The sequence below is a fragment of the Phodopus roborovskii genome, unplaced genomic scaffold (assembly GCF_943737965.1).
Source record: "Phodopus roborovskii unplaced genomic scaffold, PHOROB, whole genome shotgun sequence".
NCBI classification, from domain to species: domain Eukaryota; kingdom Metazoa; phylum Chordata; class Mammalia; order Rodentia; family Cricetidae; genus Phodopus; species Phodopus roborovskii.
In genome coordinates, this window is record NW_026126588.1 from 6834118 (window position 1) to 6906206 (window position 72089).

At 39.3% G+C, this 72089-nt stretch overlaps 2 protein-coding genes across 2 annotated transcripts in view; one reads left to right on the forward strand and one right to left on the reverse strand.

Annotated features, from left to right (window-relative positions):
• Positions 1-37915: 37915 nt before the first annotated feature.
• Positions 37916-60129, reverse strand: Mmut (methylmalonyl-CoA mutase). Its single transcript, XM_051204232.1, has 12 exons — positions 59717-60129; positions 58323-58690; positions 57140-57297; positions 54879-55050; positions 53792-54040; positions 50419-50530; positions 49241-49356; positions 45957-46072; positions 44973-45104; positions 42894-43041; positions 42188-42355; positions 37916-38208 (listed from the first exon to the last, which is right to left on the reverse strand). Exons 1-12 carry the CDS (start codon positions 60093-60095, stop codon positions 38080-38082), a joined length of 2247 nt encoding a protein of 748 aa, XP_051060189.1. The 5' UTR covers positions 60096-60129; the 3' UTR covers positions 37916-38079.
• A 3563-nt stretch (positions 60130-63692) lies between these two features.
• Positions 63693-72089, forward strand: part of Cenpq (centromere protein Q) — a 10853-nt gene continuing 2456 nt past the window's right edge. Inside the window, exons 1-6 of the mRNA XM_051204447.1 lie at positions 63693-63984; positions 66569-66703; positions 66975-67029; positions 68031-68157; positions 69117-69185; positions 70065-70194. Coding sequence (XP_051060404.1) covers positions 66605-66703; positions 66975-67029; positions 68031-68157; positions 69117-69185; positions 70065-70194 — 480 coding nt within the window. The 5' untranslated portion in view covers positions 63693-63984; positions 66569-66604. The remainder of the gene's footprint in view (positions 63985-66568; positions 66704-66974; positions 67030-68030; positions 68158-69116; positions 69186-70064; positions 70195-72089) is intronic.

Genomic DNA, 72089 nt, shown 5'->3' on the forward strand with positions numbered 1-72089 from the left:
GAGAGGCATCCTAATACTTTGAACTACTTTATAATCTCATGGGCCTTAACAAGCAAATGAACACAGTCACTTAATACTACCTCTGCACATAGAAACTAGACATTCACTCCTCTACTCATTCAATTTATTCATGAATATTAAGTTGTTAAGCTTTCAGCATTTTCAGGCTGAGAAATTGGATCAAGAAATTACAGAGTCAATGTAGTTTCTCTCCTTTGTTTAATGGTCAACTACCTAAAGATTTCTTAAAATATCTTTTATTCCCTGCATTTTTAAAGCCATGAATTCTGATGCTTTTGCATCTCATTCAAATTCTTGTCTCACTAGATTTTTCCACTAATATCCTCACTAAGCCTACGTGGGGTTTTACTCAGCACATCTCCTCAGATTTAATTTTCCTAGTTCTAACCTTTCCATGACTGTTTATTTCAGCATCTTATTTATCTACTTTCAAGTGGATTCTTTATTGTTGTTTTCCTATATGATGTTTCAAAAAGTGTTGTATCACTAGATAATAGTGAAATTCTTGCCAATTTTTCTGCTGAATTTCATCAGATCCAGTGCTGTTTTATGAAAACTACAATATCTTGCACCACTCAGGACAGATCTGTATTTGAATGTCAAAGAATGTTAGTGATTTTTTTTATAAAGACAGATTCCCTCCATTTATTCATACCCATGAGAATTCAGCAATGTATATGTGTTGTTGGTACTCTGCTTTCTGAAGAACATGGGACCCAATTGCCTGATTTTCATAAAATCAGTTTATATCCAATGTTCTGAGTATGTTGCTCCTTTTAGTGTCTTAGAAGCATGCTAAGTCGTCATGGTCTGTTACATTGTACATAAACTACTGGACAGCTCTAATGTTTCCCATAGTCAGTTGCCAAACTATTAATGATAGCATTTTAAATATGCCAATTTTTGTGTGTTTTAGCAAATACTTCTACAAATGATCCATGTCATAACTTTTCAGATACAATTATTACTGGATAATTCAATCACCAAAAGAGGAACTCTCATATGTAAAAATTACCTATATCTTCAGAGGCAAACTCATAAAATAGTCTCTTCATCTGCAAGCACTTGGAAGCTTGAGATTAATATATCCATAACATAAAGACACTGCTATCAAATTAAAGGATACGGGGCTGGAAAGATGGCTTTGTGTTAAAGAACACTGGCTGCTCTTCCAGAGGTCCTGAGTTCAATTCCCAGCAACCACGTGGTGGCTCAAAAGCATTCCTAATGGGATCTGATGCCCTCTTCTGGCAATAAAGTCGTGAATACAGGCAGAGCACTCGTATGCATAAAATAAATAGTTTTCTAAACATTAAAGAACAACATGACTTTGTGTAATAAAGAAAGCTGTGGTGCTAATAACACCAAAGTTAGTTAAGAAGGATGGATTTAGGGCTGGAAATATGGCTTAGCAGCTAGAAGGACTAATAGATCTCAGTTCAATTGCCAGAACCAACATCATCTGTAACTCCAGTTCACAGGGATTGCTCGCCATCTCCTGGCTTCGGCAGATGCCACAGACACACACTCAGAAAGTCGTAGATACACATAAACTAAACATAATAACATGATTTCTCTCTCTCTCTCTCTCTCTCTCTCTCTCTCTCTCTCTCTCTCTCTCTCTCTCTCTCTCTTTCTCTCTCTCTTTAAGAATGGTGCCTTTATAATTGGCTGGAATTGAGAAAAGCTAGAAAAATGTGTGAAGGTGTTGGTGTAATGATTTCACTAGACCCAAGATAAATGATAAGCGGGTCATTATTGAGGAACACTTACACAGAATAATACAAAGAACCGTGGGATGGCTTCTCTGCCCTTCCTACCGAATCAGCTGACTCAAGCAAAAAGACTGCACAAAAGAAACCAGGCCTCAAGCTTCCCTCTTTCAGCTTCTATCCGCCTGAAGCCACGCCCAAGGGGGTGTGGCCACCGTTTCAGGTTCACCCGCAAGAAGCCTCTACAAATGTGCTATCTTGAAGTTTGTTGTGATTTCTGTACTTCATTTTGGCCTAATAGTCTGCCTGCACATAGTCCTCTGGTATGAACTGTGATGTCGGTTAATCTAAGTCTAGAGTCTCCATTGAGAAGTCAGGTATAATTCTGGTAGGTGTGCCTTTATATGTTACTTTTTCCCTTTCAACTTTTACTCACAACCAAACACTAGTCAGAGCTCAGGGCATCCTGCGGAAGAGGGAGAAGAAGGAATGTAGATACCAGATGGGTAAAGGAACCACAAAAAAAAAAAAAAGAAAAAAAAAAAGAAAATCAGAGTCAACTAACTTGAGATCATAGGTGCTCATAGAAACTGAATCCACAACCAGGAAACTTACAAGAGTCTCACCTAGCCCCTCAGCGTATTTGTTCTTCTTGTTGGACTCCTAATACTGGGAGCAGGAGCTGTCTCTGACTCTTTTGCCAGCCCTTGGGACCCTCATACTGGGATACACTGTCCAGCCATAAAAGGAGAGATGCCTAGTCTCAATGCTACTTGATGTGCCAGTTTGATTGATGTCCATGGAAGGCCTGTCCTTTTCTGAATAGAAATGGAGGCGGAGTGGATGTGGGGACGGGAGACAGAGGGATGGTGGGAAGAGGTAATGGGCTGAGAGGAGAGAAAGGAAACTGCAACCTGGATATAAAACAATAATGATAATAATCTAAAATTGAAAAAAAATCTCTAACTTTAATGTCTTAACCCTAAATTTCTCCTCTGGCTGTTCCTTGATGCTCAGCAATAAGGCACACTTGTCACACTGGTAGCATTTTCCTCCAAAAGAAGTAGTCTTTACATTTTTTACGACATTGTTATTTAATATGGAGAAATGAGTGCAAGTGCCGTGTTGTGCATGTGAACACCAGGGAACAACATGTAGGAATCAGTTCTCTTCATTCGCCACATGGGCTCCAGGATTTGAACTCGGGCCCTCAGGCTTGACAACAGAAGCAGCTAATTGACGGGCAAAATAGTCTTAGCATTCACTGGTGCACACACTGCGTCACTCCAGCGCGCCCTGTATTATGCTGTAAACCTAAGATTACAGAGTTTGTGCTTTTGTGGAGCTGACATTCAAAACGAGGAGTTTGAAATCTAGATACAATCAACCGGAAAGTAAATTTATAAGATGGAATTTTGAATTTTAAATTACATTGGGATTTGTCAAATTATTGGATAGTTTTTTTTATTATATGAAGAAATCAAACACTGCCACTTTCATTGGATATGCAGAACATCCTGCCAACACATCAGATTGTTTAGCTTACTGTATGTGCAGCAAGTGAAAGAAAGGCCAGATAACATTCTAACCTTGGTTATAAAACAATTATAGTACAGGTAAAAATGCCTCTGACAGAAACAACACATGCTCAGTTGTTAAATATTGAAAAGACACTAAAAGTAAAATCAATCATTGTCAGGCACAAGCATTTTAAAAGGTTGAGAAAACGGTTTTCTTTTTATAAATGAAAGTATAGTGACCTAATTTTAAAAGTTATTTGTAGCAATCTGTTTATATTTAATAAGCAAGCAAAATTTCAAGATAGTTTTCAATAGATTAGTAATATGACAAATCTGTATCAGTTTCATGTTCTTTTCTTTTTTCTTTCTTTCTTTTTTGTTTTTTGTTTGCGACAGGGTTTCTCTGTAGCTTTGGAACCTGTCCTGGAAGTAGCTCTGTATTCCAGGCTGGCCTTGAACTCACAGAGATCTGGCTGCCAGCCTCTGCCTCCTGAGTGCTGGGATTAAAGGCATGTGCCACCAACATCCAGCTTCAATTTGATTTTCTAAATGTCCTAAATTAGGATGGATGTTGGGGGGGGGGCTCTTATCCATATAATTATTATCTATAAAATTTCACAATATCCCTAAAATAAATTAAAACTCAGTTTTCTTTTATAGATAACTCTGAAAAGGTTCACAGGTAGCATTATGCCTAGGGCTCCATACACACAGAAGAAGTATGCACAGAAGCATTTTTTCCTGAGCAAAATCATCCAAGTGACCATTTTAGCACACAAGCTAAGAGGGTCACATAAGAAAGGGTTATTTCCAGCTCCATGTTCCTTATTTGATGGAAAGGAGTAAGAAAGATGTCACACTCATTAAAAAAAAGATTTTATCCTTAATTTTTACAATAAAAATGCCTGTTTGATAAATGTTTTAAAAAGTATGACTTTGAAATAATTAACCATGTAATCTCTAAGGAAAGTAGCTAAATAATAGAGGAGTTAGTGGATGATAAAGAGCTGGTACTGAGTACATTTGAAGTGTTAACAGACTTACTCAACTCCTTTTGACTTAATAAAGATAAGCCTCACACCTACAACACTAGTTTCTAGATGATTTTAAAATGTATTATGTAAATAAAAAGACTTCTGGGGAAATACATTTGGAAAACTTCAGTTTATAGGAAGCTAAAAATCAATTCTGTAAGACTCTGTGAAGTCTCTGGAATATGTCTGAACTCCCCTTGAGAGCAGAAATTGTCATAAATATCTTCAGAACACATTCGATCATAGAGAACCTCTTAAGCCACTGCTCCAAATGAATGTCTGAGGAATTGTTTATTCTTACAAATGCCAGGAAACAAGTTACTGTATCTCTGCCCCTTAACTGTCCTAAAAACAATTATTTGTGCAAGAATATTGAATTCCACATGTTGGTAAAGATCACCTTGGAGTAAAAGTGAATATATTGCAAATGTAGAAATTATGCATCTACCAGCATGAGTCAAGATATTTTGTTACTCTCCACTTATCCTCAGAAATGGAAATGCACCATCTGCAATTGATGTAGGATGGATCTTCCTAATGTCAGCATCCCTGGGGTTTCCCTGAGACCTGAAAGAAACTACACAGGTAGTGAGTATTCCTGGGTATCAATTTAATTTAACTGAAATTGAGCTGATAAACATTAACAAAATCATAGTTTGTGATACAAAATTACTCATAATAAAATATTAATTGTGTAATGGGAAATTTATGTTGAATTTACTCTTTGGCTGTGCATAATTATGTAATATGTAGTAGCAGGGGAAAAAGTGTGCCGGGTACTGAATAAACACTGCCGCAATATTCCTGAAAAATACTGGAAATGTGGTAATGGGAATCCCACCATCACCCAGCTTTTCCATGAAGTGCATCTCAAAACATGGTGCAGGGGAGTGGAGATCAGCAGCTTTTCTGGGAATAGAAGAACAGACACTGAAGATGTGGAATTTGAGAAGAACTGGAGTGAGGCAAGAGCTCTGAAGACACAGGCTGTAGGAGTTGATATAGAAGTGGGGATCCATTAGCTTAACACAAATGTATACTTAACAAGAACAAGAATAGCTACAAATAGCTAAATCCAGATACAAACATGTGTGTATGTACAAACACAAGAAGAATATACACACATATACATACAGGTTATGATAACGATGGGATTTCTGAAAGTTAGAGATATGGGCAACGACTTCAAGCCAGTTGAGATAGCAGAGGATACAGGAAGTAATGAGTTCAGATCTCCCAAGTGACCTGTGATAAAAGTGTGTTATAGTTGATTTCTAGTGATTTTTGAAATAACAAGTGTGATTATAAGCTATGTACAAATTATTTTGCATTTAACATTTTGCAATTTCCCCCATAAGTTTCTATGAAAATAATCACTAGTTTGGGAGGACAGTATGTTGAACATGAAGAACTTGTCCCATTTATTTTACATACAAGGATAAATGTCTATACATTTGAAACACAAGACTGCATTGAGTCCTTTGAAATGGTTTATTACTGTCTTAAATCCTGGCACAGGAGTGAAGTAAATTAAGACAAAGAGAAAGGGAGAAATGAGGAACCCACACAAGTCCCATGGTTTCTATTTTGATTCAGAATTGTATTTCAACAATAATTTAATAGAACTGCAGAAAATGTATTTCAACCTGAGAAAATACCACAGAATAGAAGCAGAAGGTTCATTGCCAAACTCTTTTGATGAGACTACAATTACCTTGTTACCCAACCCATACAAAGACACAACTAAGAAAGAGAACTACAGACCAATATCTCTCATGAACATTGATGCAAAAATATTCAATAAAATACTGGCAAATCAAATCCAAGAACACATCAGAGAAATTTTCCACCATGACCAAGTAGGTTTCATTCCAGGGATGCAGGAATAGTTCAACATACAAAAATCTTTTAATGTAATCCACCATATAAAGATACTGAAAAAAAAATCATATGATAATCTTGCTAGATGATGAAAAAAAAACTTTGACAAAATCCAACACCCTTTCATGATAAAGGTCTTGGAGAGATCAGGGATAACAAGAACATACCTAAACATAATAAAAGCAATATACAGCAAACCAACAGCCAACATCAATCTACATGGAGAGAAGTTTAATGTGATTCCTCTAAAATCAGGAACAAGATAAGGCTGCCCACTCTCCGTATCTCTTCAATAGTGCACTTGAGGTACTACCTAGAGCAGTTTAGATAACAAAAGGAGATCAAGGGGATACAAATTGGAAAAGGAGAAGTTAAGAGTAGACTATTTGCAGATGATATGACAGCTTACATAAGTGACCCAAAATACTCTATCAGGGAACTCCTACAGCTGATAAACAGCTTCAGCAAAGTTGCAGGATACAAGATAACTCAAAAAATCAGTAGCCCTGCTATATATAGATGATAAAGGGGCTGAGAAAAAATCAGAGAAACATCACCCTTTACAATAGCCACAAACAACATGGAGGGATACTCCCTTAACCTAGAGGCAGGAGAGAGGGCCTAGGCCCTACTCCACATGACTTGACAGATTTTAATGATCCCTCCTGGAAGGCCTGATCTGCCCTCTGGAGTGAGTGGGGAATGGGATGGGAGGGAGAGGGAACTGGGATCAATATTTAAAATAAGAAAAAGAATAATACAAAAACAAAATAAAAAAGATTTTAGGAGAACTAGGCAGTCTATGGGGTCTCCGATAGTGGACCAGTATTTTATCCCTAGTATATGAATAGACTTAGGGAGCCCATCCCACATAGAGGGATATTCTCTCAGCCTAGACACATCGGGGAGGGCCTAGGCCCTGCTCCAATTGATATGACAGACATTGAAGACTCCCCATGGAAGGCCTCACCTTCCCTGGGGAGCAGAAAGGAGATGGGATGTGGATTGAAGGGGCAGGGAACGGGAAAGGATGGGAGGGTGAGGGAGCTTGGATTGACATGTAAAACAACCTTGATTCAAATTTATATTTAAAAAAAAAAAAAGATATTCTGTTGGGTACTTACCCTTAGTCTCTTTGCTTTTATTTTCCGTTAAACAAAGTACATGACCTTGGAGTAAAAACACATTGAATATTTGAACATGAGTCTAAAATATAGACAAACTGTTCAATGTGGAGGAGAAGGAAGATATTGCATAGCTCATCAAAAGTCTCTGTAACAGTTGCTAATGCCCAGTGTGCCTCTTAGATTTATAGGGAAATCAAAGAAGATTCCATGGCTTTCCTCACTTACTTTTTTTATCTTCAAAGATTCTTAGAGCTGTGTGTTATAAAACAGAATATGCTCTTCAACATTTAAAACTTTTTTCTCTCAATCAGTATTTTCAACCAACAAACAAACCATCTTAGAGAAATACAGTCAAAGGAAAGAATATTACAAGAAAAATGTAGTGAAAATCAGTTCATCAGAGCCTAGCTTTCAAAGAAAATCCTCATACAGAGAAAAATTGGGTAGGATTTTTCAACAACAAGATAATTGAAAGTCAAAATGAATCCCCAGAAGCTAGGGATTGAAAACAGAGATCTTCTTCCATTTTCTAAAGCTAGAAAGAAAAGCAGGGTGTTGTTTGCATTTGATAGTAAAATTAGTGTCATACATTTATTTGCTTAAGGGGGAAAAAAAACTCTAAAGGCATAACTTGCTAGCTCCTTGGACAGCTTTGTAAAATAAAGTCTAGAAAGTAAACTCTCCAAATATAATATTTTAAGATACCATTGGTGATCAAAGTCAAGTAGGAGTATCATATGGTCTTTGGTTCTCTCTGTGTCATCTTCAAGATTGTGTACTTATTTCTTAACCAGAACCACATTTATGAAGAGAAAGAAATGCTTTGCAAGCAAATGTTCTAGGCTGACTGCAGGACAGCAGAACCTGAGCCTTATGGGTAAATCTCAAAGCTCTGATCTTGCCAGCCCATTCCATACCTATTCATGTTTAAAAGAACTTGAAAGAATGAAAAGCAGAACATCCTCTGTCTTCAATGATGCATTTTGCTTTGTGCTGTTCTGAAACCATCCATAAAAGTCTTGCTGGAAGCGGCCAGCTCTACCAGTGGTCTTTGTATGGAGCACCACAAGCCTCCATCCAGTTCACTCTGAACAGGACCAGAATGACTTCCTGCAAGTGGACACATGAAACAGACCATCAAAGGTCTAAACCACCATTGTCCTTCATGCTCAGTTATTTCTCTAGACTAGCCCTATCCCTAATTCATCTGTGATGAATCCAATGGATGCAAACAAATACACAGTGTGAAATGGAAGTACAGCTTGATTTGTTGAGACTAAGACACAAAAGAGGAACTGTATTCTCACAATGTACTAGATAGCATCATTAACTCTAGGGAAAGTAGCTGTTTAAACTGGAAAATGTTGAGAAAAGTACAATTATTATCTACAAGTTCATCAGCAGCTGATGAAGAGTAGGGGAAACAAAAATTTCCATTTCTCTGGTACTTTGATGTTTATGGATTGTTTTCATGACTCTTCTGTGGAAGGAGTAGTATAATCCCTGTTCATAGATGATGAAGCTAGGACTCAAAGGCACAAAACTATTTGCCCACAGTACTCAATTAGTGGATATTTCTATGCTCTTTTAAACTATATGAATAAGCATTTCACCAAATACAAGCTTTTTTTAAGTAGAGCTATCTACTGAAGAATATAAAAAATACTCAAAATATGTCCAAAATGTGTATAAATAATATTTATAGATAAACAATGTGCCCCCAAAGATATGAAAAATTATTTCCAAGAATGTAAAATTTCCCTTTCCAAGTACGTATGTGTTATTAATTCTCTATGTAACTTTTTTCTCATAGGCTATAAGAAAGAAAAATCTAAACTGGCATAGAATATATGCCAATGGAACCATCCTGAGGTTCTTCCCAGACAGTAGTATAAAGAGGTGATGTGCCCTTGACATAGTGGCCTAGCTTGAGCACTGCAGGACTCAAGAAAGTGAGGGGGTTGAGAAATGAAGTATAACTTTGTACTATAGTTAACTTTTGGCTGGGATAAACAAGTCCAGCAACATGGGAGAGGTTCAAAGTAACAGAATTCTAGAAATCAAATTCATTTGTCCATTAATACCACAGGGAGTCACAGCTCAATTGTGGCACAAATTATCTCTAGGGAGAGAGAGAAAATACAGTGTACATTCTGAATTCCCTTTGGGTTCTTTGAAAAAGAAACCAAGGACATTCATATAGAGGATAAGAATTGCCGAATTGCCGAAATGCAACATTTTGGTATAGAGAAGGCATTTAAAACTATTGCTGAGGTGCAGAATTTAGTTCACTGTTGAGAGACAAAATCAAGGTCACAAAACGAAAGCCTTAGCCTGATCTTCATTAACAAATATACAATATGTATAAACACTTCAAGACATGAACAGTGCTTACAATAGAATGTTTTCCTTTAAATTGTGGTCATCTTAAGGTTTATGAAATTTGTGATAGTACCTATCTCAGTATAATTTTGAAGTTGTTATGATTATGGTTAAGTAACTGTGGATAGTTTGAGGAAATGTGATAGGATCACACTGGGTTAGCTTTGGCAGCACACTAAATGAACTGTTCAGCATTTGTTCTGTGTCTTTTTAAATAAACTCAGCTTATGGAGGATAGAGACAAGACTATGTACAGCTGGATACTCAATTCTTTAACTCAGATGTATTCATCCAACAGTCATCATAGAAACTCTCTGTAATCATTTTCAACAATGCATAGATGAGAAAAAAATAAATACATGTATATTAAGATAACTAAAGCAGGCAACATAGACCAGTGGGTAAAATGCTTGTCATGCAAACCTGACAACCTCAAGTTAGATTCCCAAAACCTACATAAAATTGGAAGGAAAGAATCAGCTCCACAAAGTCATCCCCTGACCTCCACAAACACACACAAGTGAGGCATGCACACACACACACACAAAAAAAAACAAAAACAAAATAAATATTCTTAAAAGGTATTAAACAACCCAGTTAATGTCCCTTGTTCAGTAAGTGATGGGCCATATAACTCTGACTTTAAATTGAAACTAGTGTTAAATGTTCATGTCTGAAGAAAGAAAAGAGACAGGAAAAGCCATGCAGGCAGAAAATGCTGAAATAGAAATTTTAAATCAAATAAATAGAGTATAAAATAAAATATACATAATCAATTATCTCCAAAATATGTATAGAACATACATACATCTTGAAATGCATGATCTCACTACTATATACACAAGGCAGCTAAATTAATAGTAATTAAGAAAAATGTAGAAGATATTAAAAGATGCTTTTAAGTTAAAACCAGGCCATATCCAATTTGTGTCTCCTATAATATTTTATTAGACTTAATCCTCTGTCTTTTTTAATGACAGCCCCCGGTGGTTTTTCTTCAAGAGACAGAAACACATCGCTTCCTTTTGACACGCTCTTTCATTTGGCAGCAGCATCCCCTGAGTACATGAATAAAATAACAATCAGAAAAGGCTTAGCAGCTGTGAAAGAATGGGTAAATCACAAGGGAGAGGGAGGCCTATTGCTGCAATACATCAGTAAAACTCATGAATGTGAGTACAGTCTCAGAACTTCGGTGCAGCATTTTTAAATAATTAAAACTTGGGCCATTAGTTATATCTCTGGAGCTTTGTGGTGCTTGATTATTTTGATATCTGTAATTAAAGAGTATATATACCCATAGGTAATTGCTGGGGGTCTTCTCAGAAAGTAGGGCAAGCTCACATTAACTTGAGTGTAGACAAAGTCCCTTGGTTTCTTCTCTGGAGCTAAAAGGGATTCATCAAGTCACTCAGCAATGGAAAGCTGAACAAAAGCCCTCCAACATGTGTTATCATCTAAAGCCAACTCTTGGTTAAGTGAACCACTCTAATCTTAGACATTAATGTGACACACAGAGTTTGGTTGAAAAATCCAAGTTGCTCATCCATTGAGTGTTTTTCTGTCATATGACTAAAGAAATTGCCTCCATTCAGAGAATAGAACTCATCTCCCCCAAGTCACAAATCATGTTAGTAATGTAAGTAGACAGTAATTAATGACTGGGATGCCATTTTGTAATGACTGTTAGTTAGAAAGTTAGGTATAGTGGTGGTGGTAATGCGCTATAATTGGGGATCAAATCCAGGGCCTTTCACACACTGCTAAGTTTTTTTCCCCGAGCTACAGTCTTAGCTCACATTGTTAGTAAATAAAACTTTCCACTGTAAAACAAGTATCACTGAGTCTCATGATACAAATTTGCATAAAATATGATTTTTTCACCCATTTCATATTTTAGTTAGTCTTTCAACCTTTATTTAGAACTTCAAATTCATCAACCCCCTCCATGTAACACAAAATACAAAGTCTGACAGATTTTGACCATTATCAGATTCTAAAAGCTCTGGGGAAAATGAGGTGAGCAAAGACAATTTTCTCCTAAATCCTTTGGGAGATAGCAATTAGGGTTAATTAAACTGATATTCAATATACCCTCGTGAGATCGGAGTATAAATAAAGATGCGTGCAGGGCTTTTGATCACAATAAAGTCATTGTCTTGGGGAAACATGGATCCACAAATAAACATTATAATGCTGTGGGGCAGGTACACTGATGGTGACACACACACGCATGTGTGAGAGACACCTGGGCTGAGGAAAGAGCATCCTGAAGTTACCCTTGCATTGAGGTCTAGAATATGGCTATGTGTGAAGTGGGGGGCGGGGGGGGAATGGTGAGAGTAGAGTAATGTATGGAAGACATGCCAGAAAGAAATGGTCATGTGATGAACAAAACCAATGGACTGAGCATATATATGGTGGGGATTATGAAATGACTCTCAGTTGTCAGGTTATAAACGATAAAGAGTGAAGAGCTATGGGGCTACAAGATATGGCTCCCAGAAAAGATTTGCCAAATAAGGTACAAATGGTCAAAGGGAAATAAAGTAACAGGAGGGGTTCTATGGGGTAGGGAGATGGGAGGACTGGTTAAAGAAGAGAATAAAGGGAAGGCTAGTAAATACTAAGGACATTGCAAAAGAAAGCATATAAAATCCTACTACTGTAGAAGCTGCCTAAAATAAGAGGAAGAAACTCTAAGAACAGAAGGACTATTTAAGGGCAAGAATAGTAAGGGGGGTAAAAGGAACAGGGGAAGGTAATGGACTCAAATATGAACACAACATGTGTGTTCATGTGTTTCATGTGTGGATGAAAATGTCACAATTGCAATCATAATTTAAATCTATGAGCCTGTAGGTGCAATTCCTATCCAAACCACCACAGTATATGCTTCCTAAAATCAATAGTGCTGCTTATGATGATAACAAGAGGAGGGGGGAAATCCACAAAGAAAACAGAAAAGGATTGGCTAGAGAACCACCAAGAAAACCAGTAGACAATGACGCTATAACTGAAAAGAAAAAAAAAAAAAGAATTTTCTTGTTTTGTTTTGTTGTTTTGAGAAATCAAGACGGAATCCACAGCAAAAAATGAAATGAAGTAGAGTCATCCAAGAAACCAATTACTGAAAGATGTTCAATTAGAACTCTAATTAGGAAGCCTTTAATAAAAGTGGTTTCATTTCAACGGTAAGTGAAGAAGCTGAAATGCTGTGGACTATGGAGAAAATAAGGACTGAGAGGGAACCAGTGATGGGGAACATTCAGAAACACTTGTGCCAGACAGAAGACCTATTGGGGCGCCTGAATAGAGGCCAAGTGAGCAATCAGGGAAAGAGAACAAAACTAAACATAGAGGAAAGAGGGGGAATGTTTAAAAGGAAAGTGTCCAGGGGAAGATAAGAGACAATGAAGTCCACTAGGCAGAAGAGATGAAATAGCAACCACATCTTCAAGCTCCGTGTCAGTAGCCATGAGGTTATATCATAAAGCTAGGTATCTTTGAGTTAAGTAGAATGAGCCTTAAAGCTGTAATCTCTTAATGAAGAGGTACTAGAAGCAACAGGATTAAGCTGATGTCATCATAGATGATTTTGGCTTGCTTGAGCTATTTATTCCTTATAGAACAAGACAATAAGTTGGCACAGTAGATTTGTGTTAACAGTTGCAAACAACATCTGAAAGATCTCATCCCACAGATACACTTCATCCTAAAGGTCTGAATATGCAGCTTCTCTTGCTTAGGAAAAGCATTCATTGGGGCATGTGACAAATGTGCCCTTCATAACTAGCTCTTCCTCAAGGTCTGGGTCACCTCCAGCCTGTATTAAACCTTGACACATTGTCAGTAAGTCTTGTAATGAAGAACTGTTAGAAAGGACATCCTATTCTTGTTTAATTAACATTGATTTTCTTCAAACTGGCTGTTACCCTCGGGTCTTAACTTTTTTTGTAATCCCTTGAAATGAGGAAAATACTTCATTTGGTTGCATAAAGGGTGCCCCCCCTTCTCATGACTTTGATTAACTGAAGACTTTGCTACTTGTTTACATTTTATTCATTTTGTATTTGGATCAGAGCATCTATTTTTCTCATTGTCTGAAAATGTTAATGACTGCTATCAAACCCATATGAGGGCAAGGATACAATATCACTCAAATCTGAATATTGGCAAACCAGTAGGTCTATGTGTGTTGTGTTTCAATCTTTTCTGTGGTTCTTAAGAAAGGTAACATGAGTGGTCAAACATAAAAAGCTCAAATTGTTAACAGGCTATATCTCAGTAAGGGTTGGGGTGTCTCAATTCCTTAACAGATTATAAATTTAAACTTCAAAAGTCCGTGTGTGGCATGGGAGGATACTGACTCTCCAGTAATGAGGAAGCCCTGGTGTTCAGCTCTGAAGCAAAATTGCTCTGGTTTCTGACACCAACCAGAGAATATGTATGCAGAAGCTGAAGAGTTTACCCCAAACTGTACAACCCCAAGTTCTCAAACTGGTAAATCCTGCACCCACTCTGCTGACAAAGAAAAAAATTTTCCCTTTCACTTTTAAAGTACTTTGGATCATTTCAGGGATGTATGTACGTACAATCTGGGCACTCAGCAGAGCCTCTGTGGCTGCAACTTAGGGTTATTCTTGTCCAAGAATACTCACTACCTGTGTATCTTCTTTACATCATTGAAACTGCAGTTCCTCTGACCCAAATACTGCCTTGCTGTGCTGTGCAGGGCTACTCACTCTTGCTTATAAACCTCTATTGATAGCTCTCTCTCTCTCTCTTCCTCTCTCTCTTCCTCTCTCTCTCTCTCTCCCCCCTCTCTTTGTCTATCTGTCTGTGTGTCTGAGTTGCTCTCTTTTTCTCCCTCTGCTGGTTTTCTCCTCTCAAGATAGAGGAGGCTTTTCTTGCTCCGGAGCCTTCTTGCCAGCTGCTGTTGGAAGATGGTGAATGTAAAGAAAATGAAAAAGTCTCTGAAGTCAATCGACTAGGGGCTCCAACTAATTATGGAAAGTGAGAAGTACGTACTATTCCACAACTGTTGACTATTTGGCATAGGAATAACCAATTGCTGTTTCCTGGGAAAGACTACCTCTCCCAGTCTCAGCTCTACTCAGCTGCCTACAGGTATTTTTGTGTGGGGTTGAAGCCTCATGGGCTTCTCTTCATCAACCTTGGCAAGTCCGTTTGAATTGCAACAAAAATTAGTAGCCAGGATAAAACGGAAACTGTCAGATGGTGCTTAGAGTTAGGCAACCTTTCCTCTTAGTTATAGGATTTTTCTTTATTGCCCCACAAAGAGAAAACTCATAGATAATAACTCTGTTCTGTTTCATATTTAATAAGATTGTAAATTGGGATCATGTTGTCTTGTGTTAGGGATTTAGGTACAAATGAAATAAGTATACTTGGGTGGGAGATGTGGCTCAGGGATGAAAGAGCATTTGATGTTCCTGCAGAGAACCTGTGTTCAGTTCCCTGCATCAACATAGCAGCTCACAACTGTCTGTAATTCCAGTAATTTCATTCCAGGAGATCTAATGCCCTTTTCAAACCTCCTTAGGAATACGCATGCATATGGTGTACAAACATCCATGCAGACAAACACTCACATACATAGAATTAAATTTTAAATAATTTTAAAATAAATAGTTTAAAAAATTATGTTTTGGTTATGCTCATATCCAAAAGATGTAATTTTACTAAATGATATATGTCTTAGTTTTCTCTATTGTGGTAATAATTTCCTGTTTGTATTTCATAATATTATGGACCTCAAATGTAATTAATAAAATTTATTTTAAAATAATAAAGGTTCAAAAGAAAAACCCGAGAGAGTATTACTGAAGAATGTGGCTGAAACTCACTAACATGGCTTTTAGTGGAGGCATTAGCATCGTCAATAATAGCCAACTGAGGTCCAGAGGTCAGGAGTCATTTTTCAATATTACCAACCATATTCTAGGAATGAGTTCCCCCTCTTAGCCTAGGCATGAACTTACCTTTCTTCTAAGCTATGACTAACAGAGAATAGAAGTAAACAGAGAGTTTTCAAACTATTAAATAAAAATGGCTAAGAAATACTTTTTGCTGTTATGTTTTTTGAGAGAGGATTTCTCTGTGTAGCCCTGGATGTCCTAGAACTCACCATGTAGTTCAGGCTGAGCTCAAACTCAAGAGATATGCCTACCTCTACCTCCCAAGGGGACTATTTTGACATACCCTCTTGATCAATTGTGGTGTTTTAAAAGAAAATGGCCCCGAAAGGGAGTGTCACTATTAGGAGGTATGGCCTAGTTGGAGGAAATGTGTCACTGTGGGGGTGGGCTTTGAGGTCTTTTTTTGGCCAAACTTCCCTTAGTATGTGACAGTCAGTTGACTTTCTGTTGCCTACACAATGTAAGCTATTTCTCCAGCACCACATCTGCCTTCATGTTTCATGTAGCCATGCTCCCTAACATGATGATAATGGACTGAATGACCTCTGAAACTGTAAGTGATCCACCTCAACTGTTTATAAAGTTGCCATGATCATGGTGTCTCTTCATAGCATTAAAAACCCTAAGAAACCTAGTTTGAATGTTTAAGGTTAAGAAAGACTACCTTATATGCCATCCTAGAGCCTTCATCCAATAGCTGATGGAAGCAGAAGCAGAGATCCACAGCTAAGCACTGAGCCAAACTCCTGGAATCCAGTTGCAGAGAGGGAGGAGTGATGAGCAAAGGAGTCAAGACCAGGCTGGAGAAACCCACAGAGACAGCTGAGCTGAACAAGGAGGAGCTCTTGAACCCCAGTCTGATAGCTGAGAAACCAGCATAGGACTGACCCAGACCCCCTGAATGTGGATGTTAGAAGGGCTGGGCAGTCTATGGGGCCTCTGGTAGTGAATCAGTAGTTATCCCTAGTGTGAAAATGGACTTCGGGAACCCATTCCACACAGAGGGATACTCTCTCAGCCTAGACATATGTGTGAGGACCTAGACGCTGCTCCAAATGATATGCCAGACTTTGAAGATCCCCCGTGAAAGGCTTCACCCTCCCTGGGGAGCAGAAAGGGGATGAGATGGGGGTTGGGAGGGGAACAGGGGAGAATGGGAGAGTGAGGGAACTGGGATTGACATGTAAAACAAGCTTTTTTCTAATTTAAATTAAAAAAATATTGTCAAAAAAGCAAGGAAGAAAGGAAGGAAAGAAGAGAGAGGGGGCAGGAGGAAAAGAGAAAAAGAAATTAGGAAAGAAAGATGAATAGATGAATAGAGAGATAGAGAGATGGCAGATAGAGATAGATGATAGATAGATAGATAGATAGATAGATAGATAGATAGATAGATGATAGATAGATAGATGACAAATTCACAAATGCTGGCAAGGATTCAGGGAAAGGTGAACAGTATTATCTGCAGGAGAGCAAACTGGAACAGCCAGTATGACAGCCAGTATGGAGGTTCCTCAAAACCTAGGAATAGATGTGTCTTATGTTCCAACTATACCAGTCCTGCATGTATTTCCAAAGGATCGCATATCCTACTCCATGTTCTTGGCTACTCTGTTCACAATAGTCAGGTAATGGAAACAACCCAAATGCCCATCAACTGAGCGGATAGTGAAAATGGGTTATATTTACCCAGTGGAATCTTATTCAGTGGTTTAGAAAACTGAAGTTAGGAAGATTGCAAGAAAATTAATAGAGTTGGAAATAACAATTCTAAGAAAAGTCACCCGGACCCAGAAATAGAAGCACAGCATGTTCTCAGCACTTTGTGAAACTGCAGAAGAGATGTTTTCTTTCGGGTTTGTGGGGTCTGGGGGGGGGGTGTCTTTGTCCCTTCTCTGACATTTTTCCAAGACAAAGAGGTCCCACTTCCCATTTCTGCTTCCTCAGCACTTCTTGAAACTGTGAACGACGCATTTTCTCCTCAATGAATTGCACTCATTCAGCCTTTGTTTAGTTTTGCTGTGTTTCTTTTGTAACCAAGAATCATGACTTCTCCAGATTTTACTTCCCCGATCTTCCCTCTTCTAATGATTTTGTTTGTGTCCATTTTGTTTGGGAAGGGGAAAATAACCTACAGAGCTTAGTATATGTATTTTCCATAATTTTTAAATTCTTCTTGTTCTCCTAATGCTTAACTCTATAAAATAATGACCATATTGTATAATAATAAATGTATAAGTTATATATTATTAATAATTTTGCAATGAGAGATATCTTTAAAAGGTTACAGAGTGCTGCTGAGCTATCCAGATGAAATTCATACTCTCTGAATGTCAGTCTCCAGTGACTTTTACTGTCCTCAGCCTTTTCATTGATGTTTCTTCCTTCAAAGTGCAGAAAGCATATTACCTCACTTCCATTTTGGGGAATTGCTTTTTAGTGACGACACTTCTCCTCTGCTTTGGGGTTTGACCTTTTTTTTTTTTTATGGCTTTTGGCATAAGTAACACTTAATATTGCATATACCCTCGCAGATGCAGAGAATGCAGTAGTGGTTCTGGTTCTGAGGGACTGAGGGTGGGAAGGTGATAGCAGTTCAGCATATGCATTGGTAACATCTACATTACTGGGCAATTCCCCTTTCAACTAGCATCGCTGAAGTTCTATGTCAGTGAATTGCTAACCATTTTAGGTTTCCTTTGGAGAAACACAAGTTAAAAATCCATTGACCACAGTTTTCAGATTATTTGCAATTTTGGCACTGGAGTTCAGGGTTCCTCTAGGTGTTTTGGAAACCAGCCCCTTTCTTTCCAAATTGCTTGAGGACACTACCACCAACTTTCCCAAATAGGCAAGTCCAGCAACTGCTTCCTGAAAGCTCTCCTCTTCTAGTGAATCTGCTATTGCATGCTTAATACCAAGGAAGACGTAACCTGTTCTTTTCATTGGAAAAGATAAGCTGAAATGACCAAGAGTCAATACGAGGCTAATACTTCTAGGACCCACTGCCAATAACACTAAATCTCATGTCATTGTTGGCATTATGCAAAGTCGAGTCCACAATGGCTGAGGTTCTACAAGAGCTCCCTGCTCACTGAGCCCTAGGCAACAGAGATGAAAATGTCTGTTGTAGACACCTTTAGATTAAGGATGTTTTCTGGAATTGAGTCCTGGTTGAAATTTTCCCATTTTCACCTGTGATTTCTGTCTTAATTCTGAACAATGTGTGCTATTTATAAATCTCAACATCAGGTGATATAACTAGTAAATTTGATATCAATATAAATTATGTGAGAAGGATTGGGCACTTTCACAACTGAAATTGTTTCAGTCACTTGGGAGACTGCATAGCAAAGAACCTTATCCTAACATCTAAAAGAAAACTCCAGAAGTTTCCAGTATGGTTGCAAGCAGCCTTCATTTTCGGTCAATTTCTATTACCAATCATTACATTAATAAGCCATTTCAGGGGTCATTAATCTTATGAAGCCCAGTAGAATCATTTATTTAAAGAATTTGTGAGTCATTCAGAAAAGATTTTTATCTTCATGCTAAGAGTTAATTGCCTAGGATAGAATTAGAAAGTAATGCTTAATGACTGGGGTCATGGCTCAGCAGGGACACTTGTCTCCAAGTGCAATGGCCTGATTTGATTTCTGAAATCTGCATGGTAGAAAAAGAGCACTGAGTCCCTCAGGTTGTCCCCTCACCTCCATGTGTGTCTATCACACACACACGCCATACACACACACACACACACACACACACACACACACACACACACCTGATAAACAATTCCAAGTGAACTGTCTTGGTGACATGGGTTTCCACTAACAGTCTTGTAATTTTCATAAAGCAATACCTTCAGAAAGAATACATTTGATTTGGGGATTTCCAAAAGTATTTTGGGGGCCGTCTTCCTGAATCTCAATTGTAACAGGGGTTATTAATGATAGAAACTTGATGCAATGACATCAGAATGGAGAAAGCAGCAGTAAAAGAAAACCTGCACAGCCATCACAAAGGGAGTAAGGCGGCAATTTGCACAAGAGGCTAAAGTTATCCTCTGCCAGCGTGGACCATTGTTGGAAGCCCCATCCGACACAGCTAATGTCTATGAAATCTCTTAATCTTGCCTATAGCGTGTCTTTTTAATTTAAATTTTAAACTTAAGTCTTGTATACATTGGGCCTGGGGTCTATGGTATCTGGCTAATGACACAGATCTATGAGCTAAACAATCTATTCCCTGCTTTGTAATTTTCTTGCCTTTGCAACCACTCCAAAACCCGAGTTCCCGCTTCCAAAACCATGCCATAGAAATGGACACAGTGGTTAGTCAGTCAAACAGGGAGGTAATATGTAGGAACCTAAACTCAGCATTGACATTAAAGGGGAAATATAAATATATATTGGAATAATGCTGATTACAAGGAAGAGAACATACAGGGAAAAAATTGGCTTAATTACTAAAAGAAATATAAAAGCTATTTTCTCCTTTGATAAAAATTCTGGAGCAGTTTCAGGTTTATATAAAAACTCGGCAGTGGGACCAGGGCACATCTCCCTTGAGAGCCCTCCCCTCTGCCACACATGGGTTATTGGAGTCCATCTTGGTTTTTCTCCTGGGGGTTTCAAGAATGTCATCAGAGCCTCAGTAAGCCACAGCATGCTGGTAATAGTATTTTCATGAGTTTTTATACCCGGGAGTAAAGTGTTCTCCAGGAACTATAGAACTACTGATTATTTGATGTATACCCAGATCCTAAACATTAGGGTTGCAAGATGGGATTGAAGACATCTTCAGCCTCAACAAGTAGCCCAGAATTCTGACAGCAAAACATATAAGGAGAGGGTGGGTGGGTGTTGGGTGGGCAATGAGTATAATCTGCCACATAATGTGAAGCATATTGTATTTCCAAAGGACTTCCAATTTAGCATGTATGTCATTTTGTATGGTTTTTGACAGTTCCTAGCACACTTTCAAATAAATTACCCCTTTTCATCTTCACATTACTTTGAAATATAGATTCTCTGTTCAAATTTCTAGCCAGAAAATTTGACTCCAGTAATAAAATACCCTAATAATATAGCTCACATGATTTTTTTCTCAGTTTTCTAACTACTATGAAACACAAGTTTGGAACTCATTGATATTAATAAGAACTGGAATTGTGACATTTAGGCAGAGACTCAGTGAAGGCAATCAGTCATAATAGCAACCAAAACTCCCCTAATGATCAAAGGGAAGAGGGAGTGAGTAAAATAAAAACAATTAGCACTGCAGAAATGGCCATTTCTCAAATATGAGCTCATGGAGACTGAAGCAGCAAGTGTAGGACCTACATAGGTCTCTGCCAGATCCTTTGCATATATATTGTAGCTGTTTAATAGCTTAATACTTCTGTGGGGCTCCTGGCTGTGGGAATGAGTGAGTCCCTGACTCTTTTGCAGGCTCTGAGGACATTTTTCCTCCTCTTGAGTTGCTGTGTTCAACTTCAGTAACTTGGTCTTGGCTTTTCTCATGGTATTTTATCATGTTTGGTAGTTATCTCTTGGAGAGCTATTCTTTGCTAATGAGAGAGGGAGAGGGAGGATCCAGAGGGGAAAGAAGAGAGGAAGATCTGGGAAGACTGTTGGGGGGGGGGAGACTATGATCAGGATATATTGTATGAGAAGAGGATATGCTCTCAATGAAAGAAAGAAAAGAAAAGGCCACATCTAACACAGGAACATGGAACAAGAACAGCTGAGAAGCTTGATTTCACAGGACGAATTAGGCACCTACTGTATACAAAACAGCCTTTGGGAAAAAAACAATGTAAATTGAACTTTGTCGAGTCCTTAGAAAGTAGAGTCCGTGTTCTAACTGAAATAAAAATAGTCTTATGCTATGAGCTCATGGAAAGAGATGAAAATACTTCAAACAGTAGTCAATATCACACTTTACTGAGATCCATGCACGTACTCACTAAAAGTGGCCATAAACCTCTTGTCTATGAGAGGTAGACTGGAGAGTCAGATGAGTGGTGAAGGGAACTCATCATAGTAGTAAAAGTGTTTGTATAATAGTGAAAGTGCTAGGAATTGGTAAGTAGGAAGGCTGGAGGATGGTTTTGGGGGGTGCATACAAGCAAAATAAGGTGACTGAATGGAGGTGGGATGCTCAGGAAACCCAGATGGTATCACAGGTGTGAGCAATTGAAAACCAAAAAATATATGGAGTAGCCATGGGAACAAGGATGGATGTGTGGTAAGAGGGCAACTTATAAGGAAGATAAAAATTCTCCTTTAGATAGACAAGCATTTATAAGAAAATAAGACAGCAGTTCTGAATACAGAAAGGTAGTAATCAACATGGAATCATGGAAGATTCAATTAGGCTGGAATCTTGTGTAGGAGAGCAAAAGGCTAAAGAGGAAGCCTTCCTAACATGTCACATGTTCAAAAGTAAAATGGCAAAAGCACTGAACTTGGAAAGAAACGCCCCTCTGATAAATACTAAAGAAATGTTGGATCACTGTTTAGCTCTATTTTCCATTTTCTCGGGCTCTGTAATGTTGCCCGACACTAATTCACATCCCCAACATTATATTTATGTCAATTAAATTTATTACTTAAGTTGAAACACTCCAGAAATAGATGGCAGAGTGTGAGTCGAGGATTACAGAAATGTTAGGAGAATTTCTGAAGGTTCTAGCCTGAAATATTAGAAGAAATTATTGCCATGAAGAGAAATGGAGGTGGTTAGACAATTTGTTTGGAAGGTCCAATAATAGTTGAGTCTGAGATGTACTGAATCTATGGGAATGGTAAAAATCTTAAAAGATAGGTTAGAGGCATATTGAGGTGATGTACTAAAGAAATAAAAATTAAAACCCCCTACTTTGAAACAATAGTAACCCTTACATAGATGATTACAGCAGGAGATTGGATGTTAGCGTGGAGGTGAGGAGGATGTTTGAGAGAACCTTTCACTGGAATAAATACGAACTAATCCATAGAGTTTAACACTTTAGCTACCTAAAAGAAAACATGAAAAGAATTAACATAAGGCTAAGGATGTAGCTCCACTGGTAGATGGCTTGCCTAGAGTACATGAAGTTCTGGGGACGGTCTTAAGCATCACATAATCCAAGCTGGTGGTTCACATCTGTGTCCCAAGCACTCTGGAGGCAGTGGCCAGGAGCACCTGGAGCTACATTGTGAGTTAGAAGCCAACTTGTACTATGAGAGACATTGAATGTAAACAGACTGCTACTGGGGAGGAGAGGGGAAGGAAAGAGACGGACAGGAGAAAAGGAGGGCTGGAAGGAGGAAGAACATTACTGAAAGACATGCAGACAGGGAATGGGAAAGGAGGGAGGGAGAGATACTGTCAGGCTTTAGCATATGGAGATGATGGTGGGTGCGATGATCATCACATTTTTCTGAAAGCTTAATTTTAAAAAAGAAGTCAGTGGGAAACTTTTTGTATTTTTTTAATTAAAATTTAATTACACAACTTCCCTATTCTCCCTCCAGCTCCTCTCACATCTGTCCTTCCGATCTCTACCGTGGCCCCACCCTAGATCCCCCTCAAAATCATGGCCTCTTTTTCTTTTTATCTCGTCTTCAAATCGTTTTGACACCTGTTTTCTCCTCTAAGGATAATCATTGTGTTCTGCCTTTCTTCCAACCTTCAAGCTGCTATGCTTTCCAGGTGTCTGAAAGGGACACTTTCCAAAATACCTCTGTATCTTTTATCTTCTTGTCTGCGTGTGTCATCATAAAATTTTGATTGTGGTCCTGAAATTCAGTGGATCCAGTCTATGACTGAGGGTGGTAAAACTTGAATAAAATGACACACACACACACAAAGACACAAACAGGAGAGAGGGATATTCTCACTCCCAAGACTCTAATAGGGGCTGCCTGACATCTATAACTTTACAGGTGGATAGGATCCGTGGGGTGGAGTGCCCTGGGGTGTGAAGAGCCTACTCCTAGCTTGTCCTATTTGGGGTTACTGCTTAATACAGTTAGCTGAGGGCGCAGTCATTGCATCAAATCAGATTGGCTGTGAAGCTCTAGGGAAAGTTGCTTCACCACCTCATCATCCATGCATTTTCCCAGATGTTGCGGGTAGGGTAGGATCAGCTAGGGGAGAGGGCCACACCCTGGTGAACTGTGACCTATAGAGCTTGCCGTGCTGGCTCCACGTGAGTAGTTTTGAGGGTTTAGAAACTGCACCACACTTCCTTGAAGAAACACAGAAAATTCATGTCTTCTGAGGATATTCAGAAGATCCACACGTCATCACCAGGCCCCAGTCAGTCCTTGTCATCCTTTAATCGCCTCTTCTACCCTGATACCCTAATGGTTCACTCTCAAGTGCCCTCAGATAAATCAGGAAACACGCACTTGATTCTTTTGCTTCCTAGTGAAGATAAGAGGCGGTTTTAGTCTATGGGTCATTTGAAGCAGATGAGAATGGGCAACAGGGACAGAAATGGTCCTTATACACTGTAAGCAAGTGAGGAGCAAACCTAAATTGAGCAGTAATAGCACACATGGCTGCAAGGCTCTTGCTGTAACAGCCTGGCTCAGGCCCTCGGTAGCTCTTCAGAGAGAAGACAGGGGTAGCATAAAGAATGAGGCAGCCATCTGTGGAAATGGAGCAAGCCCTGGCGATGCCCTGGGTTTCAACTCATGACTGCACAACGTGACAGCGGAGCCATTTAAGCATGCTGAGCTTCGTTTCTCATTGTGTGTGGGAATCATAACTCATTCTCCTTGGAATGGCTGTGACAGTCAAAGGTTAAATGGCCAGTGCTGTCGAGGCAAATGTCACTTGTCCTTCAGCTGTTCCTCTGTCCCCCACACCCCACACAGTTTCATTTCAACTGAGAACATCACTACATTGTAACATGGTATTTTATTCAGCTTTCTTCTCCCTCTACTGGGGGCAGACCCTGATAATGAAAATGCATTCTATTCTTATGGAACTATATTGGTAGCCATAATATTTGAAGAGAACGCTGATTAGTTGGGATGAATACTGGGCAATATGTCAGTCTTGTTCTCCAAGTCTTGTCTTTAAGAGTGTGACTTGGGGAACCCTTTCATACCTTCATACAGATCCCTTGGAGTACTGTGATTTGCAGATCAGTGGACATTTTACTTCCTTCAGTTAGGTCTGAACTACTCGTATTCATATGAAGGCTGTTATGTCCTAGCCATCACGTTCCCAGTAACCATGTAAATAAACACATGTCAGGATGTAGGATCTACCCAGAACTTAGCCAAAAAGACATGCATTGAATCATAAGTAGACTTTATTCTGGGATGTTTTTTATTTTAATTTTTTATTTAATATATTTTTTTATTCTACATATCGATCACAGTTTACTCTCCCTCCCATCCTCCCATACTCCCCACAGAACTCCCCATCCTATCCCCCATCCTCTCCCCAGGGAGGGTGAGGCCTTCCATGAGGGATTATCAAAGTCTGTCAAATCTAGGCTAAGGGAATGTCTCTAGGCTAAGCAAGTATCCCTCCATGGGGAATAAGCTCCTGAAGTCTGTTCCTGCACTAAGAATACATCCTGGTTCCATTATCAGAGGTACCATAGACTTCCCAGGCCTCCTAACTGAGACCCACATTTAGGGGGTCTGGGTCAGTCCTATGCTGGTTTCCCAGCTATCAGTCTGGTATCCACGAGCTCCCCCTTGTTCAGGTCAGCTGTTTCTGTGAGTTCCTGCTTCTGGAATATATCTCTTATAAAAGAGATATAACCAGGGAGAGCAGAAAGCTTTTGGAAAGGGACAAACAACATCATGGAACGCAGACAAGGACTTCTCTCTGCTAGCTGGAAAGTGAAAACAAGAGTCAATACTATCGTCAGTGAATTCTTTTAACAAAACCGGGTTGAGTTGACTTTACAACACAGACTCCTGCCTTAAACAATTGGGGTGTGCTTAGCAAAATAAACCCTGAGACAATAACTATTTTTTTCCACTCAAAATTTTGTGTTAGTCTACACTCAGCAAAAATTTCATCAGAGCAGTCAAAGGCAGAAATAATGCAAATCAGGGATGTTCCGGCATTGTCTGACCTTCTAGGAAGCAGGGCAAATCCAGATTTGTGGTCACCTGGACAAATACTTCAAGGACCTGCCCTCCAAGTGTCATTTAGCTGGCCATGCGGCAATAAGAGCTCCGTGCATAGGAACGTGAAAATTGCTGCTGTGATACGAGCTGCTTCTGAAGGAGAATAGTAGCAGCATTCTCCTCAGTAGCTAATAAAAGGCCATCTGGAAACACCCCTCGACTTTTGTGTTAAATTGTATTTTTTAATGCACCGGGGGTTGCAGAGAAAATTAGGTTTTGTGGAAGCTAGCAAAGAGGCATATCTGTTGCCTTTCCTGGAGAGTTTGTCATTTATATTTATGACATTGTTTCAACACTGACAAGGTGACTCAATTCAAATCCATTTGCAGAATTTGGGACATGCTGCTATAGATTCTGTGAATTACAAGTCCACACCTTGGAAAGTGACTAAATAAATATCGTGCCTTGGGTACCAGTGTCCTCTAAGTACTCCTTTAGCCAATGCAAAGTGAAAATTCTCACTTTATTTCCTTTCCCACATTAGCTGAGAGGAGAGCATTGTCTACCATGCGACTGCATAACACACAGATCTGTTTCTCTCGATAAAGGAAGCAAAGCCTAACGTACACTCGCTTGGCTTTTTCTGGGGTGCACATTCCTACAGAGAGAATTTAAGGCACATACCAAAATAGTAAGAGGGAAAGGGCTCCATAGAACAAGTAAATGATTTGCCCAAATCCAACTGCAGGGGAGAGGGTGAATGACAACCACCTCCTGTACCTGTCCAGTATTCAAGTCAAATAAATTGATTTAGTGCACAAAATTAATAGGAGGCCATGTCCCAGGTAGACCTAGGGCTAGAGAAATTCCAAGGAATCCACAAAGATGACCCCAGCTAAGACTCCTAGCAATAGCGGAGAGGGTGTCTGAACTGGCCTTCCCCTGTAATCAGATTGGTGGCAACTCTAATTGTCATCACGGAACCTTCATCCCGTGACTGGGGGAAACAGATGCAGTGATACACTGCCAAGCACTGGGATGAGCTCTAGGAGTCCAGTTGAAGAGAGGGAGCAGAGATTGTATGAGCAAGGGGTTTCAGGATCATGATGAGGAAACCCACAGAGACAGCTGACCCTCTCACAGTGAGAGCTCATGGACTCTGGACTGACAGCTGGGGAGCCTGCATGGGAAGGAACTAGGCCCTCTGCACGTATGTGACAGCTGTGTGGCTTGGTCTGTTTGTGGGGCTCCTGGCAGAGGGACAAGGAACTATGCCTGGTGCATGAACTGGCTTTTCGGAGCCCATTTCCTATGGTGGAATCCCTTGCTCGACCTTGATACAGGGAAGTACTACCTCAATTTCATGTCCCAGCCTTTGTTGACTCCCCATGGGAGGTCTTGCCCTTTCTGAGTAGATGGGGAGGGAAGGGAGGGACAACTGTGGTTGGTATATAAAATAAATAGAAAATTAAAAAGAGAAAATGATCACTACTGCATATAAATATAATTGAGGCTGAAAAAAATAAACTTCAACAATGCTGTGAGATATTATCTTTTAAAAGGGCTTTAAGACAAAGTGAAACTTTGATTAAAGGCACAGAAAGAAAGGGAAATTCATTTTTATGTTGGGATCGGAATAATATACATGACAGATAATATACCTATCAAAACCCAGAACTAAAGTAATTCTTCGTAAGGTGCACACACCTATGTTCATCTGCGCACACACACAAAGTCACCTACACACATACTCACCTGACACATGCTAACACGCACACATGCATGTATGCACAAACATGAGTATCAAAACCTCTCAAATTATTTAATATGAGAATAAAGAATTTAACAGAAAAAAAAAGAATTTAACAGAACAGAAATGTCTACAGGGATGTGTAGGGACATTGATTCCTTTCAACTGAAGTCCCTGTGGGGTCCAAAAGTCCTGCTCCAAATCTCTTCAGGAAGTCTTTCTTCACCCGCTAGGAATTCTGGTTACTTGAAGCAAAATGGCCTCACTGAATCCATGGTTTCTTTGAGGCTAAATATTGGGGTAGAAGGGGCTTGGGCTGGACATTTCCCTAGTGCCAGTTTTCTCTTCAAACCTATAATGGCTCCTTCTATTATGGTATCTCTTTTCTTGCTCTCCTCTGTTCCTCCGCCCACTCAATCTTCCTGGTCCCTCATGTTCTCCTCTCCCCTTCTCTTCTTCCCTTCTCTTTCTCCTAACTCCCTCTCCACTCATTGCTCCCACCGCCCCAATATGCTCAGGAGATCTTGTCCCTTTCCCCTTCGGTGGGGGACCCTGTATGCTTTTCTTAGGGTTCTCCTTGTATCCTAGCTTCTCTGGCAGTATGAATTGTAGGCTGGTGGTTCTTTGCTCTACGTCTAAAATCCATATATGAGTGAGTACGTACCATGTTTGTCTTTTTGTGACTGGGCTACCCTCACTCAGGATGGTTTCTTCAAGTTGCCTGCAGATTTCAAGATTCCATTGTTTTTTGGGTTTTTTGTTTTGTTTTGTTTTCTGCTGAGTAGTACTCCATTATGTAAATGTACCACATTTTCTTTATCCATTCTTCATTGTGAGACATCAAGGTTGTTTCCAAGTTCCAGCTATTACAAATAATGTTGCTATGAACATAGTTGAACAGATGTCTTTGTTGTAGGTATGTGCATCTTTGGGTATATGCCTAAGAGTGGAATTGCTGGATCCTCTGGTAGACTGATTCCCATTTTCCTGAAGAACCAAACACTGATCTCCAAAATGGCTGTACAAGTTTGCACTCCCACCAGCAGTGGAGGAGTGTTCCCCTCTCATGGAGAATGTTTTTAAAAGCATAATTACCTTAATTAGAAAGGACATGTCAGAGGCAGAGCCATCTGCTTTGTGGCCCTCAATATTAATGGCTAAGTATTGATTTATTCTCTCTGGCAGAAAATTGTCACTAATATTGTTCTGATGACCATATGGTCCGACAGGACTGACAATACTAAAGGGATAATAGGACAGAAATGCATGAAGACATCACATTGCTCTGGTCTTGTCCCTCCCTAAGCAACTGTGGGTGAAGCTGCACCTTCCCAAGATGACCGAACAGCCAAGCTGAGTGTCTGGAGCACAGACACACAAAGGGTATTGAATTTGCAGTTGAGCGCAATTTAAGGTCAGCAAAGTCATGTTTATCATACAAACCTGACAGCCTGCTTGTGAGGCTGCGGCAAGAAGAAGTCAAGTTCAAGTTAACGGTCAGAACTTGTCTGAAAGAGTCAAAAGTCACAACAGCAAAAAGAAGACAACCCGTATATTGCTTTACTTCCCAAAGACATAATATACTATAATTTAACAAAGACTAGTCAAAGCAAAAAAATCACGCTATAATGAAAACAGTTTGCTTCTGACTTCAGAATAAGGCACAGAATTATTCTGAAATGAATTATTGGTTCCTGCACTTCCCTTTTTAAGTCTTTCTGAGTAATTATTTATTACGTTTAATGTGTAAAACAGACTCTTTCCTAATAAAATGATGAATAGTAAGAGGTCAGCACAGTAAGGAATTTGAAATGAAATGACACAGGTCACAAAAAATTAGTAACCGAATATGAGTCAGTGTGAATCAAGGATGGATTTACCCAACAGAATTCAACATTAATCTTGTCTTAGTTGCAGTGCTAATAAACTGACCACCTCAGCAACCATGCGCAGAACCGCTCGTAAGCAATTACCCACAGAACAAGCTCCGAACGATGACTTTAGGAACGTCTGAATGGGTTATTAAACAGACACGCTTTTTCTGAAAGTGCCTATGGGCAGGGGATTTCAAAGGCATCATTTCAAACAGGGAACTAAAGGAATACTGAGCTTAGAGCACCACCTACAGGTCAGAAAGGAAAAAAGAGAAGGCGGAGCTGCCAACCATAGAAAAACAACAAAGAACTGTTCTTAATTAAGAAAACGTGGGTGGGGAATGTGATTCTTCTTTGAAAATATTTCTAAGAGCGTTTTCAGAATAAAGGTGCTTACAAGCCTGACAACCTAAGTTTGCTCCCAGGACCCAGAGGGTTTAAGACTGATACTATAAGTTGTTCTCTGACCTCTAAATATGTGCTGTGTCATGCATGCCAATCCATGTATGTGTGCGCCTGTTTACACATACACAAAGCACACACACACACACACACTCATACCATTGTGCAAGTTTGCTTCTTGTGCTGTGTTAAACACCATGCTTTAAAGGGAAAAATTCATCCCAATTATCATCAGGCTGAGTAAAAATTTAGGCGATGTTTGGAGGAAGGTTGCTTGCTTGCTTGCTTCCTTTGGTGTGCTCGATGTCCTGCGCTTTGTATCTCAAGCTCATCTCCCGAGGGATCACACCGCCCACAGTGAACTGGGCTCTCCTATACCAGTTAGCAGTTAAGAAACTGCCTCACAGAGTGGTCGTTTGCCCTTTTCATCAATGTACCCTGCCTCCCCAGTTGAGGTTCCCTAGTCCCAGCCATGCCTAGCTGATAACCGAGGTAAAGCATCAGTTATGTCCTAAAGACATCATTTTCATGTGCTGGAAAAGCTGGAGTACATACAAAGTTCTAGTCTTGATCCATGAAAATTTTAGAACTTAAATTTCCTTCATTTTGACATTGTATCTGTACTGTCAATAATGAAATTACTGAGGATCAGAAGAAGGGGGGATGGAAACGGGGTGTTGGGATGCCTAGGGGTTGAGAGGGGAAGTTGGAAGTGATATGATACATGTGCGAAGCTGTCAAAGAAAAATAAATGGTATTTTGTTTTCTTAAAATCTTCAAAACAGTCAATTAGGTGGTAAGGGACAGCAGACTTACGCAGCAAATACAACCTAGATCTTTTAAAAGAGAAAATTCACTTTGTACAAGGCAGTCTTCCAAAGTATGATCATATCCTCTGTATCACTGCCATCTGAGCAGTACCTAAGCAGATAAACTTACATGCTTACAATCTCTCTAACACATCCCTACAATAACCTCTTAACTCTTATCTCCATTCTTGTTCACAGAGAGCAGCTTACACACTGCAGCCATGCTATACAGCATAAGCCCTCCCTATACAATGAAAATTCTTAGGTGGCCCTTTGCAGCCTTAATAGTAAAAACTCAAATCCTTTAACTGTATAGTTTCACATCTTTGCTATTTTTTTTTCATTTTTTTTTTCAAATTAGCAGCAGTAGGAGATAGAATGAGAACAATACAATGGGGATGGAGAGATGTCTCGGCAGTTAAGAGCACCAGCTGCTCTCCCATAGGACCTGGGTTTGATTCCTAGCACCTACTTGGCAGCTGACACTCATCTGTAATTCCAGTACCAGGGGACCCAGTGCCCTATTCTGACCTCTGTAGGCACCAGGTACACAAGTGATGCACAGATACAGATGCAATTAAAAACACCCATACACATAAAAAGTTTTAATAAAATTTCCAAAAGATTAATAAAAATATTAACAACTATCTACACTTATCGACTATTAGAGTACGTCATAATGTCATAAGCCAGGCATTATTATCCCAAATACATAATTATAGCAAAATATGAGAAACATGGGATTATATCAATTTTATGGCTTTTTATGTACTCATAGTATTTTTTTTTCTTTTTGATTTTTCAAGACAGGGTTTCTCTATATTGCTTTGGAGCCTATCTGGAACTACCTCTTGTAGATCAGGCTGGCCTCGAACTCACAGAGATCCTCCTGCCTCTGCCTCCCGAGTGCTGGGATTAAAGTCGTGGGCCACCAACGCTAGCTTGTACAGAAGATTTTTTTTTTAAATTGGATTATTTGGTTTTTTTTTTATATCTAGTTTCTTGAGTTCTTTGTGTATTTCTTTTAAAGTTTTTGTTTTTTGTTTTTCTGACAGGGTCTTTTATTTTTAAGATTTATTTATTATGTATGAATGCTGTCTGCACGTATACCTACAGGCCAGAAGAGGCTGATGACCATCTATAATTGATTCTGGTGCCCTCTTCTGGCCTGTAGATATCGAACTCAGGACCTCTGGAAGAGCAGCAAAGTACTCTTAACCTCTGAGCCCTCTCTCCAGCCCTATGCATTCATATCACTTTGCAATCAACACCACCATCCATTCCCAGGAACCTTTACATTCTTCTCAGTGTATACAGAGAAAGTCTCATTCCTTGCTCCACTCTGCCCAGCTCCATAATAACCTCCTTGTCTATACATGTAAGTACTTCTCTCACAAGAAGAAGCAGACAGACTGTCTTTTGTGACTTGCTTGTTTTCCTTAGCACAGTGCCTTCTAGTTCCATCCAAATCGCAGCATGTATTAATATTGTTTTCCTATTTCCTATTTCCAGTGGAATATTTTATGTTAAGTACGTGCAACATTTTGTCAGTCGACAGACACTTGGATTGCCTCTGCCTTTTGACTTTTATAAATAATGCCATTATGAACAGCAGACATCTGTCAGATTGGTAAAATTAAACAAAGTCCTGGAGACTTGACAGCCTGCCAAAGATGTTTAATTTTCAGTTTTGGAAGGGGTGAAGTCACTGGGCAGTGGTGGTGCACTGGGAAGGCAGAGGCAGCTGTTACACAGAGAAACCTGTCTCAAATAAAGAAAGAAAGAAAGAAGTGATGTAAAGATCAATACATCAGGCTCTGCCAAGGGGCATGTTGAAGATAGCTCCCACCTTCTTATTGTGATGGGGACATGGACCAAGGTCTGTGGGTCTGTGGTCTCTTCTTAACAAGACATGAATTCCATCATGAAGACTGAGTGGCCCCCTTATTTAACCTACAAACACCATCACATTGCAGCATTCAAAGTACAGACTGAGGTGACAGTCGGTACAGCACAACCATTAGACAAGTATGGTTGGATCCCTGCACTTACCTTTTGAAAGTTAAAAACCAAAAACACACCTATATAGCTAGGAATGGAAGTGCTCAGCCATAAGGTAATCATGATTAGTTGTCTGCAGGACTTCAACTGTTTTCCACAATAGACGAACCATAGTAAATTTCTACAGGAAATGAACAAGGTGCCCATTTCCCCCAATCGTGCCCTCTTGTTCATTTCCTTACTTTTAGACTGTGATAGCCATTCTTAAAGGGGTGAAATGAAATGCCGAATAGTATTGAGTTGCATTTAACTTAAAGACTAGAAATTAGTGATGGTAAATATCTTCTGTGCTTTGGACAGCTATGGGGTTCATTTTTAGAAATGTCTATTTAAGTCTTTTGTCCACTCAAAAAAATTTCATTACTTCTTTGAGAATTACGTACATGCATACAATATGTTTTGATGGACATTCACCCTTATTCCTCTTAACCTCACCTAGATCCACACCCCCCTCTCCACTCCCTCTCAAATTCTGTCCACTTTTAATTTTTTTAGACTTATTTTTATTTCATGTGTGTGAGTGCTTTCCCTGCGTATCTGTATGTGTGCCATGTGCATGTCTGCTGTCTGCAGAGGACATCACAACCACTGGAACTGGAGTTACAGTTGTGAGCTGCCACATGCTGGCAACAGAATGCAGATCCTCAGCAAGAGCAACAAGTGCCTTTAGCCTCAGCCATTTACCCAACCCTTTGCCTACAATTGGAATATTCCCTATTTTGCTTTATTTATATGGGCTATCCATATATTCTTGAGATCAGTCATTTATAAAAACACACCATTGTAATTCTTTCCTTCAGCAGCTACACGTTTCTTGCATGGTGTACTTTGAGGCACATGTTTTTAATTTTTAATATTTAATATTTATTCTTTTCTCATATATTAGTTTCCCCTCTTTCTACTACCCCTCACCTCCAGATCTACCCTCTCCCTCTGCCTCCTCTCAGACAAGAGCAGGCCTCACAGGAAGTATCAACAGATACAAGATAATTGAAACAGACCCCGTACCCCCTATATCCTATCAGACCGCCAAGGATTGAGGGTGGATATCAACAACAGAATGCCTACAAACACGTGGGAACTGAATAACTCCCTCCTGAACAACTCCTGGATCAGGGTAGAAATATTCTTTTCTTAACTTTTATGTTAAAAATTCCATTTTTGCCAGATATTTCCTATGCTTTTGATATTACATCCAACACATTATTGTCAAGTTTAGTCCATTGTTCACTGTTATTTTTATATTTGGTCCAATTTGGGTTATATTTTACAAATGCTGCAAGTTAAGCACCCAACTTCATTTTCATATACTGTTTAGTTTTTCCATCACCGTTATCTTTTCGTTTAGGCCTACTCTACTGCTTGCTGGTACTTTTCTATTCACACCATATAGGAAATTAACATAAACAGAGTGTGCCAGTCTCACTGAGCCAAGGAGAGGAGACCAGAGTTCAGGTAGACAGTGCAACTACATAGGAAACTAAACATAAGCAGAGTATGCCAGTCCCTTGAGCCATGGAGAGAAAATCAGAGTTCAGGAGGTCAAGGCAATTAGGACCTGCAAGGCAGAGTCTCAGAAAAGGAGTTACTTCTCAGAGAAAAACACCAAGGAAGACCTCACTGTCTATGAAGGTTGAAATCCCAGGCAAGGAAGCATGGTCAAGGGAAACCCTACAAACAGGAAGTTTGCTCAGGACTAAGAAGAGCTTGATTTAACCCCAGTTAATAAATGCACTGCAATCAAATCCTCGGAATACCACTTGAAAGAGAAGCTCTAAGAGCATACACTGTACCATACCCATCCCTCCTCAGTTCCATGTTATGCTGGTTAACCGACTTCCTATCCTTCCCTCCAGCTCTCCTAAGCCTTGGCACAGCCACTCCTCCTCTCTCAATTTCTATGCAGTTTACTTTTTAAAGCTACATTTAAAAGAGGATTTTTACATCTTTGTCAACGGAATGATGGAAATTCATGGTGATGAATATGCTAATTACATTGTTAGAATCATGAAATGATTATGCCTTTAACAAAACATTATACTATAACCCCATTAGCATATAAAAGCTAACCTTGTCTCTTCCTAACAAAATTTTAAAAATAAAAAAAAAATGTTATCAGCAGTTTGTACATTCATTAACTCTGTCTTGACGAGAAAAGTCAAAGTCGCACATATTTTCTGTGATGAAGGCTATTATCTCCATTCAAACTTGCTAGGTTTTAGATGGAACAGAGTTTTCCAGAGAATATCTAGGTGGACTATTGAGGAATAGAATTTATCTGAAAAATTGCTAATGCTATGACACACTGAAGCAACAACATGGTGAAGGCTTTAAGGAGAGTTCAGTCACCAGAGACAAAATGTATGATGGGTAGAAATGGAGGTCTGTCCTCACAGCTTTCTGGAGATGGAGAGGTTTCACACAAGAGCTTGCAGCCAGGTCCTCTGGTCCCCAGAGAGGATAGGGGCAGGAAATACAGCCACTCTTTTTATGTGAACGAGCTTCCCTGGAAAGGACTCCTGGCATGGGTTGCCTGTTACTCAGGGTATAGCATATCTGTGGGAGAAGGGCTGAGCTGAGGCTGGATTCTAACCTCACATTCTTACAAATCCCTGCTATGAGAGGTTCATTAGGAACAGTAACGGAACTCTGAGAACAATCGTATTTTTTAATGACTGGTTTTGAGAAAGAATATTTCCAAATACCTTGAAGAAAATCTGGTTGAATCAGCATTAGTGTCATTCTTCCCCTGTGTTTCTATCACCAAATATATATATATATATATATATATATATATATATATATATATATATATTTGTTTCTGTATGTGGGGCTGCCATGTTGGATAGCAAACATGGACAAGTATGAATCTCTGGCTCTGGCTCGTGTGCCTTTCTCCATGTAGGAACATGAAAACATCTTCTAACTGCTAATGCAGTATCTCTAGTTAGGTGGCTTCCAAGGTTAGGCACTTGAGAGTATGGTAGAAAGGTAAAACATTCAGTTCTGTGGCATGCATGCACACAGACACACAGACACACAGACACACACACACACACACACAGAGCAATCATTCCTGAATCTTTAATGATACTGAGAAGGAGCTTTATGTTATAACTCAAGTTCTTATTCAGTCGGCTTTAATCTAATGAGAAGTAAACCTGAATGGCCCACTAGACCCACTCATTAGACCCACTCTCTGAAGGGAACCCACAGTAGCTCCTCGATAGACTCCAAACAGGTGCTGGACCTGCAACTTTTCTCCTGAGCCCTTGCAGGGAACATGGCTCAGCTTGTGCCTGAGAACAGCAGCCTCTTTGTGGCCTTTTGTAGGTTCTGTTCAGTTATGTAGGTAAATTCCTCGTGTTAAATCATAAAGCATACGTCACTCCCTCTGGTGGTTGTTCTCATTAAACCCTAACTCATACAGGTTTTCTTCTCTCTGAAGTTTCACACTGTGTGTACAAGGGTCTACTGTTTCTCACAAATCTTTATCCTTTAACTGTACATACTTAAAGAAGTGTGTTCTATGCTTTCTATGATTTCATCACCTTCATCCATACTATGGTTCACAAAACCAACACTGGATCACAGATGAATGATGGGGTTAGGATGTGGCTGTGAATGCTTTTAGCAGCTGCTAGAGACACTGACCTTTGACCCAGGTATCTCAGTAAAGAAACCCTCTAGGCAGCGTATTTTGAGGGTGCTTCATAACATCACTAAAACCTTCTGTTTGGATTCCAGCTCGCATCAGGAAGATAGAAGGTGGCAGATGCTGTCCTAATGTTTTTCTATTTTGCAATATGTGATGAGCATGGAATACTCTCTTGGTCACTGTTTAAAACCCAAAGGGCTTATTGGTAAACACAGGGGTTTTGATCCAAAGACAGGATTTAGACAGGAAATTTCCTTTGGGATTTTGTTTTAAATAAATGAATAGTAAATGTTGAAATACTGGCATTTTCTACATATAATAATGATAAATAATCTAGAGGAAAGCCAAGTTCACCACCAAGTTCATCATGTTTCTGGATACCGCAGGAAATATGCTCAAATAGTGAGGTTATTGGCTCTATTACTTTGGGGTTGGGAGTAAAAAACAGTCACTAAATGTAAAATCTGGTAGCCTTTGATGACTATTCTTCTCAAAATGATCCTCAAAGAGAAATGTCAGAAATTGTAAATATATAATACATAGTATATGTCATGTCATCAAGCACATAATGGAACACAACCCAGGAACAAAATATTTATTGAATATGTATTTCTTAAAAGAAAAAGTACAAGATGACACAATGAATATATGAATATATTGCTGATCTTGACCTTAAACTGCTCATCTTTGAAATTCTAACAATAATCATGATACCCTCCCAAGAGTCGTGTTCTGAAATTTAAACTGTATTATAATATAGTTTAATTCTACAGAAATCTATGATTATGCCCTCCAAACTCTGATTTATGATACAGAAATTTACAAAAGAACCCTCATTATTTACTTCACCTTCATTTAATGCCTTAAACTAACAAAGAATTATTCTCTTCCTTTACTGAATGAATTATTTAATAGCACACGACAAAGGTCCCTTGAACTATTTTTATTTTCATAACTTTAATAAGAAAACTTATACAAATCAGCATGTTTCTATATCTGAAAACATACTTAGATCACCAATCTAGAAGAATCCACATAACCATCAGCACTTCATTTAAGGAAGTGTTCACAAATATCTTCCTGAGTTTTGAGCCAGGCCTGACAGTAACGATATCACATTCTCATGTTGAGGAAGGAGAAACAGAACATTCCTGGAAGGCAGATCTGTCTTTGTCCCCTAGTCCACGATGCAGAGTATGATGTTATACCTTTATTGAAGCAATAGCAGATCTGAGGGTCATAACCGCAATCTATTTCCATACATAAATTCCCTCCACTCTTTCTTCTAAGATAAATGTTAATATTTTATTACTACTTTAACATAGGAACTTGAGTTTCCCAGTACTCAAATCAACACTAAATTGACAGAACGCATCAATCACATTTTTATACGTAGGGTTTAATTATTTGCTGAGCATGTTGGCACACGCCTTTAATAACGGCATTTGGATGGCAGAGGCAGGCAGATCTCTATGAGATTGAGAACAGCCTAGTAGACATAGTGAGTTTACAGAGTAGCCAGAGCTACATAGTGAGACCCTATCTCAAAAACCAAAAGTTTAATTATTTATAAGTAATTGTATTATTAGTTATTTCTAAGCAGTATACCATTTTCATTTTCAAAATAGTGTATCTAAGAAATACTCGGTATATATAATTTTTAGAGATTTTTATTTTTAAACTCAGACTTTAAATGTGTGTATTACCATGGATCAGGGTCTTTTGCTGCCAGCATTCCAAGGCAGGCACATTACAGGTGTTGGAATTACCTGAAGACATAGCTTTGCTCTTCTTTGGTCATCACTAAAGATCCAGATGTTACATAGATTGCTGCTTCTCTGCCAAACACTTCTCAATATCATCAAGCACTTGAACAGCGGCTTTCGGGACCCGGGTGCCAGGACCAAATATATTGGAAACACCAGCTTTGTACAGAAATTCATAGTCCTGTTGAACACATTTGCTTGATTAACAGAGACATGATTTCAACTTCAAAGACACATACTTTACACATATGTGCTTTCGTGAGTATGTACACCTTCTCCCTTCTCCTTCACCAATGCCAAAAGCTTTCTCAGTTGGCACACTGTTTACATGTGGAGATGAAACAAATACCTTTCTCCACTGGGACAGCTAATGATAACCAGCAACACTGTGCTCACACCCCAAGTCTACATCAGAACCCTGCCCAGTGCTGTCTGCGATGTGAAGCTATGTGGCCCTAACGAGGAAGGAACTGCACTTTAAAACCTAATTTTCCTCTCTTCTAAATCTTTAATGCTTATCATTCTCTGTGTTTTCTGAGTTCAAAAGTCTATTTATTTTCTCCTGGACATGTATCTGTCACTAGTGAACAGTGATACTTGGAATGTGGCCCCATGATAAACCGGGTTGTCTGTCTGTGAGGACTGGCTGTTCTATGCTGCTGCAGTCATTAGCTTATCTTAATGACAGCTAATGTTTCAATGTAAGGACTCCCAGGGCACAAGTACTACACAGGCTTTAGGCTGCATTAACAGCAGAACATATTTAGCTACAGTAGTAAATTTAGGATGTGCTGTGCGGCTTGACCCTTACCATACAGGACAGATGGTCTAGTCTGTGTTTAGTTGTTGCAACAGCAGTCTTTTTCTCCCATTTTCAAATGATCAAAACTAAACACTAAATTAAAAGTCAAACCAATGATCTGCCAAGTTCCCCTTCCTACCTTTGTACTATTCTTCCAATAATACTTTTTTTTTTTTTTTTTTGCAAGAGCATTTAACACACTGTTTCCTTCTTGCCTGAGTTTCTGAGAAAAGAGCTCATGTCTCATCATCTTTGTATCCCCAGCACTGGACCCATAAGCACTGAAAACACATCACTGTCTGAGAGAGCCCAGAGCAGGTGCTACATGTTTTAAGAGCCCATAAGAATGACCGAAGCATCTGTTGACAATCAGCTCCAATTTGAGAACAGGCTTATTGAGAGGCTGCCTTCTTTTCCTTCCCAATAACGCAGCATCCCCTGACAATATCCTTACAGCTGAGCTACGACCTGGAATGGGATGTTCAGCTGGCAGGTTGTAGGGTACTCTGAAATTCTGTAACTCAAAAGAAGGTCTGACTTACCTAATCTCACACTTTGAGCTTTATAAAATGTACCCTAGTGGGTGGGTTAAAAGTTTGCAATACCTGAATGTGGGCAAAGGGCACACAGGCGTTGTTTATGCTGTTTTTGTTTTTGCACCTTAGATATCAATTTAGAATTATCTCCAAACAAAAAGGTACTTCACGAGGTCTTCAGCACACCAGGTCAGGAAAATTAGGCTTTCCGATGGATGTAAGTAGGACCCTCAAGTTCAGTCCGCTAGCCTAAAGCACTTGAGAACACAGATGCAAAGACGGCAAGATCCTGGCTGAGTGGCAATGTAGTGAAGATGGGCACGCTTAATCAAACTGCAGAAACTGGAAATGCAACACTCTGTGTCTCACTTTCTAATTCAGTAACTAAGTGCCTTTGAGTTGAGTAAGAGCAGCGTTTCACATACACCCTGTACTGTAGTTTGATCAGTGTTGCCCAATGGCCCACACATTAAAGCATTGGATGCAGGCCTTTGCATGACTGCAAGGTGCTGAAGGCGGGGTCTAGCAGGAATCTTGGGTCACTAGCCCGAGAATTCCTCCTTCTTTATTGTTCATGTTGGACCCTGAGGTAAATAACTTTCTTTCTCCATGCTCTTCTTGTAGATCCCAAGGCAGCAGGAACAATAGACAATGGACTGAAATCTCCAAAACTGTGAGTAAAACCAGTGTTTTCACTTTGGAAGTTGGTAATCTTAGATATTTCCTACAGTCACAGAAAACTAATGAGGACCTATATGAGCTCTGACTATTTTCATTACCTAATAAAGGCTACCCATACTACACGGAAGTGCGTGAAAGCAGCCATGCTCGGTCTTAACCTTACAGTACAGTATAGGAAACAGTTAAAGATGTTCTCTGTGATTCTATCATGAAATGTAACTTGAAATATATTTCTTGAAAATACCAGTTTATTCACATGGCATAGTTAATTTTTTTCTTAACTCTTATTTAAATCCAACTACCTTCCACGAGTTAATTACTTTAATTACTATATTTTAATATCATGACCTAGAGCTTAGGCATTATAATTTCCATAACGGCAAGACACATAAATTATCTCATAGATTGGCATCCTTAGTGAATAATGGCCCTCATGTGCCTGTCACTGAAACAGGAGGGCTGCTTGTGATAAGGAGTTTGTGATAACTTAGCCAATGTACTGCAGCCCCCACATCGAGAAAATAAAAAATATCTAAATAAACCGGTCTTTCTTTTCCTAAAAATATATTATACTTACGAAAATAGGAAAAGTGTATTAATAAAAATGTTTTCAAGCTGACTACGTCATGTTAAAAACCTTACTGATGCAGGAAGAAAGCAATATGCAAGCCAGGCATGGCATCATAGCCAATCTCTCTGACTCATGCATATGTATGTTCTTATTTCTTCCTAATGTATAAATTCACCATGCTATTTTGTGAGCTGTTATAGGGGAATAAAGATTATTACACATCTAGATACAAATCATATTTTACTGATAGGTGTTGTAGTGGGGTCTCTGCAGCACCTAACTAAAACTTTTACTTTCCTATACACTCATAACCAAATTTTTCCTAATCTTAATTAAAAATGAAAAGTGGTCATCATTGGGAGCCAGGTAGGAAATAAGCCTTTTTTTACATCTTAAGTAATTTTTCTAAACCAACAACAATAACACAGGGTGGTGTCCTATCCCCTCAGTAATAATTAATCGACATTATCCATCTCTCCATTCCTAAGAGAACTCAAATTTTTGATTATCCACTTCCTTGCCCTAAGCTTAAAATACTCAGGGCATGCTGGTTCCATGTGCTATCAGTATGGCATTTTTCACTCCAGAAAAACTACTTGAGTCCAAATAATTTCGCCAGGTAAGTTATGCTATGCAAATAGCATAACGCTAGGGTAGAGCAACATTCAAGGATGGGGTTATGGAAGAAATGGAAGGATGACCCTAACAGACTCAAGCTACCCACACTAAAGCCACCGCACTGCTGTCCAAGGCTGGACAGACACACTGCAATGATATCCTCTTTCCGCCTCTATTGTGAAGTCCGCTGCTCTTATCCGAGTCTCTCTGCCACTGCTCACTGAATATGAAAATGGTAGTTTTCCCATACAAGTTTTATAAAGCGTTAAATTGAGTGCTATGTAATGAATCAAAATTCAACCTTAATAGAAATAACAGTGCCCACTGTCTGCAGAATCCACCTAGTGAAATCACCAGGATATAATTTGCCTCTACATCTAAAACTAATTCATCCTTAGAAATAAGCCTGCCTCTCTGTCTATCTATCTGTGCATGTATCCCCAGTTTCATAGCCTCCTACAAATCCATGGAAGGTAGTGTGTGTGTGTGTGTGTGTGTGTGTGTGTGTGTTGTTTTACATAGCCATTTGCTCTGAATTATTGACACCTTCCTTTAAGGAAGAAGCAAGGAGATTCCTGAGACTTTGGAAAAGAAACAAAATTCACATGTCTCGGACAGCAAGATTCACAAGGACCCCGCCACAAGGCTACAGGAGCAGTGAGGAGGAGAATGACCCACTGGCTGCGATGCGATCTTTCGGATACTCTAAGCTGCCTAAATCCTACAGACAGCTCCAGGGAGGCAGCCTTCTTAAGTCTTCACCAGTGTCAGGATGGGCTTCTTGGTGATGCATCAGCTTTTGAGTCACCCCCACCCCCACCCCCACCCGCCGGCTCTGTAAATTAACCCTCACCCACACTCCTGCTAGTAAAAATGCCAGTAAAAACGTATGTGTGTGTGTCTATATGTGTGCATGTATCTATGTGCAGAAAAGTATGAAGAAGGAAAATACCTGTGGTGGAATCACGCCTCCACACATGACAAGGATATCCGGCCGTCCCAGGGCAGAAAGTTCTTTGATGAGCTCAGGAATGAGGGTTTTGTGACCAGCAGCGAGCGTGCTGACGCCCACAGCATGCACATCGGCGTCCACAGCCTGCTGAGCCACTTCATGGGGAGTCTGGGCACACAGAAAGCAGAGACAGGGCTCTGGTTATCAGCAGGTACGGGTAAGCAAAGCACTGGAGTACTTAAGTCCCACAATTCTTACTGAATGTCACTTCCTGCTCCCTCATCGTAAGATTCCAAGTAGTAGCGAAGCGACTGATGCAATGAACACTAATCCTGTGTGTGCTCCTGGGACTGGAATTCACCCAATAAGTCTAAGTTAGAACAAAAAAAAAAAAAAAAAAAAAAAAATCTCCCCAAGAAATCTTCAAGGTAATCTTCCTAGACCACAAAATAGCAACCAACACTCAAAAAATACAATAATAAAATCTTTCCGGTAAACTTCATTTTCCAGAGTCTCATAACATTTCATTCTCAATGAACATTATTTTCGCAAAAGTCTGAGTTAATAAGAATGTTTTATTTTTTAATTATAAATTAAACGGATTGTACACATTGGAAAATGTAGAATGTGTTGGACGTTTTGAAAATGATTCCAAAGCCATCGTCTTAGCTATTAACATTTTTTTTTTTCTAACTGTGGCACACACCTGAAAGAGAGGGCCTATGTCCACATCAAAACCAAGATCAGCAAATCCTGTAGCAATGACCTTGGCTCCTCTGTCATGACCATCTTGTCCCATTTTTGCCACAAGAAGACGGGGTCTGCGACCTTCCCGTTCCATGAATTTGCTAACTCTGGGGACGTTTTAAAAGGCAAATAATAGTTAGATATTAACTATCCAAATGTAAGATACAAAACCCACAATTTACCCACATCAACTGTTTAAGAATGTCCACTTATATGCATCTCATTAATATCTGTGTCTAATGATGGGAATGCCACGAAAGCCTTGAATATGGTTATTTCTCTTTAGAGCCAAGTTTAAAAGCTGACACAGCCTGTGAGCCCACCGCCAAGAACAGATAAATTTCTAGATAACTATGACCTACTAAAATCAAATAAAAGGACAAACACCTGACCGATCTGTAACAGACACTGGAATCCAGGCAGAAATAGTCTCCCAAGAAAGAAAAGCTTTGGACCGGAGAGCTCACGGCAAACTTCTATCAGTCCTTCAGAGAAAAGCTAACACCAACATTCTTCAAACTGCTCCATAAAGCAGAATGGGAAGGAACATTCCCACCCTCATTCTGTGAACCCAGTATTACCCCATAACGTGGCCCACTGTAATGATACATAACCACAATACTTGTGTGTATAAAATGACGGAGCACAACGTCAATTTTTGTTTTTAAAAACGGTCCCTTCTCATGACTTTGCCACTGGCTATTTAACATTTAGTGTCAGTGTGTGCAAGTGTCAACACAGTTTTTAGTGCCAACACAAGCCGAAAACACCAATCATTCAGAAGTCGGTTTTACACCCAAGAAACAAATGACCTTGCAGCTTCATGTCAGGCAGTGGCAATCGTCCTCACTGTCAGTCAATGAAGACTGATTTTACATTTTGCACAGGTAGCAGCCAGGTGTTCATTTTTCAAATGGGAAAATGAACTTTGAGCTACTCAAGCAACTGAACCATGTGAAAAAAGTTACTGAAGTCTTCAGCAACATGATTGTAAGCTCTCCACCTGGAGGATATGAAGCAATTATCAGTATTCGTTAAAAAAAAAAAAAAACAAGTGTTTAAAATGAGAACCTTCTAATGGCGACTATGGTGCAATATAAAAATAGTATGCACTTTGCTAAATGAATACAGTTTTAGTATTTAATTTCATTCTCATTAGTTGGTATATACTATATTTCATTGAATTATATATAATTCATTATAGTCATAAATTATTAAATGGCCAAGACATCTTCAGAGAAACACATCAAGAGGTGGCTTTGTCAATGTGAAAATATATAAGCTTAGTGGTACTGCTTACTACACGTCTAGGCTCTATTGTGTGTGTGTGTGTGTGTGTGTGTGTGTGTGTGTGTGTGTGTGTGTGTGTTATAGCTTCCTGTTCCTACAGGTGTTGAAAAAGAAACACAGAATCAAATTGAATTCAGAAGGAAAAAATTCAATTAAATGCAGCAAGCAGAAACATGTAGGCTGCTTGCAGCCTGCATACTATGTGGTGGAACACCATTTCTACGAGGAGGAACACCAAAATAAAAATTGTAAGAACAGCAAATGAGTAACAGAATTGTTTATTATCATTAGCTATTATATACTGTACATGATGGTAATTGCTACACTCCTATATAACTAGCAGAGAACAAGTGTATAGCTGTATCACCATAAACACATGGCTGTGACCACGTCTACCTCACTAGGTACAATACCAATGTGAGACAGGAATTAGCATTATTATAATCTTATGGGATCCTCATTATGTATGCAATCTATGGTTGGTCAAAATATCAAAGTTTCAGATACACTGGCACAGGGACTGTGTATTTATAATTATAGTTGTGAATAATAAATTATACAACAACTATAAATTATAGGTTAATCATGTATTATGTATTATTGAATATTTATTAATTTTATAAGAATAACAGACTAGTAGAAAAGTCTATGTATTTCCCAAGTAGAAAGGATAGCAAGGCTCAAGGGAATGAACTGTATTAACATAAAAGATGAAACCAGAGCACACTAAAGCTCAAACAGTACCTACCTATTGATAGTATATGTTATCTCTTTACTTTCTCCAAACTCCTGCCGATATGCTCCACTCACCATACGATCATTAGCTTTATGCTCACCAAAAATCTTTTTCAAAGCATCTGTGATTTCTCCAACTGTACATCTACAATATTAAAAAGAGATGCCAGGGAGAGCATTAGCTAACAATAAACAGATAAATGTTCACCTCAATAATCAATACAATTTGAATATTTTGCTAATAAATAAAAATGGCTGTAAAAACTCAAGAATGTTTTTAAGATGTTTTGAGAGCATCCTTCCTGAGAATACTTAATATAAAAGTGATTCTTGGTGCCAGGCTGCATTGTAATCCCTTTATAACACCTGTCAACCAAATAAAGACTACGTAACCTAAAGTTACAAGTCAGTAAGTATCTGAAGGCAACTCAACAATATCCCATTTATCAATACAAACGGGCAGAGCGAAAGGAGCTCTGATGTTTTCTGATGAGAAATAAATCTTTCAGTGTGATCCAGCCAAGGAGAGCGGTGAACTCCAGAAAACCAGGAAGGAAACAGTGTGAACGAGGCCAAGACATCAACACAAAATAAGAGAGTAAAAACACCTTCACACACACACACTGTCTTGCCATTCCCTCCCCGGCCTTTTCACCCTACCCTGTATTTTCATCTTACAACACTAGACTTATCTAGCAACAAAGGAGAAAGGACTGGTGTTGGGTGTTGTTTATTCTTCTGGTTGCTTCCTGATTCAAAGGCAATGACACGACAATAACTTTTTTCTAACAATTATCAGATATTGACTTTCCCCTCTTCCCTCCAAAGACTGTGTCAAGGTTATACACACGGCCTTGATCATACAACTGAATAGTTTCATTATCCTCTGTTGGGCTCAAAGAATTTACAGAAGCAATGTTTTATTTGAGTGCCCTCGGAAAAGCTAAATTGGTCAAATGCTCATTATTTGGAAATCTCCAAACTCCCACGTGTTCACCTTGCACGGGCTGCATCCACAGCAAGAGCCAAGATATTGCCGTCCCCGGTGGCGGCACACTGGGTAAGCGCCTCGAGACACCGCTCAGCCAAAGCCTGGTCCCTGCTGGACTTGATCTTAGAGAGAAGAGAAGGGACAGCTTTATGAGAAAGGGCGATAAAATAGGTACTACAAGATTAAATAGGTACTACAAGATTAAACCCTGGCACAGACACTATTGACCAAGGTCTACAATCTTTACCTCAATAAAGGGGGTTAGCAATGGAATACGTAAGCTAAGAAGTATGTTCATTTTTAACTCACTCATTCAGATTTCTGTAAAATAACTCTGAGTTAGCACAAAGTCAACAAATCAGAAGCAAGCAGAGCGGTAACTTTCCAAATGGTCACCCTGGCTTTTCTGAAGGGACAGCACAATGAAAATGTGGGAATGCCAAGGAAGCCTCACACTGAACAGAGGGAAGGAGACCAGACCTGAGCTTAGCGGTGAGTTTAACTGTTCCAGACGTGTTCTTGAGATGACTGACAACATGCCTGCCATAAAACGTATTGCTATTCTTTTTATTTAAAAGGCATTCTAAAAAGAGCCCTCACTGGAGATAGAAAGAGACCAAGAAAGAAAGACAACAGAAAGTATAGGTGAAACCATGTCCCCTCGGGCCTAGCTCTAATGTGCTCTGTCGACACTCAAACAATCATCATTACTCAAGCCCAAGTCTCACAAGCAGGAAGAGTCCAAACTGTGACACTTCCCAGGATGCCACTGAGATTATATCACCTGTTAACAGGGATGGATGGAAAGTATGTATTATAGCAAGGGAAAACTCAATTCAAAATCCTCTTCAAAAAGAAAAAGCTTACTTCTTGCTATTTATATGGCTGCGTGTTTTGAACCTGAATTTTCCATCTAAGCAAAGTATGGTAGAGTATGGTGCTTTTGAGCTGTGATAGCTATGCGCAAGCAGTGTGATGGTGTAGAATTAATAATTGTGATAAGCCTTGTTATAGAATTGACATAGAGCAGAAAGCATCTAAGGGCATGGAGCACAGTTTATAAGAGTACTGTTTGTGGAAACTTATCTTCAAAACAAGTACACTCACATGATGCACAGAGCTAGACATTAGGGGAAATGCACCGTTTGCTTAGAGTTACAGTCAAAAACACTGGGAACACACTAGTGTTAGAATGAAGTGAATAGGCACAGGAAATCTACTCGTCCTGGGTTCATCTTCCAAATCTGACAGTCACTTCAGAAAATGCTGACTTCTCTCCAGCTTCCTGTCAGATTGAATTAATAAAAAGAATACGTTGACTCCTAACAGAATTAAATGAGAAAAATGTGTGTCTAACATGACTGCTGGCATAGCACAGACACTTGATACAACTTAATATCACAGAAGAAGCAGTAATAAAAAGGGTATAGAGTCATTCTTGCAGGAAATAAGAATGTCTGCAAGTAGGAGCTGTGCTTACAGCCAGAATGGCTTACCAAGTCAATCCTTAACATGTATTTTCAGCAAGTATAATCCAAAACCAGGGTTAGTCTTAAGTTCATGGAATTCTAAGCAATTCAGCTCCAGCAAAAGTTTGCATGGGCAAAACTTTTCAATTAGAATTGGCATTAATTAAGTAGCAATTACTGGCAGTTTTACTGTAGTTATGGTCATTGATTATATCAACAAATGAAACAATGTCTGTGCCCTCCTGCTAATTTATTTTATGCCTGAATTTTTAAGAAAAGAAAAAACACAGTAAGCAAATAAACAAGTAATATCTAATGTAACAGAAGAAATAACGTAGATTAGGTGGAAAGAACGACTGAGCAGTGGAGCTGGCAGGCATTGGGTAGGAATGACTATGAGCTTCTTAGGTAGGGTGATACTTGAGACCAGGCCTGGAAAGCATGTCTTCCCAGCATCACCAAAACACTAGTACTCCCTGAGTGAGTAGTTAGCTAGAATGACCTGGACAGCAGAGGACTAAAATTCAAAGAGTAAAAAATACGTGTTAAATTAAACAGGATGAGGGACTGAAGAAAAAAGTAATAGGAAATTCGTGTTGAGGTGATCAGCCTTGAGGCACAGGGGTGGTGGGTGTATTAACAGCCAAACACTGTTACAGCTAATTCTGAGGAAACCATGAGGAAATTGAAACTTTAACCCGGTACTCGAGCGAGCTTAGGAAAGCACAGCAGAAACATATTAAATTGATTATGGCTATAGTGAAAGTTAATTTTTCTACTGGAAGAAGGCTGATTTGTCCTCAGAGTCATTCTAGGTTTAAATGTTTTAAAGGCTACAACAGAGCTGAGTTTCTCTTGCCCCAAGTACGGTTTAGGGTAGTTTATGGTAAATGGGCTGTCCCAAGCCTTGACAGTATATAGTTAACAAGAAACTAAAGTACAAGAATGAAAGGCTTCCAGCTGCAGTAAATACTGAGACTCTATGTCTGCAGGGGACGAGCCTTGCTAAACAGAGCATTTCAGTGATAAAACGTGACACCTGATTTAGACTGAGTTTGAAAGTGGAAAAGAGATCATTAAATATCTGCAAAGAATTCTATACCATCTAACTAGAAAAAAAGCCTATTTAGTGTTTGTAGTATGTTTGAACTAAGAGAGAAAAAGGTGTAATCTTAACCTTTGAGCCATCTCTCCAACCCCTCCAAAAAAGTTTATTCTTAATTAGGGAAAGTAAATGAAGGAAAAAAATTGAGGAGTTTGTTTGCTTGTTTTCTTGTTGCCTCAGAAATAGTGATGACAAAAGCTACAGACTAGGAAACAAGACAGTTTCAGATGGTAGAATCTACGTGGCAACCGCAAATGTTTTGTCAAATTTCTTGTAATATTTCCTAAAGAAATTGAAATAAAACATTAGTATGTGCTCACCAAGATGAACAAAGAGCATACTCTAGCAAAATGCAAAAAGCTCCCCAAACACTGAGGCTTACAAAGTTGCAAGCAAAGACAGATAGTTTGAAAAATCAGAAAGCAAATGAGCCATGGTCTAGTAAGAAACATTACCATGAAAGCCCATGACTCAAACGCTGATCCTAAGCTACACTGTGTTTTTACTTTGTGACTTCAGCACTAAAGTATTAAGAGACCTGGACCAACTCGTGATTGTCCAATTATTTATTCCAAGCAAGTTTCCCAACGTCTAACCTTTTAAAACAATGAGAAGTAATATCTCTTATTCCAGATATTACAGAAGCTATGTGGAACAAGGTAAGAACTCAGAACCGAGAACCCAGGATGTACTTATCAAACAACAATCAACAATACCTTTGTAAGCTTTTCAATCTGCTTCTTACGCACTGAAGTATTGTCAATGGCCAGGACTTCCACAGAGTCCTCTTTCTCCAACTGATACTTATTTACTCCAACAATGACTTCAGAACCTATTGATCGCCCAAAGGGAAATAACAGGTGAATTTACTTGTAAATGCTCTGGTTATCACATGTTTTTATAAGAGGGTATTTTAAGTAGCATTCTGAACTCATAATAATTTGCAGCATAATGCAAAAACTCCATGGGAAAGTAGGAAGAAAAGTTACACACTTACATGATGGGTTCTCTGCAAGGACAGTCAGTTACCAGGACAGATTCAGAAAGCAAAGCAGTAGCAATGCCCAATAGCTTTCTAGTATTTCTAGAATTTTCTTACAGCCAGTTGTTAAATGAAATGACAGTTTAAAAATCTGTCAATGATAAATCAATATTATGAGCATACTTTCTCACATCTACAGGCAACTTGCCATTGCATCTCAGATTACACTCCTGACTTCCTTCACAGCACTTAGCATCACCAGCACTTACATAGTATCTTTACATGTCCAGTCCCTTTTTTACTGCCATGAAATCTCTATACTTAGAAAAGTTCAAGTCTGTCCTATTCACAACTACATGAGCAGCCACTGCAAGCAACTCAAACAGAGCATACCAAAAAAGCATCCCCAGTGACTCAGTGAATCCTTTCATGCTATCCTTAATTAATACTGCCATTGGCCACCACTCACGTATGCACATCTTTGTAAGAAGTACATATACGCTTGCCTGTGTGCTTGCAAGAATACAAAAGACACAAGATACAGACATGAAAATAAATTTGGACGGGTGGTGGTAGCACACGCCTTTAATCCCAGTACTCGAGAGGCAGAGGCAGGCGGATCTCTGTGAGTTTGAGTCTGCAAGAGCTAGTTCCAAGATAGGCTCCAAAGCCACAGAAAAACCCTGTCTCACAAAACAAAAGAACAAAATCTTCAAAAAAAAATTTTATATATATATATATATATATATATATATATATATATAATGTAGATATGAGAAATATTTTATCAAAGCCCTACTTTTACATTGTTATTTCATTTTAAGATGCATTTGTATCAGTTGTGCATGGTATGCACAGACGCTAACAGTCCTCCTTAATTGTGGAAATATACAAACTTTTCTCGTCTCTTACCAGAATCTATTCTAGCTTGTCTTCGGGCAGCACATTCTTCAATGCGAAGCTTAGGTATCCCTTCAGCTACAGCTTTGGCCATTCCACCCATTTCTTCAACTTCATTTATGAGCTAACAGAGAGAGAGAGAGAGAGAGAGAGAGAGAGAGAGAGAGAGAGAGAGAACAAAAGAAAAATGACAAATGGCTAGTAACCCTGAGAGATAAAGCATTCACCCTAGGCTTTTATTTTAAATATCCCCTAACACCATGCAAATTATGTAATTAATTAAGCACAGGGAAATGCTTAAAGCTATCTAAAAAGACAAAAGAAAAGTCTAAAGTATAGTCTGGAAAGACCTGAAATTTCTCAGTCATGCCTCTAGCCTTTATTTTTTACATGAACAAGGTTTCCAAGGTTTATGCCTCTTTAAGAAAAATACATGTCAACATGTAATTCTACTTTTAATCTGAAAAACAACAGGTGATATCATACGTGTGTATGTGTGTATATGTGATGGAGGGGAATCATCAAAAACCCAGTATGATATCGAATAAAGTAGGCATATGAGACATGCATCAACACAAAAGTCAGAAGAGATCTTGATGCTTTCAGAAAGAAAGACCCGGAATAAAATAGCTTCAATTTTCTGATCACAACTAGTAGAGGCAAGAGTGAAAAGTTGGAATGAAAAGCAGACTAGTATTAACAAAGCTCATCACAGAATCATGAACAGAAACAATGTTAAACCAAGTCTGCCGTGGCTCCCTAAAGGGTTTGTGAACTTGACTGGGCACGCGGGAGATGAAGAAAGACAGACAGAAGTTAACATAAGCAAAGCTGGGATGGGGTGGACCCTAGCTCTCAGGTGGGCAGAAATGCACCAGCCAAGAGTAATAGCCAGGAAACTCCGTGCTTTTTACACACAGCCCAGGAGAAGGGGTTTGCTAGTCTCCATGTGGAGTCTCTCTAATGCGGCAGCCTCAAGCTGCAGCCCTCCAGAAGGGGCAACTGCACTTGCTGGTCTTGCATACACAGTCAGCATCCGCCTATGGACCAGCAGAAGGCTCTGTCAACTCTCTGGTCTGAGGCACTGAGGTCCTTGACATGGCTGTGCTCAGGATTTCATCCACTCCTTACACATTCACTTCCTCTGCTTCCCATGCTAGTCAAGGATAAGAACACAATGGAGAAACTCCCAAATGCATAAAGTTCCCAGGAAGCTTCTGTGAGAAGTGGATCAAGATTAACAGAAAGATGCACAACTGGTCAGTACTTAGGGACTAAGAAACTGTGGAATGCTAGACACCAAATGGGACATCTGTTGCTCTGTTGTTTTAATGTTGTTCCTTTGTTACAGTTGTAAGTTGTAGGATAAAGTTGGAGAAAGGTGGAGAAGGGTGTGAGGTGATGTCCCACGTGGGGTCCCAAGGTTAGGGGCCAAGTGGGAGAGCATAGCAGGTTCCACAACAGACAAGGATGACAGAGGTGGAGGAAATGACACACCAGGCAGACAGAGCTTAAGTGAGAAGTTTATTTAGAAGGGGGGATGAGGGAGAAGGGAAGAGAGACATAGAGACACCAGGAACAGAAGAGAAGAGAAGAGAGGAGGGGAGAGGAGGGGAGGGGAGAGGAGGGGGGAGGGAGAGGAGGAGAGGGGAGAGGAGGGGGAGGGGAGAGGAGGGGAGGGGGAGAGGAGGGAGGGGAGGGGAGGGGAGGGGAGGGGAGAGGAGGGGAGGGGGAGAGGAGGAGAGGGGAGAGGAGGAGAGGGGAGAGGAGGAGAGGGGAGAGGAGGGGAGGGGAGAGGAGGAGAGGGGAGAGGAGGGGAGGGGAGAGGAGGGGAGGGGAGAGGAGGGGAGGGGAGAGGAGGGGAGGGGAGAGGAGGAGAGGGGAGAGGAGGGGAGGGGAGAGGAGGAGAGGGGAGAGGAGGGGAGAAAAGGGAAAGTGAGAAGAGCCAGAAAGACAGCAAGGGGAGAGAGCATAGAGCAAAAGAGAGTATAAGTGGGCAGGAGTCTGACTTTTAAAGGGTCCTTTACACCTGCCTGCACACTAGTACTCATGGAACCCTGGGCTGACCAGAGTACTGCCTGAGTGCATTCTGCCAGGTGACAGAGGCAGGCCAGGATAATGCCTGAATCCTTACAACATCCACAACCCATCCTTTCCTCAGAGGCTCAAGTGATCACTGTGGAAGAGGGGATGGAAAGATTCTAAGAAGTGGAGAAAGTAGATAGCTACAAACAGTTATTCCGGGCATGACCATCGAATTGTATACATGGACTCACAGTGGCTGTCTGGGACTGCATGCAAAGACTTGCACAAGATTAAGGCAGTCAAAATTTCAGTATGGATGGGGAGGGAGTTCGAGGCTCCCTCTGGCAACTGGTATATACAAGGAGAGGGAGAGAACCCAGGAAGGAGGGTTCTGACTGTAGATGCTCTTGCATGCATGCAGAGAAGCAGCACAAAGGGACGTAGTGTGCATTTCTTTCTTTTTTAAGAGAAAGCACATGAAGTTAGGAGGGAAAAGTGGATGAAGAATTCGAGCAGAAATAGCAGGTGGACTTGATCCAAATACATTACACGTCTGTGTGACTATTAAATCATTTTTTAAAAAGGAGGGCTTCAAAATAACAGGCATGAGGTTCGGGTTTTATGTTCCATAAAGGTCAGTAGACCGAGAGAGAAGCCAGTTCAAAGCAAGGAAGAACCCGAGAGTATGACGGGAAGGGAGGAACTGAGCTATCACTATATTGGAGGAAGGGGAAAGAAGAAGTGGTATTTAGCTGAAATACTAACAAGCAGAAAAGCAGAAGGCAGTGTCTAAAGCATGTGTCTAATGCCTAAAGCCAACACAACCAGAAGAAACAGTGCATGTATATATGACATAAAATACACAGATAAAAAGAAAAACTGTGCAGCTTACGCCAGTAAACAGAAAAATAAGAACTGAAATACAGTAGAGGACTACCTCCCTCCATGTGTGTATATGCCTGTGTATATGTGTATTGTGTCTCCGTGTCTGTGCACGTCTGTATATGTTTGTCTGTTTGTCAATGTGTGTCCATCTATGTTTGTGTATATTGTCCGTCTGTGTATGCGTCGATATGTCTATATGTATCTGCCTGTGTCTATGTGTGTGTGTGTGTTTGTCTGTGTCTGTGCATCTATGTAAGTATATGTACTTTTCATAGTAGCTATCTTTTAATACTGCATAAAGTATAATCATAGAAACAGAAATATACTTTTAAAAATGTTTTAGTTGTGAAAACTATAAAGTCAAGGTACATTTTGCTTCTTCATGTACATTTTATAATTTTGGTTTAAGTCTAAAAATAATGATTTATAGGTCAAAAAATGTATAAAGAGCAAAATTGAAAGAGGAGAAACTGACCTTGAGAGCGGCTTCATAAACATCATTTGTGAGGGATTCCATCATGTATGATCCTCCCCAAGGATCAGCCACTTTGGGGATCCCAGATTCTTCCTGAATGATGATTTGTGTGTTTCGGGCAATTCGAGCACTTTTCACCGTAGGCAAACCCAGAGCTTCATCAAAAGAATTTGTATGCAATGACTGTGTCCCTCCAAACACAGCTGCCATGGCTTCGATCGTAGTGCGGACAATGTTATTATAGGGGTCCTAAAACATTTCCCAAAAATAAAAACAAAACAAGAAAAAAGCTCACAGTCATCAGAGCTATAAGAGACATCCTAGCTAAGCAACAACTATATAACCTACACCAATGTCCAAAGCAGTTTGGGGATGGATTGAACATCAGACATCAGAGTATCAAATAAACTCACACAAATTAGGGAGCAAGCTAGAAAAGGATTAGGAGCCAAGGTGTGTAGTCCAGGTTTAGACATAAAAACATTGTCTCATATATTCCTCTAAAATATCAAACAATTTTACATTGTTGAAATACTGTTCCATAAGCATATTATGAAGTATAATTTTTATTAGATTACAGGAATCTTTTTTCATAATTTATATCTCCTAATTCATTTGCACATCTCAGAGTATCTCCTACAATGGATGTATACTGAGTAGGCACTTAATAAATGACTAATTAAACTGATTAAGTGTAAATTCTTAGGTAGGAAATAGGATTCTATTTCATTGTATTCCTAACAGTGATGTTGGCCAGTCTATAGATTTCCATTTTAATTGTAGAAATCAGTATATTAGAATTAGATTATAAAAGTTCCTTCCAAGCTCAGAATCCCTCCTTCTGGAGTCATAAAGAACATATTGGTTGTCATTCCACATTAACAAGCCAAGGTAGGAAAGATTTTAGAGTTAACCACTAGAGGGAGCTAACTCTATTCCATATGTATAAACTTGAACCCTAAGAGTGCATTATTTGACTTTCAGATACTAGCAAACGGGCTGTACCTGTTGCCTGAAAAAAAAAAAAAAAAAAAAAAAAAAAGTTCGTTTCTTAATTCAAGATCTCTATTTTCAGGCAGATACAAACCTGCTCGGTAAGCGACCACCCTGATGTCTGGCAATGTGCTCGCAGAAGAAGAGATTTGGAATTTTTAGGCTGGAACATTTTTTCTATTAAGTTAGCCCAAAGTCTTCTCCCAGCTCGCATCTTCGCTATCTCCATGTAGAAGTTCATCCCAATTCCCCAAAAGAAAGACAACCTAAGATGGTAAAGTCCAGAACTAGATGAAACTTAAAAAATGCAAACAAGAAAATAAAAATAATTGTATCACACATTAGAAAAACCCATGTTTGGATATGAATATCAAACAGTTAATTCGGATTAAAAGCAAAGCACGGGTATCTAATTAACTGACTCTAACATAGAAACATCTGTGGATGTTTGCTTCTGGGGAAGAATTATTCTCTTCACCAGTGATTTTCTTGCCGAAAGACTTTCCTCTTTTGTGCTAAGACAGATTCTTGGGCAGGGGATGTGGCTTAGTGGTAGAACATTTACCCAACACACACTAGACCCTGGGTCCCAACCCCAGTAGCACAGAATCAAACTTTTATTTCCTCAGTGCTAGGACTGAACCTAGGTCTTTAACTTGTTAGGCAAATGTTTCCATCTTTCGGGCTACATATCCAGTTCAAGATCCAATTCGTTACAAAAAAGCCTAGGAATAGCAACTTTGTAACTCGGGGGTTGTAACTGAAACAAAAGAAACAAGCTTGCTTTGTTTGTGTAGCTTGGGGTTGCTTTTTTGTCTGCTGTAGGAAAAGGATAGAGCATTCAGTTTGGTCACTTCTCCTCCAATTTGCCCCTAGCCTCACTATTCCCTGATTTACAGATTTACAATACCTGTTCGCCTCTAGAGGCCAGGTTGTAAAATCTCATGTAAAACAAATGAGCTCTAAGAGACTGAAGCTTAGTAAAACTCAATGGACTCCAGCACTGAGGTCTTAGGGTCTTTGCTCATCCTTAAAATCTGCTGCGGACTATGAAGAATTTTCCTTTATTTCAATGCAATTATCTAAATTTTGGCCATCAGTTCACATAAAATAATAAACATGTAACAGATATCTTAGGAAGAGTTCTATTTCTCTATCATAAGTACTTAGAATAAAAGAAACATATATTTTTTACTTTAAAATATTTTTATTAGAAGGGTGCCCATTTTCTGTGTGTTCACATGTGCGGGTGGAAGCACATTTGAGGTGTGTTTCTTAGATGCCATCTATCTTGTTTCCCTTGTTTATTTTGAGACAGGGTCTGTCACTGGTAAAGAATGAGCTGAGATAGCTGGCCAGTGAACTCCAGGAAGCCATCTGCCTCTGCCTCCTCAGAGCTGGGATTGCAAGCATCTCTGTAGCTTTGATGCATGGGCTGTAGGGATTAAACTCAGATCCTCAGCATGGAATTAATTACCAACTGAGTCATTTTCCCAGTCCTGTTCTACATTTCTGCAAATGTGCGGCTTAAATGAAGACAGCTAAAACGGTTTATATGTCCAATCTACTTCAATATGACACACCATGTAGCTTTATATAAACTCTAGGGGAACTAAGAATGTAAAAGAACAAAGGTTTAAAGTGCCCAGGAACGGTGTAGATCCTGACAATCTATGTAATCCCCAGGAGGCACTGAACCACATTTTGGGAGCTGCTGTGATAAGGAGCATACAATATCTGAGAACAATGTCTTTGAATAAATGTTCAAAACACTAGCCATGTTTTGAACATTTGATTTGCCAGCACACAGGTGAGTCTCCCTTCAGTGACAAGCTCACCAAGGCATTACTGATCTGAATGAAACATGAGTTGATTTCTGACCACTTTAAATATTTCATAAATGTCACTTGAAATGCTTCCATATTTTCCATACAACTTTTTTAACAACTCATTTTGAGACAATATAGTTTATGGTATTGTGCATCCCCAAACATTTATATATGTATTATAGGAAAAAAGGGATAGGTGATTTCCATATTTTCAAATGGAAAAAAAATGTAACTTGATCTCAGATATTTTAATATAAGCTCCATGCATTTGTTAGCTGTGTTGCATAAATCCCTAGAAAGATAGCATTCTTCCAATTTACAAAGTATGGTCAACTTAAGTTCTAGTTTTTGCTATTGATAATATTAGCTTATTTTTTTCTCACTTAAACAAAATATAAGATAATCTAAATATATCATGGCATTTATCCCAACAAATTTATTTCATCAGTATATCTTGCTATATGGGTAGAAAATGGTTTGAATCATGTGCTGCTGTAGAAAAGATATCTAAGTTTAATCTACTGACCTTGGTGCAAATTCATCAATTGTGAGTCCGGCCTGCAGTCCAGTTCTGCAGTACTCCAACCCATCTGCAATGGTATAGGCCAGTTCTAGAATGGCATCAGCTCCTGCTTCCTGCATATGGTACCCACTAATCGAAATGGAATTAAATTTTGGCATGTGCTATATAAAATAATAAAATATAACAATGAATAAAATATAAAAAGGCTCTACTAAACTTATAAAAGCAAATATCATCTATAAATGCTGTTAAATTTCAGATTACTTGGTAGTTTATAATCTTAGCTGAAATAAACTAGCAGTTGTTAGATTAAATTCCCTCTCAAATTTAAGTGATTGGTACATGGTACATCTTCAAGACATTATGTGTGTTTTTCTACTAGAAAACAGTGGCACTGGTTATCCTTTAGGCTAGCTAAGACTTCACAAAGGCCTTATGATTTGCCTGATATTTTGATAAGTTTTATATGACTTACACTATTTTCTTATTTGCATGAATGTATCCAAAATGAACACATACACAGTAAGCAAAACTGATTTTGAGCCTTTGTGTTATATTTGGAGCAAAATAGGATAAACAGCATAGCTTAAAAATATCAAAGGCTGGAGCTGGAAAGATGGCTTCAGTGACTAAGGGCACTGGCTGTTCTTCCAGAGGACCTGGGTTCCAGTTCCAACACCCACAGGGCAGCTCACATCAGTCTGTGGCTCTAGTTCCAGGGGATCTGGCACCCTTATATAGCCATATATGCAGGCAAAATAACAATGCATATGAAATAAAATCACTTTTAAAAGGTTGGCTTTATCCTGGTTTTGTTTTATGTTTGTTTGTTTGTTTTTGGTTTTTTTAATCAAAGATTTCAGTTTAATTGACTGATAGTTAATGCTAAGCATATTCCAGGTTCTTTCTACCATGACCACTAAGAAAACAACATACCATCATTTCTGCACATTTCATGTTAGGTCAAGCACCTGATTGAATATATCCTGCAGAATCAAAGAGTTACCATACTATTTGAGTCAACTAAACAAAATGTGTTTATTAAAAACAATGAAAACATGGGCTTTGATGTCAGAGAGAGGCCTCAAATTTTTACCATGACATTTAACCAATGGTAAGTTTATCAACTTTGCTATTCTTTGGTTTCCTACAAATGACTACAGCAAGCCGCAGAAAGAAAGCATACCTGTGCTGTATACTGGAAAATGTCAGCGATAATTTTCATGGATGGTTCTGGTGGGAAAATGTAAGTATTTCTGACCATGAATTCTTTTAGGATATCGTTCTGAATTGTGCCTGTGAGCTTCTCTTGCGGTACGCCTTGCTCTTCCCCAGTTACTATAAACGTTGCCAGGATTGGGATAACTGCTCCGTTCATGGTCATGGAAACGGACATTTTTTCTAAAGGAATGCCATCAAATAGGATTTTGGTGTCTTCTACAGTGTCAATAGCAACTCCAGCCATTCCAACATCTCCACGAACTCGGGGGTTATCTGAGTCGTAACCACGATGTGTTGCCAGGTCAAAGGCAACGGACAATCCCTGCTGACCAGCTAAGTACATAAGGAAAATAAAAAACAAACAAACAAACCCACAGGTACATTAGAGTCTCAAAGTGAGGTGCCTGGAAGCAGATGTACCTCAAGCCCATGGTGATCATGGGAAACAAATGCTTGGCATTCTAAGTGTTAGGTGTTCCCAGGACACTAAAACACACAAACTGGACTACTAGATATATAAGAAATAACAGGAGCAATAGAGTCACTTATCTCACACCCGCACAAGGATTTGTTGCTTAATCTCATACATCAAATATTTTTTGTGGTTATTTTTACTGTTTTATTCAGATGTTTTCAAAACTCATGAAAACATCTAGCTGATCACATATACTTAATACGACTTAACATATATATGCTTCTTTACTTTTTTTTTATTCTTTACTATAGTCATAGCATAATGTCATAGCCATCCAAATATTGCTGAAATAGAATTTTAGATTTTATTCTCATAACCCCCCAAAACTGTTAATGGAACTAGGAATGAAATCCAAGGCCACAGTAGGCAAGAGTACTATCACTCAGCTAAATACACAGTCCCTATGAAAACTTGTCAGCTAAATAAAGTATAAATATCAATCCAACCCCTCCGCAAGCAACATAAACCTAGGAATTCTAAAGTTAAACATTCAAACAGTAAAAAGGAAATCAGACATAATTTTCTAATGAAGGATAGATTTCACTGTATATATGATTAGCACCTACTATGGTGTTTGGCATCATATAAGCCCCCCCCCCCCATTCTTATCTCAACAAAACTAAAAGCTTTCCAAAGATAGGCCCCACCTCCCTGTCCTTTGTGCATCTCCATCTTATTTCTATTCTCCAGTGTGGGTAAAAGCGTGGTTTATCTCCAAGAATTTTACACGTTTTAATTTTTGCCTCATATCTTTTTTGAGCACAGAAGTTGAAAAGCACCCATTTGTTCCACAGCAAATTTAGGTGCAAAATGAATGTCACAGGTACAGAAATGAATCAATATCTCTTATGTCATAAGTACCATGTGTCCCATTGAAGTCTTACCCTTAATGTTGTCCTTATAGAATTTATTGCTTTCTTCTACAGTACTAAAGCCTGCATACTGACGGATGGTCCAGGGCCTATAGGTATACATGGTGGGATACGGTCCACGTGTGAAGGGTTTCACTCCTGGAAGTTCTTCAGATAAGTCCATAGTGTCTGCCCTGGAATATAAGGGCTTTATAGCAATCCCTTCTAGGGTGTGCCATATTAGGTCCTCTGGGTTTTTGCCTTTCAGCTGCTTTTTGGCCAGTGCAGCCCATTCTGGGTGAAGGGGTTGCTGCTGATGTAGGAGCCGTTTCCATCTGGAGGCTGATGTATCTTTCAGCTGCTTCAGGTAATGGGGTGACAACAAAAAAAGCTGATTCTTAGCTCTCAACATGGTGAAGGATGGATACTCCCAAAAGCAAATGAGAACTAACCTAGAAAATTTGAGAAAAAACAATATACATACATTTAGAAGTGTGAAGGATATCGGGAGCTTCCCGTGAGTAGGGAAAAAGATGGGATATTGGTCCTGTTTCTTTCCTTTTCTGATTTGTACCTATTATATACACCCTTACCCTTGTTCTTCATAATTACTATTGTTTTATATACAGTCTTCTCGCTCCACAGCCTCTTAGCTGGTCTCATTGACCAGTCTTAGTCCCCTCCAACCTATTCAACACTTATAAAATGCAAATCTGACTATATCATACTCCCCAAAATTTTTTTCAAAGGTTGCATCACAAGGCAGATGTAGCATAGAATTTCAATTAATTTTCATTCCAAGCCTCTTTACAGATCTTTTAGTTTATGGTAGAGACTGCATCGGTGTGTAGAGAAAAATGCAGTAAATAGGACCAGCAGGCATCCAATTTATCCATGAAGTGGTCTCTATGCATCTATCAAACTTAGTTCTGCCTTTGTCATCTATACATTGTATATACTAGAAGTACGAGAATACTCAGTTTATTGCATATGACAAATAGTTACCCACACAGAAAAGCAGCAAACTGCCTCAATTACTTGATACTGTTAATAATATACTTGTCTCATTGGGTGCTTTACACTAACTGGGCAAAATGAGTTTAAAATTCTAGTTTTCAGGCTGGAGTTGGTTAAGAGCATTTCTTGCTCTTGCAAAGGATTCCTGGGTTCTATTCCCAGACACACATGGAGACTCACCACCTCCTTGGACACCAAGCACAAATGGGTGCACAGATGTACATGCAGACAAAACACTCATATACATAACTAGGAAAAATACTTCTAATAATAATTTTTTTAGAAAGTCTATTTTTCACAATTACTTCTGAACTATCAAGTTATTAAAACCTTGGAGAATGTCAAATAGTTATTATAGATCATAAAAAAGAAACAAAACCACTGATGGAAGTATTAAGTGATTTAACTACAATGTAAATTTCCAATACATAAAAGGTCTAAAAATGTTACCCTTTTAAAATGAGTAACATTCATTCTGGGATAACTTCCATAATGAAAGATAAAACAGACATTTGTCTGCTGTTTTATTTGCACTAGAGATACTGAACATTACAAACATCTAAAATTAGAATAAGTGTGTTACAACATAGACAAATGATAGAACTTAAAGGAACTTTTAAAATAAGCTTAGAAAATAGGAAAAGGTAATATTTCACAGAATTTACAGGAGTATTCATTTAAGACAGTACAGAAAAAAAAGGGAGGAATGTTTTATGTTTGTAGAGATTAGTACTCTATCCAGTTACCATTGTATGTGTTTTCTCTAGGTATTTTGACATCAATTTATAAGTTAAAGTTGTGTTGAGTACAGTTGCTATTAAAAAAAAAACAGGTTTAAATAAGTATTAGGTGAAAGAATCATGATATATCCCTGTAAATGCAATATACTCAACAAGATCTTTGTAAGTTAGCAGAACAGAACATAAATATAAATGCAGCAAAAAAAAAATTACCAATTTTTAAAGCTTTTGTAATTTTCAACCTATTGAATCCAAGAGAGTGTTGTCACTCATTTCTATTTCAAGCCACTTGGATTTCAGATAGCCTAGAAAGTGGGTGATAAGAGTCCTGAGCTCACATCTGCCCTGCTTCTGTCTGCGGTGATGCAGAACACCAAAGGGGATTTGAAAAAACACCTGAAACTACATTGAAGGCAGGAAGCATACCCATGTCACACAAGATTTTAATGGCTCTTTCTTCAAACTGGACAAATGATAAAACGGGGTCCCACTCTAACAGGGACATCCTGAAGAGCCAAAGGCCAAATTAGTAAATGCTGGAAACAGCACTCAAAGTAACAGTATTAGACAGGCATAGTGACTTTAATCAAAGCACTGGGGAGGCAGAGGCTGGTGGATCTCTGTGAGTTCAAGGCCAGCCTGGTCTACGAAGGGAGTTCCAGGCCTGTCAAAGATCTGTCTCTAATAAATACACACATTTGTGCATACACACACACACACACACACACACACACACCAAACCAGTACAGTTGTTGGTGATAATAGAACTTCTAAATTTCCTTTTAAAAGCCATAGAAAAAGATTTTAAGCATTCAAAGAAGCAATATGTAAAATATGTTAAAGAAACTTAAAATATGTTAAAGTGGCTGGGCAGTGGTTGGCTCATGCCTTTAATGCAAGCACTCAGGAGGCAGATGCAGGCGTATCTCTGTGAGTTTGAGGCCAGCCTGGTCTACAAAGCAAGTTCCAGGTCAGGCTCCAAAACAATACAGAGAATATGTGTGTGTTACAGTGAAATGATGAAGGCTATCCCCACAACTCCAAATATATCCAGATAACAGTAACTTAGAAAAAGCTAGGGAACCTTTAAATCCAGCCCTCTCACAGTCAGTTCAAGGTCAGCCTTGTCTACAAAGTGGAGATCCAGGACAACAGGGACTACATGGGAAAACCGTGACTCCAAAAACCAAATTCAAAATAATAATAATAATAATAATAATAATAATAATAATAATAACAACAACAACAACAACAACAATTTAGAAACAAAAAGAACTAGCAAGTGTAAGCGTTCCATGTGGCTCCATATTAACTCCTCATAAAAGCTAGCCACTCCCACTGTTGATTTTCGTAGGTGGTGGATACACAGATCATAACAGTTATTAGCATAAAGGAAATGTCAGCCTAAAGCGGAGATTCTCAACCTGTGACCCCTCGCAAACTTCTATATCCAAAACTATTCACATTACGATTTATAAAAGTAGCAAGTTACAGTTAGGAAGTACAACAATTTACGATAGGAGGGTCACCACAAGAGGAGGAACTGTACTAAAGGGTCGCAGCCTTAGGAAGGTTGAGAACCACTGCCCTACAGGAAATCTTTAAACACAAAACTATGTTGGAAGGCAATCAGCAAGTGGCTTAAAAACTGCACGCACATGCCACGCTCTGAGTGGCAAAACTGAGAAGTTAGAAATTTTCATTTTCTGCATCAAATTAGACCTTCCTGGCTTTCCTTTTTTTTTTTTTTTTTTTTTTTTTTTTTTTTTTTGGTCCCACCACGTCTAGCAGAAACGAGCTACAAACAACCTGAGCCTGTTGTCAGCGTGGACCCAGGGCACCTCTCTCTAAGCCACGAGTGACCTCTGCCTGGCGGGTGCGTGCGTGCGTGCGTGGGGAGCCTGGGAAGAGAGCGACAGGGCCACCGCGCTGCTGGAAAGCACTTTGCAGCGGTGACCTCCGAAAGCCGGTGTCCTAGCGGAAAATGAGAAGTCAGCCGGCGTGGCACACCTTTAACTTCGGGAGAAAGCAAGCAGGTGGCTCCCTGTCACAGGAGGACGGCAAAGAAGCGAGGAGAGGCGGGCAGAGGGATGAGGCGGAAAGATGATGTCCCAGTAAGGGGACAGACAGACTGACAGACTCGCAAGCCTGACGTGCTCCACGGCGCCCAGGCTTACTCACAGGCCACAGAGCGGGAGGCCGGGCGGCCGAGCCCCGATCCCACAGCCGAACCCCGATCCCCGGGTTCGCCACCCGTCGGACCAGGGGGCGTGGTCGACACCACCCTCCGACCAGCCAATCCAGTCCCTCCGTGGCGGGCGCGTCCTGATGACGTGTAGGGACCGCCTTCTCCTTGACGTGCACTTCCGGTCCCCGGGTCGTTGTGTTTGTTTTGGATTTTCTTTTTCTGTTCCGGTTCTTTGGGCGCCAAAAGCCTGCGCCGCCCTTTCTGAGGCCGGGAGTAAACTGCGGTGGGTGGAGAAAGCACTTTTAAGCGACTGATGGATCCAGAACGGGATGGATTTTGAGCCTCACGCGTTTGCGGTAAACTCCGTCGTTTGTTTTGTTTTTGTTTTTTAAGGGCAGTGTCTAATGTGCAAACAGGTCTCTGCCACGCGGGGCTTGAGATCGTGGATTCTCCAGGGAGGCGTGAGAACACTCTGCCTCCTCCCCTCTTCCCGCGGACCCTCCCGGTCCTCCTCGTTCCTGATGCTCTGCTCCCCGTCCCGGAGCGCCCGCCCGCCGGCCTCGCCAAAGTTCGTTCTCGTTTGTGGCTGGCAGATAAAGGTCTAAATTGACATAAGTAGGCTTGAACACAGCAAACCGGCAAGGAAAACAAACGAAAAAAGTAAAGTGCCCCGGTGCGGTTTTCCTCTCCCCCACATAAACATTCAACTCTGAACCGAGTGGTTCCTGAAGCGAGACAGCAGTCGGACTTTCAAGCAGTCGGACTGAAGCTGATTTCACCTAAGAGCTTCATTTCTCTGCCTCCTGGAATAGTCCCACGCCTGCTCACAGGTCAATTTGGTTGCACTTAGTGTATTCCATACATAAAGTTTTCATATCTGTGTCTACCAACCCACTATATTAATCTATGCTTGCCTATGGATCTGAGAACAGTGGGGACATTTTCTTTTATGTGTATACACTGAAGTTGCCCCAAGAGCAACTTGTTTGACCCTTGTTTAGATTCTTACAATGCCTGTCTCATGCACTAAGTGAATATTTAATCTTGTATTTTGTTCCAAAGTTTAGGCTTGTATGACTTAATAGGCCTGGCGAGTATATTTTCCATATAATTGAAGATATACTGGGTCAGGCACATGCACCTGATGCCAAGGTGGCTCTTGGAGCTCAGATAAGGCTTATGCCAAGGGTTTCACTTCCTCTTCATGTTGGCCTTCCATCTCTTAGTGACCAGGTTCCAAGAGTAGGTGTTTCCAAGCACAAGAAAACTGAAGCTGCCAATCTCTTCCTGCTTAGGCAATACACCTCAACAGAATCACTTCTGCCATATTGTATTCTACTATTATATAACATGGAGTGGCATTGACCCTGCCTCCCTATAACAGTAGTGAGAAGGATTCCATACCATTACAATGTAGAGGTCTCAGTCCACATCTTTCCTCTCATGTGGATGCTCTCTTTTAGTGAACTTGAACTGCTTTAATGTCAGTTCTTCTAGAAGAGGGCCACAAGTAGAGCTTACTCAATGTGAGGTTAGTGTTTTAGTAAAAGTCCAGCTGAGGGAATTGGGTACTTTGGAACTGAAACAAGCGAGTACTACATTGCTCAATAACTCATAAAGTGCTTTGTTTTGGGAGGGCTGCTAAGTTTTATACCTGCATTGATACATGATTCCTAAGCGTGGTATGTAACCTTTCAACTATTTTTTTATGTCGTGTGTTCTTTGTCTTCATTTATGCAAGTGAGAGGAGTCTTTAGATTCAAAAATAAATAAATATTCAGGGACTGCTCTTCAGAGGGCCTGTGCTCAACTCTCAGTACACACATGCTAGCCCTCTGGTCTTCATGACCACCAAGCACACTAGTAGTTCACAGAAAGGCATGCAGGCAAAGTACTTAGACTTAAAAACAATCATTTTTTAGAATTCAGAAAGAGAATAGTGACTAGCTTAGTAGAAATTTGCTAATAATGAAAACACATCTGTAGCTGGGCAGTGATGGTGCATACCTTTAATCTCAGCACTTGGGAGGCAGAGGCAGTCAGATCTGTGAGTTCAAGGCCAGCCTGGTCTACAGAATGAGTTACAGGACAGCCAGGGCTACATGGAGAAACTATGTCTCAGGAGGAGGAAAAAAACACATGTGTATATATACACATGTGTATATAAAACTGAGCCTAACTTATAACCTGTCCTCTCATTGTAAAATGCAAGAATACATAACTCATCCCTCTTCTTTTTATCACAAATAAGTTTGATTTTAAAAGTCTGCTAGAGAAAATAAGTTACTCTAAATGTTGCCATTGATGCCTCCATCCATTCCCACGTTGGTTTGTAATTCATGAGGAAACTGAGTAATCAGCATATTTCTGTACCCTTACTACAATGCACACAGTCTAGAAGGAGGTAGAGCTTACCTCCTTGTGACTGGCAGACTTTCACATGACTATTCAGTGTGGAATGCCAGAAAAAAGCTCAAGTTGATCTCCTTCTGCTTTTGCCTGAGTTATGGTGAACCTATTACTTAAAATCCAGGAGTAATATTCTCTGAACTGACTTTCTCTGTGTCCATTTTATAATTCTCTTGAATTTAAAAATGGACTTAATATTGCATGTGGGAGTATATAAATTCAAAATCATCTTTAATTTTTTTTTCTAAAACCATGAAAATTGTAGTCATTTTAAGGAGTGAAAATAATTTTACTAACAAGAGTGGAAGGTTTTTGTTCATTTGATTGTGAGACAGGGTTTCATTTACCTTGTTAAAGACCTACCTCAAACTGGGTCTAACTGAAGATGGCCATGTGCATCTTTAAATGTTTTAGGAGCATCAGATATTTTTCCCACATTCTAAAGACACAGGTTTACAATAATCACATGTAATCTTTCATTAAAACATAGTAAGCCTTTATCATTTTTTTTCTTTTTTTTCATCTTTGCAGAGTGTTTATCATTGTAATTACACTGTTTAAATCAAAATGCCTGGGAAAGGAAGTGCTTCTAAGAGGAAATCTCAACAGTTAAAGAGAAATTCAAAACAAAGAGCTGATGAGGACGTGGATTTGCCAGAGAACGAGGTAATCAAATGTTGTATCTGTCATTTCGATCTCTTTGATTAGAAATATCATCTATTCCTTTTAAAAGGCTGAAAGTCAGTTTTACTACAAACTGTAATTCATATCACATGCTTTAGTGCGTTCTTCGTTCGTAATATGTACCCTATCTGTAGAAAAAGACATATGCTTTTTTTCTCCCTCCAGGAAAGTACAATACTACTCTTTAGTATACATGGAAATGTGTTGCAAAGCCATCCTTCTATCTGATGTTTAATTGTTTGTATATCTCTAGGTTGGAAACACAGCAAAGAGAAACAAAAGTCAGGTGGGACATCTGTCCTCTAAAGGTATGGCTCTTGTATGTCTTATTTAAAGTGTCTCCTACCAGTTGTCACGAAGAAAGTTTCAGCATCTTGGTTATGAGTTCATAGGTAGTAAAAGGTGGTCATAAGCAGCCACATTCACAGTATTTAATTCTTCAGGCAAATGAATAGATGTTTGTCTGCCACATTGATAGGAACTAGAAAACAAATCGTTGTCCCCACTCTGACTTAATCATTTCTGACAAAAAGACAGTCTTCTTTGTCTTCAAGGCGTCTGTGCTTTTGCTTCTGCCAGGACTATACAGATGATTTCTAGTTCTAGCTTAAGCTTTTCAAAGTAAGTTAGTTTGAAGTACTCGCGTTTTTGTGTGTGTATATATAAATATCATTTCTTTATGATCCCTTATCTTTCATTGTAGATAGTGTTATCATTTTATAATTCCTGGGGTACCATACCTTTTTCTTTTATAATTCCTGTGCTCCTATAATATCCCCGCCTTTCCCTTACCGAATCTTTGTGAAGCCAGAACTCTGTCTTGTTGCTTATGCCTAGTAAGTAGAACAGTGCATTGTTTAGTTCCTCTGGCAAACACTATTGTGGTTTATCTGCCACACCGATAAGAACTAGAAAGTAAATCCTTGTTTCCCCACTCTGAATTATTCGAGTCTGATACAAAGGCATAACAGTCAATGTCTATTTGTAGCTTGTTCTGTCATTTCTAATGTTTGACAAAAATAGGTTCCCAGTATTTTTATTGAAATTTTTTTAAAAAATTAAGTCATTTTCCAGAAGTAAAATTTAATAATAATAACTTTATTTGACAGTGTGTGTACTTCAGTGTCACTTGATACTAGGTATCATCATACTGGGCAAATTTATCTTCAGAACTGAGGTGTTGCAGCTGTAAGATGTGAAAGAGTAGAGTGTTTTAGTCTCAAAATTACATTAATGTTCTTTAGATTAAAGTCACTCTTACGTAAAACTGCAAACTTCTATATTGATTATACTCTTCTCATATTACCAGTAACAGGACAAGCAAAGCACACCAGCCTAAAACGGGTAACAGTAGCATCCAACAAGAGAACAGCCTGGCAGCCTCTTCCAAACACTACTGAAGAATATTTGCAAAGTATGATGGAATCAGTAATTCTGTGAGTTTCAGATTTTTCCTTTGCAACTCTTTACTCCTACTTAGGCATTTAGTACTTACGTGTTTGTAAATATTACTGCATATTGTAGTTACTCTGTTCATGAAGGTGACAGAGTGCTTACCATATACAGCAGAAGGATGATTTAGGCTCACAATTTCAGGGGATTTGATCCGTAGTCTTCGCTTCTGAGCCCTTGTGAGGCAGAGCATGACAGCAGTGGGAGCCTGACTTGGAGCACTCAGGGTACAAGATGGGCACTGGGGACCAGGTGCCACTTAAAGACACACCCCAGTGTCCTGCATATCCTCTGGCCAGCCGCTACCTCCTACAGTTTCCACAGGCATTGAGCACATGTGCCAGTGGCAGGCATATCAAATTCAAACCATGACAGTACTAGCCTTTAACAAAAAAGGTTTGCTTAGTGGCAAACGCCGGGAGCCTATCAGTGAAGTAAAAACCAAGACTGCAATTTTGAAATTGTTCTGCCAATATTGATTCTTCAGAAGTTGCGTTCGCAGTGACACTTTCGCTGAAAGCTACTATTACACAAAATACAAGGAAACTAAGAGAAAAGTCCTCCATGGTACAATTTAACTGCATAACTGGATGTGTGAATTATTATAGATACAATATGATTCGAAGAAAATGTCATTGTTCTGCTTAAAGTGTTTTGTGGGTAATAGAATAAAAATGCTGTTGAATTACCGCACGCGAAATAAAACCCACTATTTTGTATTAGTATATAACAGTAATAAAAACATAGATATACAGTATTAAAACTCTTAGTATCTTGAATTTCAGTTAAAGGTAACATATTATTTTTAAAATGTATCTAGTATAAAAGAGAACAGTGCATGGTTCCTTCTAGCTAGTAAGGTTGAACACTTGAAACATTTTTGAAATACAGATTGTATTATGTTTCAAAGTAATATTTAGTCCATCTCTTTATTCCCCCCCAGAGAAATTTTAAACAGAAAGATTAAAGGAAAAGAACAAGTTCAGTATCATCTCAACTGTTTAAAGAAAAGGTAATACACAATTGGAAATGATTATAATTATTTTTATCCTTATTTATTTGGGTTTATTTTTGTTTTGTTTTGTTTTGCGTTTCTGTTTTGAGGCAGGGTTTCTTTGGAGTATTGCGTTAGATCCTGTCCTGGAGCTCCCTTTGCAGACCAGGCAGGTCTTGAACTTACAGAGATCCGCCTGCCTCTGCCTCTGAGTGCTGGGATTAAAGGCATGTGCCATCACCACCTGGCGTATAATTATTATTTTTAGAATATGATTCTATCTTGTTTTCTAAAATGATTTCAGTGGAATATACATCTAGATTAACCTGTATGGGTTGGATTCTTTAAAATTGAGAAGTGGGGTTTGGGTCTCACTTAAAACTTCTAGAGTTCTAAACCAGGCAGTGGTGATGCATTCCTTTAATCCCAGCACCCGGGAGGCAGAGATGGGTGGATCTCTGTGAGCTCGAGTCCAGGTTGATTGATCAATGATGGTCTACAGAGTGAGTTCCAGGACAGCCTCCAAAATTATACAGAGAAACCCTGTCTCAAAAAAACAAAAAAAGAAAAAACCCTTTTATAGTTTTTGTAGTTCTTTCTCTTATTCAACAATCCATACTAAACTCTCAGGCTCACATGCTATAATAGTATAGAAAGTATATTTAAAGAGAAGTAGGAAATTCTGTTTTAAAAATATATTTCTAAATGTATGAACTAAAAAACTGTTCTAGTGAAGTAGCCTTAGCATTCCATGTTTTGCAGTAATTGTTAATGTTTTGAAAGTGACGATTTGTTTGGGGGAGGAATACAGCTAGCTATTGGAGGAAAAAAATGAAACTGTTTCCACAAAAAATGGCAATGTTCCCAAAACTCAACATGTTTAATTCTATTTTTAAGATTACTGCAACAGTGCGGAACCCTGAAAGTCCCTCCCAGACAGCTGAACTATTTAACTGATGTGTCAAATCTGCTGAAACTAGAAAAGGCCCAGGAAAGAGCTAACGAAGAGGGCCTGGCTTTACTGCAGGTATAATATTCAAAAAGGCCTCAGTAACTAGAGAGCTAGCACAGGGGGATGAAAGGAGATGAGCATAAATTTCAGTCATCGTAGTATTGGTCTATTGGTAATATTGGTACTATTATTATTGGTAATAAATGCGAATTTTGGATTGAGGTTTTTTTTTTTGTTGTTGTTGTTGTTGGTTTTTGTTTCTCATAATGGAAGCAAAGCTTTCATTAGGCCTCTAAAATTGAAGTGTTTATTTATCTGTGATTAAGTAATGGCCCTATTCTTGTATATGTTTTTGAAAAATTCTTTCATATTTATTGATCTTGTCTTTTGCCTCCTACAGTTTCTCTCAGATCCTTCCCACCTCCCTACCTCTCCAACTTTACGTTCTTTCTCTCTCTCTCTCTCTCTTAAACAAACAAAAAACACACACACACACATGCTGGTGATGTCTTCTGTACATATGTGTGTCTTATTGGCTGATGAATAAAGCACTGTGGCCAATGAGGCAGGAAGATAGGCGGGTCTAGGAGATGAGGAGGATGCTGGGAGGTGTAGGCAGAGAACAGTCAAGATCTAGGATGCCAGAGGAATAAGAGGTCCCCAGACCTTTCTCCAGTAAGATAAGACCACTTGGAAATACTTAGGTTGATAGAAATGGGTTAGTAATTAAGAAAATGGCCAACAATATTATAACTTGTGGGAAAGAATGCTCAGAAGATCACAGTAAGACCAAAAAGTCTACAAAAATACCACTGAGTTTGTTTTATGTTGGCCAATGCTCTTCCTACTCATGGGTATCCCCCTTTTCGTTACTCTCTTTTAGTTGAATTGTTGATATTTTTAATTCCCAAGTCTTGACACTGAATACTATGAAATCAAAAACATGAGTTCCATAATGTTATGGGAGGTTATAATCTTTGTGTCGATTGTTCCTAGCTGTATAGCTTATGCATATTGAGGACTTTCTGTCCAAATGCACCCTAGCTACATCTTTTATCCTCACATAGTCTGAAGAGTCTAACCTTTGTCGATTTTACTAATCTGAGAAACATGTGGCTTTTTCCAACTGAGCCATAAACAAGCTGTTTATAGTTGAATGCCAGCTTGTCAGAGAACAGAACATAGTGCGCAACTTTCAGCTTTTAATTAGTTGATATTTGAACAAGAAAAGCAATGTTAGAGAACTCACTAATTATAAAAACCAAAACAATTGAACTGTACCATCCTGAGACATTTTGAAGTAGTTTGTATATGTGTTAGTGTTTGAATAGGCCTTCAGGAAGCTCAGGGTAATTATAGTAGTTAGTGCAAGAACTATGTTGGGAAGAAGATCTAGTAACTCAAATTCATAACTAATTCATTCCAACTCTTCCTGACTGTGAAGAATAATGTTGTGCAATACACCCACGTATATTATAAATAATGAGATGTTTATGGAGTAGTGGCCCTACTTAATTCATGAATTCAGCCTCCGATTTCAATCCCGGAGTTACTGCTTCTGGTCATCTTTTAGTATTGCCGCCACCTCTACCATTTAATAAACAGTGACATGACATTAATATAGGGTTTTTGTAAGTATTTTAAACCATGATAATGGTAGATGTTAGCATCGCTGTATCAAACAAGAGTGTTCAGAAGAAAGCATAAATGATAGTGTGACTTGATGGGGATGTATTTCTCCTCTCCAATGAAAACTGCGTGGCAATGGCAGAATACAGATGCAGTCGGTGTTTTCCTTGGAGCTCACCCAGAGGAAGGTCCACATCCAAGATGGGCAAGTGGAGGGTGGGAATGTGTTTCAATGTAGCACAAATATGATAGGAATACCCAAGAGGATAACAAAAGCAATGGGATGAAATAAACTTAAAATCTCGCAGTGGTTTGCATTTTTCCTGTGGTGCTGGAGGCTG

Coding starts and splice junctions, on each gene's coding strand:
- Mmut (XM_051204232.1), bottom strand. CDS start 60,095: ATGTTGAGAGCTAAGAATCAGCTTTTTTTGTTGTCACCCCATTACCTG. Junction 58,691..59,716: donor CTATAAGGACAACATTAAGG/GTAAGACTTCAA, acceptor TTATGTACTTAG/CTGGTCAGCAGGGATTGTCC. Junction 42,356..42,893: donor ACATAGGCCCTCTCTTTCAG/GTGTGTGCCACA, acceptor CTGTGTGCCCAG/ACTCCCCATGAAGTGGCTCA.